General features: G+C 40.9%; 5 protein-coding genes across 5 annotated transcripts; 1 reads left to right on the top strand and 4 right to left on the bottom strand.

Moving 5' to 3' along the window:
- Positions 1-629: 629 nt before the first annotated feature.
- LOC103707331 (mitochondrial dicarboxylate/tricarboxylate transporter DTC) lies at positions 630-12,187 on the bottom strand. The gene is made up of 6 exons (XM_008791769.4): positions 11,913-12,187; positions 11,372-11,455; positions 5,696-5,757; positions 2,969-3,330; positions 1,071-1,285; positions 630-967 (listed from the first exon to the last, which is right to left on the bottom strand). The coding sequence occupies exons 1-6, from the start codon at positions 12,030-12,032 to the stop codon at positions 911-913; spliced, it is 900 nt and encodes a 299-aa protein (XP_008789991.1). The 5' UTR covers positions 12,033-12,187; the 3' UTR covers positions 630-910.
- A 6,435-nt stretch (positions 12,188-18,622) lies between these two features.
- Positions 18,623-24,936, top strand: LOC113462738 (50S ribosomal protein L1-like). Its single transcript, XM_039129611.1, has 7 exons — positions 18,623-18,641; positions 19,588-19,682; positions 23,154-23,195; positions 23,289-23,394; positions 23,946-24,010; positions 24,098-24,142; positions 24,815-24,936. Exons 1-7 carry the CDS (start codon positions 18,623-18,625, stop codon positions 24,869-24,871), a joined length of 429 nt encoding a protein of 142 aa, XP_038985539.1. The 3' UTR covers positions 24,872-24,936.
- Positions 24,937-45,632: 20,696 nt separating this feature from the next.
- LOC103700333 (peroxidase P7-like) lies at positions 45,633-47,915 on the bottom strand. The gene is made up of 3 exons (XM_039129195.1): positions 47,643-47,915; positions 46,372-46,563; positions 45,633-46,278 (listed from the first exon to the last, which is right to left on the bottom strand). The coding sequence occupies exons 1-3, from the start codon at positions 47,859-47,861 to the stop codon at positions 45,724-45,726; spliced, it is 966 nt and encodes a 321-aa protein (XP_038985123.1). The 5' UTR covers positions 47,862-47,915; the 3' UTR covers positions 45,633-45,723.
- Positions 47,916-53,928: 6,013 nt separating this feature from the next.
- Positions 53,929-56,214, bottom strand: LOC103707341 (peroxidase P7-like). Its single transcript, XM_008791785.4, has 3 exons — positions 55,955-56,214; positions 54,765-54,956; positions 53,929-54,671 (listed from the first exon to the last, which is right to left on the bottom strand). Exons 1-3 carry the CDS (start codon positions 56,159-56,161, stop codon positions 54,120-54,122), a joined length of 951 nt encoding a protein of 316 aa, XP_008790007.2. The 5' UTR covers positions 56,162-56,214; the 3' UTR covers positions 53,929-54,119.
- A 7,912-nt stretch (positions 56,215-64,126) lies between these two features.
- On the bottom strand, positions 64,127-67,096 carry LOC103707344 (peroxidase P7-like). Its single transcript, XM_008791786.4, has 3 exons — positions 66,806-67,096; positions 65,344-65,535; positions 64,127-65,257 (listed from the first exon to the last, which is right to left on the bottom strand). The coding sequence occupies exons 1-3, from the start codon at positions 67,010-67,012 to the stop codon at positions 64,706-64,708; spliced, it is 951 nt and encodes a 316-aa protein (XP_008790008.2). The 5' UTR covers positions 67,013-67,096; the 3' UTR covers positions 64,127-64,705.
- Between the last annotated feature and the right edge of the window lie 4,326 nt (positions 67,097-71,422).

The raw sequence follows: 71,422 nt of genomic DNA on the forward strand, positions 1-71,422 counted from the left end.
AAACAAAAAGTAAGAACAAAAGTCTAATTATCAAATAAAACCCAATATCAAATAAAATGAAAGCAATCCCAGCAAAACATCCATTTTATTTATCAAAAACAGAAAAAAAAAAAAAAACTATCCATCAAATGTGACCTCCTCTTGAAAAAAAACTAAAAATCATATCGGTCCAGCAAAACAGGGCACAACAAGAGTCCTGGCCTGCTGTGCGCATCTCAATCATCCACTTGTGCAAGTTAAATTATTTGCATCATAAAATTTCCAATGTTTCATACAGATTAGACATGACCACACCGTACACAGATATGATTATAACATTGAAAATAAACAACAAAACTCTTCCATTGACATCTGGTAAAAAACTGTAGATTCTTGTTTCCAGCATGTTCTGGAGTCTTGACAGTTTTACCTCTGATATTCCACTTAAAGAAGATCCTTAACCTCTGATACCTGTAACCAAATTCTTACTGCCGAAACCTGTAACCTAATTCTTACTGCTGATCTTTGAAATGCAGAATCAAAAATTGGCATATAAAATGCAAGCACATAAACAATCACAAATACAAACACCATCCACCAGAGAATCTAGCCAGAACAAAGAAAAAGCATGCACGAAAACTCAGAGAACATATAACTAAATTCTTCAATTCATTTGATAGCAGAAGTTGGAATAGAATTTTCCTATGCTGCCAATCACCTGACGGCTGACCAAAACTTTAAACGGAAATGCTTCCCAAATACATGGCAGATTATTACGTCCCAAAAAACCATTAGGTATCACAATCTAAAGGTACGAAATAAAGGTTATCATGATATCAAAACCAGTCTCTACTACAGATTCAAAAGCCGTAAATTCATTATAAATAGTTTGAAGTCAATGCATACTGAGATCCCCAATAGGTTAGGACTTCTACAATCCCGCTGCCTTCTCAATCTTCTGGATTTGGTTCAAAAATATCCATGTCATCTGCACAAGCACCCATTCAAACATCAACAAAAAGTAAAAAAGAGAAAAAAGGTTTCTAAACATAAAGCAAGTTTGATTAGAATATGAGGGACTGAAGCTTTACCATGACATGGGGAGCGATCCTCACACAGTAAACAGGAAACCCAGTGTAAAATTTGAAAGGTCCGCCACTTTTCAAGGTCTTCACAGCACAGTCCAGCGATCCAGTGTATGGATATTTCCCAGTTGCATCTGGCTGCATCTTTTGTATTTGTGTTTTGACATAATCAAAAGGTAAGCTGCAAGCTGAAGCAAAGAATCCTGAAACAGCACTAGCCCCTGCCATAAAAAGATAAAGAAACATCAAATTAAGTTGCAACAAATAGTGAAATAAACTTTCTAATCTTACCAATTCATATAGAGATTTCATCTTCATAGCAGGTCATATTCATGCATTTTGCAACTAAGTCTTCCTCCTAAGAAAAGCAGAAACAATTTATGACAGCAGCACTAAAAGGCAGAGAACAATAAACATCGTGCCATTGATGACCACTTTGCTATTCTCCTTAATGATTAAGTATACACATCCAGAATTTCATAATCAGCATGGATACAACTTAATGGTACCACATATATAGAAGCCAGTCAAGGCAGATTGTGAGATGCAGACTAGACAAGATCTTGGGCGGCCGCCTGCCCACTCGAGCCTGGCACATCCAAAAGGGGCCTTGACCTAGTTTTTATGCCCAGCGGATCGGGCTGGGCCTGAAAATTGAGCCTGTCAATTAAACAGGCCGGGCTCGGGTTTCATTGACCCAGCCCGAGTCCAATATTTCTAATAATATATAATATAACATACATATCATGTAGTATAAAATATATCCTTCTTCTTCTTCCTTATCTTCTTCTCCTCCCCTCCCTTCGCCCCACACACTCCTCCCATCTCCTCCCCAAGCTGTCCCAGATCCCAAATCTGTCTCCCACCATCCTCTTGACCCTCTCAAACCCCTCCCCGACCTCCTCCCCTCCCCCCTCCCCCCTCCCATTCCCCAAACCTCATCTCCAAACCCTCTCCTTGTGGTTTCCTTCCTCATCTTCTTCTCGTCTCCTCCCTCCGCCCCACCCGCTCATCCTTCCATCTCACCAATCTCTCCCAATCCCTCTCCCACCACCCCCTCAAACCTCTCCCCCTCCCTGCCCCCACCCCCTCTCCAATCCCTCCCCCAGCTGTTCCCTTATCTTCTTCGCCCATCACCCATGGCGTAGATGGCGGCAGTGTCTTCGGTGGGATGAGCTTGGTGGAACGGGCTCGGTGGGATGGGAGGAGGAGATGGACAACATCGCGGAGGAGAGGGAGGGAGTCCGACGCCCAGCCCAAAAGCTCGAAGCCCAATAAGTAGCAAGCTCGGGCCTAGAAAGTAGGCCTGAAGACTAGGCCAGGTTGGGCTTGGGCTTGACTAAATCAAGTGGTATCCTAGGCTGAGCCCGGCCCAAACCCAGCCCGGCCCGCCCATTAAGCAGGTCTAATGCAGACTTAATTTCTAAGGATGGGTGAAGTTTTGACTATTTAAACAGCATGTCCATAAACTGCTATCTTGAATACAATTACCAAAACACATAAACCACAATATCTACTCAGAAGGATAGACACTCTGGGTCACGTGTTTAGCATTCCATTGACCTAGTATCTACCAGTCCACAAAAACATGTTGCATCTACTCATACAAAACAATAATGATTAGCAGCAGTGAAGCATGCCAACAGGCCTATGAGACCAGTAAACAATTAACCTTTCATATTCCATGGAGGAGAATTGCAAAAACAATCCTAAGATGGAAACAACTGATGATGCTATACTAAAAAAGCCAAAATAATATAGCCAGATATTATCCAGTCTCGTTCGGATATTTTTGGTCATGCAGATCTTATCAAACAAAATCCACAATATTAATAATTTTCTGTTGGTTGCTGTAAGAATGACTCTAGCTCCAAAAAGAAAGGCATAATCACCAAGAATCTTACCAACTACAGTACTAACTTCCCCCAAACCAAGTGAATCTCTGAAAAACTCGACGCTCTGATCATACGAGGCAAGCATGCCCATATTTAATGCCATTGCTCTAACTACAGTAGGGCCTGCACCTTTCCAAAGTGCTAGAACCCCTTCATCGGCAATAATACGATAGAGCGCATGGAAGGCATTTTTATAGTTTCGCCTCTGTGCTAGAGGTAAAGTTGCATCTGCCTGCATTCGGATGAGTGCCAAATCAGCTGGACTGCCAACACATGCTCCAATTGCTCCAGCTGTCAGCCCAATAAAAGCTTTCTGTAGTAGAGGTAGTGGTTTCCCATCATTCGCCTCAACTGCTTTACTTGTCAACACCCTAGGCAAAATATAAAACAGTCAATAGCTAAGATACTATCACATTAAGATTATTATTCTTCTCTAAATGCATTTTTATCAGCTACACAATTTTAAAGCCATAGCATAGTTGATCATTAGGTAAATCTGATGCTTGTTGATGTGATATGAACTTAAGCACATTCTTAAATTGTTACAGTGCAAAACTGTTAGCTTAAAAATAAGGAGAACTCAATGGGAAAGGAGTTTGATTTCGCTCTTTCTGATAGCAGAGTAACTAGCATCCAATCAGGTACATGGAAGAGTAGAACACGCTCATTGTGCATTAACCACACCTCACAATAGATGGGCAAAATCCAAAAGGCAGCAAAAGAGAGGCCCCTACACATCCCATTCAACAAAGCAGCCTCTTCCCAGAAGAGGGCTACTCTTAACTCCTTGTAATCTAACCATTTGATAATTCTACATATAAGAAAAAGTTCTTGATTACATGCTTCACAGAACAAAAAATATATCAAAATATCTCAAATATGAAAAAGAAGAAATCCACAGCCCTATCATAACAGAAACTACAATAAAAAAATAAATAAATGAAAAGCCACACATACCTTAAAAAGTGGGATTCAACTCTATTAATCCTATATGACATCAAGCTCATGGTTGTAGTCTGTATCCTTGAACAAACTATCATCCTTAAACCATTTTTAAACACTTAACACCCGTTATTTTAGGACTTCCTATCTTCAAGTAATTTCCAACCTGGACTAAGCCCCTTCCTTGACAGACTTGTGTTTAGCTTGCACTGAATATGGCACTATAAAGTTAGGCTCCTTATGATCTGTCTTTCATGAGGTTTGTTTTAGGCTCCCTTGGATGCAACTAATTTCAAGGAAAAAAAGAGCAGTAGACAGGAGAAACGCTATCAAATCGTTCAGGAATATACACAGGAAAAAAAGATCAACTACTCCATGGCTGCAATCATCTCATGTAAATGCCTGTTGCTTAAGTCTTGAGTGATCCGGATTGCAGGTCCATCTTAGTTAAGCTAAAACTGATTTAGAAGCTGGATTGCAGGTCCATCTTACTTAAGCTAAAACTAATTTAGGAGTCACTGTAGCAATAGTGCAATGCACACTACAAAATCCCAGAAGCATCATGAGTACTAGAAGGAACGGGGTCAAAGAGCAGATCAATTAGTAAACGGATTCAACTTAAATATATAAAATTAGGGGTGGCAAAATATGACCCGACCCGCCAACTCGACCAGTGTTCGACCCACCATAAACAGGTTTGGGTTTGGCCTAAACAGGTTCGGGTCGTAAACAGATCGACCCGTTTAACCTGTTTATTAATTGGATCGGATACGGGTTTTACATGTCTGACCCCTTTAACCCGTTTAAACGGGCCTAAACAGGTTAAACGCGTTAAACAGGTTAAATGGGTCTAAACAGGTCGGGTTGAACACGTTAAACAGGTCTAAACAAGTTAAACGGATCGGATTGGATAAACAGGTTAAACAGATCGGGTCGGGTTGGGCAAACAGATTATCTGTTTATTAAACAGATTAAACGGGTCGGATTACCTGTTTATTAAACATGACAGGTTCAGGTTGTAATTTCTGACATGTTTAATAAACAAGTCGGGTTCAGGTTTACGATTTTCAGACCCGACCTGCATGTGACCCGACCTGTTTATGACCCGACTCGACCCGATTGCCACCCCTAACTAAAATGATGGTGGAACAAGCCTACTGCATTCAGATAGTGATGGACTTTATTTGGACGTTCTTAAGGACTAGCTTTTAGTTGATGATCAGATTATGGATGCTGTAGGAAGTGCATTGGGCCTTTCTAGTCTTAAGGTAAGGATGTTATGAGAATTGATGTAGCAGGCCACCATAAAGATTCCATTGCTTATTGGTCATTCATGCAAATGTAAGCTGACTCATAAAAGCTAATCCACCCAATAAGCATTTGCACCATCAGGATTAACCGATACCACTAACAACTTGAACTCCAAGGCGCAGAACATTCTGTTCAATCATATTCCCATTTGATGCAAATTATGAGAAGAATCAAATTGGTTCAGATCTATAACCCAACACCCTGACTCAAATTAAACTGCCCTGGCCCAGAAAACCCATTCTAATGAAGTAAAATGATTTTTAAAAATTGGATAGTTCAACAACTTTTAGTTTGGAATTAGAAATGCCTGTCTTCAACCCAATCTAAGCTGGGTTTTACATAATCCAAACAGGATGAGGGAAGGAAGAGGCATTTGAATTTAACAATTCACATTGCTACACAACTGCACACTTTTAATCCAACATGTATTATTCATAAATATGTGTTAAAATAAGCAATCATGATATCATTCATTATTCCCACCTGAAGGATCCCAGCCGTGCAGTTGTGTAAGTAGCTTGCCTTAGTAAACCAGCTGACAATCCCTGCTCCAGAACATTAAATCAGACATAAAAACAGAAAGCACCTTTCAAAACAATAAAGAGAAGACTTAAAAATAATAATTCAATTAATAACAATTACTCGCAAGGCAACATGTGGGTGCTTTCAGTCATAAATTTGGGGGAGGGACTGCAGATAATGAAAATGGCATAGTTTTCAAGAATCAAAAAAATCAATGAGGAATCTAAATGTTAAAAATATAATACAGTGCCCTATATATTCATAAATCACATGAAAATTCACTGTTAAAAGATTGTGTCATGTGCTTCTGATCTTATGCTGTTAAATATCACTTCAGTATCAGCCTCCTTCATTATTATGACACATCTTATGAGTTATTTCTCTTCATCATAAATGTGTACATGTGTAAGTATGAAATTAGACTACAACTACAAGACACCTATATTTGGTCAAAAAAATTCACTGTTAAAAGATCTTGTCAAATACTCCTGATCTTATGTGGTTAAATATCACTTAAGTGTCAACCTACTTCATTGTTATGACACATCTAATGAGTTATTTCTCTTGTTCATAAATGTGTGCATCTGTATTTATGCATGAAATTAGACTAAAGATTGTAAGATACAGATATTCAGTTGAGAATCTTTTTGGCATAACCAGCCTAAACTCTCACATGCAAGGGAAAACATGCAATAAAATAACATAATATCCAAAAGAAAACAGTAATTACTCAATAGGCTATGAACACAACCGAACAAGAAAGAAACCGGAGAAGATTGAATCCACACCCAACAGAAAATCAGAGGGGAATTTTACGATCCTGTCAAACACATTCCACTTCCTCTTGTTCCATATTGATGACATAACCGGAGAAAAAGGAAGAACAATTATCTTACTACTTCTGATGGAAGCTTAGAATAGATAAGCAGACAGGAACGACCCACACATACCCTTGCATGCACATGCATGTGAGTATGCACGAGAGAGACAGAAAGTTGATATATGATGTGATTATTCAAATTCAAATTTCAAACTTATAAAAGCCATAATGCCAGATAAATATAGATCCCTCCACCATCCCAACAACCCCTCCCCTCCTCCGCACCCGCCGCCCCCACCACCCACCCCCCACCCCCTGCATCAAGATAATAAGGCATGAGAAATGCTTCATTTTTGTTTTTTTTTAAAAAAAAATAAGTGCTTCCTTTGACAAGCGGTAGAATAAGAAAATTTAAACCAAACCCTTATCAAGACAATAAGGCATGAGATAAATTTGATATGAAATATCAAAGTGGTGTTCATTGTTCAATTCTTAGATATGGAAGTAAATATAGAATATCAAACCATACTAATTTAAGACTAATCCAATCCTGACCACTCTAGGTGAAACTTTTATTGCATCATTTGTTTCGATTAAAAACAACACTATTTCATTCCATGAATGAAATGAACTGTTAGTAAAATGACTAGAAAAAGAGTTGGATTTCATTCATATCAACATAAAAGAGACCGTGAGACACCATAAATGACTCTGCGCAGCAAGATAACAACTCAATCTAGAACAGCAATAATTCAGTTATATTGTGAGACATTGGAACTGGGCCCGGTCCATTTGACCGGCCCAGCCCAAGCTTTCGGCCTCACGTGCATCACATGTGAGGGGGTGTGATGAAGGGGAGAAATTCATCCCGAAGAAGCCGGGAACGTCTCGTTATTTTTAGGGCTTCTTCCTCCGCCTTTGAAGCCATCCAAAGCAGAGCCGCCACGCCCAACTGGTTGGGGGTTCTTCTTCCTTGGGCTGTCGGCCAAGAGAGAGGGAGAGAGAGCCATTAAAAATCTGGTTTTTCTTCAGCACAAGTGGTCTTCCTCTACCTCCATTGCCGCCGGAGAGAGAGCCGCCGGATCTTCGTCGAGGCTGAGGTAAGGGCTCCTAACTTTTCTCTCTTCCTTACGTGATGTTTAGCCATGATTTATTGTGGTTTTTGAGCCGGCCGATCGCCGGAAATTGGGTCCAAAACAGGGTGCTCTGCTTCGGCAGGGTCGACCATGGGAGCATGTTAAGATTTAAGTTTTATATATATATTGTGATGAATTTTAAAAGAAAAATATAATTTTTGGATATTAGGTTCTGCGAGGGATTTGTGAGATTAATTGGATTTGTTGTGGATCGCGTTCAATGTAAGTAATGAACTGCCTTTTCTAGACTCTTCATTTATATAATATTATTTTTGCATCAAATAAATTGTTAATGAATTTATATGTGATTTATGAATTTTACGGGATGATTTGAATGAAAAATAGATATGTGAATTAGAATAATATTTTTTGGACTATTGTTATATTTACTATTCTTACATCGTATATGCATATTTAGATCAGATTATGATATATCTATTATGTTACAAAAAAATTTTTGATGTGTATCAGATTTGGAACTCTTAGCCTGACTATGTTCTGGACTCTGCCAATTGGAGGTTATGCACTGGCAATTCTGGCCCCACCGCTAAGGCTGCAAATGGGTCGGATCGACCCGTGATCCATTCCGACCCGCGTAGACCCAACCCGACCCGAATTTTAGGACCCGCGGGTCTAGATCGGGTCCGAAAATTGGACCCGAATCATTTTCTGGGTTGGGTCTGGGTTTACCGAACGGACCCGGCCCAACCCGAATGGACCCGAAGAAGAGAGAGAGAGAGAGAGAAAGAAGAAGAGGAAAAGCCTAAGGGGAGTCGGGTTGAAGCCTGGAAGGATAGCAATAGGCATAGGTTCACAGAATCCAAAGGAACCTCAGCCTGTCAGGATTCTCTCTCGATCTATTACACTATTGATACCTCTGGTGTCTCGGTAGCTGGTTTTTTTTTCCTTCTGTTTTTTGGTTTTTGTTTCTTTTAACTTTTGAAGGGAGAAAGTGAGGGAACGCTGAACTAAATATGGGTCACATGCCTAGTTTTCTGCAATGGAATTGGATTTTGGAAGAAGGTCTGGGATTTTTTTTGCCCTCGTGAGAGGGGAGCTGGGAGACACCAAGTTTCATCCAATCAGTCATACAGATAAAAAATAGTGTGATATGAAATTTGGCTTGCAAACCGACTTAGTTAGTACGTCATAGGTCATCTGTTCTGACTGGAGGTCAATTGCAAGTCTTTCAAGTCACGGGTCACCCAGCACCTCATAATTATGATATGACCAAATTAGATCTGCCCAAATACTTTTCCAATAGCACAAAAAAATTGGACCCAATTCAGATCCGAACCCGACACGGATCCGACTCGGACCCGACCCGACCCGATTTTCAACCGGGTCGGGTCTGGGTCCAAAATTAGGATCCGAACAAAAAACCGGGTCAGATCAGATACTGAGGGTCTGGGTCCAAAATTAGGATCCGAACAAAAAACCGGATCGGGTCGGGGTCACCCAGGACCCGACCCGACCCGACCCGACCCATTTGCACTCCTACCAACCGCAGGGTATAAGTGCGGTATTCTGGCCCACTCCGCAGGGTATAAGTGCGGTATTCTGGCCCACTCCGCAGGGTATAAGTGCGGCTCTGTTTCTAGCCTAGCCACAAGGTATAAGTGTGGTCGTAGTTAAAGGCTGTTGAGTTGAATGTGATTTGTTTCGAATCAGATTTAGGATTATGTGTATGAATATTTGAAAGATACGGATTTCAATGGATTTGTGTTTGAAAAGAAATTGATTATGTCATTATGCTGATTCATCGTAATTTGTATTTATATTTTATGTTATTATATGAATTGTCTAGTTAAGTTATTTATTACTTACTGGGCTGTTTAGCTCATTATACAATTTATTGTTGTTTTACATATTTCGAGAACTAACCTATCGAGGTTTTACAAAATGGAAGAGCGATTAGAAGAACTGAGGCACAAGTTATCTTAGATTAGGATTTATTTAAATTGATGTTTTATCTTAGACTATTGCTAGACTTGTGAGACATTGTAAGTTGTGTTAGTTAAAGAAATAAAGTTTGCAAAATATTAGTAAAATATTTTCGCTGCATATTTAGAACCGTGGAACTTTATAAATTGAGTTAGTTAATGAAATAAGATTGCATTTTTATTTAGTTGAATTATTTTATAAAATTGAGATGTTTGGTTATGATGCCTTGCATGCTCGTGGGGAGAGTTTCCTACGGATGTGCGGCGGTTGGCGCAACCCCCGACTCGCGATATCGGACCGAGGGCGTGACATATATCTAGCAGAATCTTGACAGTAACCTAAGTAGCATCAGCCGTGTGTTTATGTGGAGGGAGCAAAAAATTCTTCTCGTAAAACAGGAAAGAAAAAGCAGGAACAAAGCAGTATATGTATCATATTATACAAAATAGTAGATAATAGTAAATGATTTAGTTTGTACTTTGTACAAAGCACAGCCGATAATTAAATATACAAAATCAACTTGAGAACTTTTGATTAAACTAGGACCATTATTGATAAAAATAAAGTAAATGAAATTGAAGTCGATATTAGAACTATTGAGAAGAAATTGCCTAAACTAGCAAAACTTTCCAAAGTAAGCATGCAACATATGGCAAAAACTGGAACCATTCGTATGAAAACTTGCCCAAACTCATTTTAAGTGAACTGAAACACTTTCATCTGCTGGGATTTGCCAAATGGGATAAAGACCTGCCCAACCTATTAGGATGAAGGACTTGCTCAAACTATTATGTAGGATAGAAGAGGTTTTTGCCTACAAAATTACTAGGATGAAGACATGCCCCAAACTATTAGGATGAAGGATTTACAAAAGCAGCATGAAAATTTTAAAGGTAAAAGAAAGAGAAATGGGAGCGGACAATTGTCCTAGATAAATAGTTCAGGGCTTTATATTGAACTCGAATAATAGCAATTCTTTCGGTCATTCTCCTTTAGTGCATGCTGATGATCGCCAGTAAAAAAGAGAATTTCAACAAAAGATTGGTAAAGGGGGATTTTTGTCACTAGTTCATTGATTTTCCATCCAAAAAGCTCAGTGGGTTGAGAAAGAAAGAAAATAATTCAAGTTGAAACATCTTCAAAATTAGGTGGAGAAACTTCCATGTAGGACATAGATAAAGGTAGAGTAGAAGTGCTTATTATGTTCACTAGGGGGTTCCAAGACCTTCAATGTCATATTACTTGGTTTCTCCATTTGCTAATTTTATGGTTCTTGGATACGTATCAAGATGTATTAGTCTCTCCCTCGCTCTGTTATTAAAATGGTTCTCCATATCCAAGAAACACACTAACGGAGACAGATAATTCCAAATTCAAATGTTTCACCTTTATTGCAAATATAATATTCTTGCTCTGTGCTTGTCGTTCCACAAAATAAATTTCATTAAAGCTGCTCCATTTCTTACTTCACTTAAATGTTATAAATAAGCTGACATGCAGTACAATTGTACATGTCGCCAGGTCATAGAATGACCTGCTCTGGAATCCACAGTGCCATGTCAATCAAACAATATTGAGATTAATAACAACATTAAAGCAAAACAGGCAATGACAAGCTTACCATAAGAAGAAACAACTTATCATATATCACATAAAGTTTCAAGAAAAGCAAATCACCACGAAGAAATGACAAAATGGAGACTATGGAGCAGGCTGTAACATAGTTGAGGAGCAAACCTTGTAAAACGAGCCAAATCCCTCTTGGGCGAGCATTTTCTTTGTCACTTGGAGTGCCGATCCCTGACCCAATTGGATCCTCACCTACCAGACAAACATTCACCAAAATATATGCATCATCACCGAGGAAGGCTATATTACAATATACTATGAATCCTACAAAGAATAGATCTCGGACCCTTCAAAAGAAAAAAAAAACAATCCAAGAAAAAAAGGGTTTCTTTCCACAACAGGCATCCACTTCGTTGAATCAAGAAACAGAAACCCCTATTTTCTTGGACCTAGAACAGAAAACAAAATCCATCGACGAAGAGCTCTCAGGTCCCCAAAGAAACAACTTTGATATCGAGATAAAAAGATAATACAAATAAAACAGCCAAAAAATCGAACCCATTGAACAAGAAGCACCGGAGTCATAAGCCTGCAACTCCTCCTCCAAGACCCAATATTTCCTTGTTCTTGGGGGTGCAAGAAAGCAAAAATCCATCAAAAGATGCGAAAACAATTGGCGAAGAAGAAGAACGAAAGATCACGATCTTACCTTGACCATATCGATTGGCTGGATCACGCAGGTGGCGAGCATCCCGGAAGCCCCACCATTGGCGAAGGGCTTGACGGTGTTCCAAACTCCGGCCTGGCTCTTGGGCTTCGCCTCCCCCATTTCACCCGAAACTAATGAAAAAACGAGAGGGAGAAGGGACGAGAAGAAGAGAGGCGAAAGGGGCAAGATGAGGAGAAGCGACCGACCATACACCTAGGATTTAGCTCTCATATAAAAACGCCGGCTCCTCGCTTGGCCCGCCACCGGTCGGGCTTCGGGTTGTATCCTTGGCGCCAAGGAATGATTGATCTTCTTTCGCGACGGCAACCAGTGGATCGTGCCTCACACAGCTTCCAAAGTATTACCAACTTTCCGTACATCTTTTGCACAAATCGCGAGGTATACATTGCGCGATCCAACGGTGGATGTTACGAAAGAAGGTGAATCATTCTTTCGCGTGGAAGATACAACCCGAACCCACAGGGGTCGTGATTCGGGAGGCCCACTGCTCCCCTTTTGGCATGTGGTGAGGTCCGACCCGCGTCGGACATCTTAATTGTCCAACCGGGTGGCCTTCCACTTCTTTAACTTCTGGTGGTTGGACAGAGAGATTCAGTGATTTTTATGATGCGGCAAGCTCCAACTTGCGCATTTTCCTTTTTTTTTTTGTTTTTATTTTGTTGATAAAGTAGGAGGTGGAAACCTCAAGAAAAAAAATGAAGCTAGGAGAGAGAGATAAGAAGAGAGAGTGACTTGGAATTACACAACCACGATGAGACTTGTGCTTCGAATTATGTTCAATATAATGCTAGGGTTCAAGATGAAATGTACCTTTATTTTTTTGGTTATTTTAATAAAGTGACAAGAGAAACTAGATTGGAGAGGTCATAAATAAGTATTAAATATGAAAGTTGGCTCTCCATAGCTAAAAGAGTAGCATAAACATTATGTGTGGCTAAATAGCCCGGCCAAAAGCCAATGCTGACAACTTCTTTTCTTTTTCTGATCTAGCTTTTTGGTTGGTTCTTTACATTCGGAAGGTGACATGAGCGTGCATTTTAGTCATAGCATAAGCAAATAATTCTAATATGATACAGGCAACTAGTGAGATTTTTTTGGCGAAAGGAAAGCAAGCTTTGGATTCTAGGAAAATATGAAAAAAGAGATGTAAAAAATGGAAATGGGCAAAAGGTGCCAACTTACCAAGCTCTCCTAGAATAGCTTATTGCAAAGAAAGAGAGAGATGAGTGCCTGCGAATCATAAAAAAAGACCACCTATTTTTCCACTTTTCCGGGCCGGGATCGAGAAGTGGAAGTCATAAAAAAGAGATGTTCATGCGAATCAAAAAATAAAATGTATGAAAAATCAAAAGAAATAGGTGGTCAAATGTTTCTTTACTCGCACATCCTCATGCTTTCAGCAAATAAAACCTAGATGGCACGATAGATTAGGTTCCAGATTATATTATTAGTATTTCAAGTTGTTTTAGAATAATTGACAATTTTTGAGATCTAGAGATAATGGACAATTACCGATGGGGAGTACGGATAAGTTTTCTTGTCGGATAAAGGTGAAATACAATCTAATTCGACTTCAAAACAGCTTGAACCGTTACGGTACATGTTACACTTTGGATTGCATAATTCACTTTATCCCTTTTATATATGATGTATTTTATGGTAGGGGCAGAGGTCATGCAGTCTTAGAACTAGCATAATTTTTTAATCAAAAGAACAGAATGATTGAACCATGGAAGGAGGGGAAAGGAAAAGGGCAAATTCCCAACCATTGCCATTGAGTAACATCTTTCATTTGCAGCAAAGAAGTTCTGATGTCAAGCTATTCCAGCTTTACAATAAGCATGCATACCACAACGTAGATGCTGCTTATATCCAGCGATGAAGTTTTTTTTAAAAAGAAAAATCAGCCGGCTCAACAGCAATATATATATATATATTGTGTTCAACCTCCTCTTTTTATTCATATTCCTTTGCTGCTCAATCGTAATTCACATTTTTCTGATTCATCATCCGTCCATTCCTTCTACAGACCAAATCACAATCAATGAATCTCATTCCATTAGATATAAACAAATATTTCATGTTCAACTCCATCTCCATTGTCATAGCTCCAAAAAAGATGTTTCCATGTTCCTTATCGCTTCATATAGAAGTGGATAATGATTCCATTGTCAAACTATGTGAGTTATTAATGTCGAAACCAAAATTTAAGTGGATCATATAGTTCATCAAAAAAATATTGGATTGTATAGGTTCATGCATGTTATAGGCATCTTGCATCCCCAAAAAAAAAGTATCAGACAACAAATAGGCGTCATCATGGTATGTGTTCATGTTTGATTCCTAATAATTTTCTTGATAGACAATAAGTTCACACACCAAAATCACCGCTACGTGAGTTCTTATGTCCATGACGCAAGCAAATTCTCTCCCCAAGTAACATGTGGCAGAAATAATCAATAGATGTAACTAATACCTCTACCACCTTTTGTTTTCTTGGACCTAGGCCATTACAGAAATTAAAGTGATGAATAATAGTGAGCATTAGCAATCAAGGAGAAAAGAAGCCATCAACCCAACGACAATAGTAACCATCTTCAAATGAGACCATTTGTCTCTTCGTGCACAGCATAGCATGTCCTTCATTGCGCCAAAATAGGTGGAATCATTCTTCATCTCATGAACAAGTAAAACATGTCTATAGATAGACCAATAGAGCTATGTATTGGATGGCCTCATATGTGGCTGACCACTCTAAGGGAGCCCTCTGGTTGGTAAGAGGAAGTTACTTAGAGCACTCCGAGACTTGTTATTTTTTGACTTTTTTTGGATGTATTCACACTAGAAGTGTATGAATCATCTATTGTAGAAAAAAAAAAGTAAAACATTTGCAGAAGAAACGTATCTATCCTGATAATTCTTTTTTGTCCTACAAGCCTTAGCATTAGTAAAACCATCCACATGGCTTCAGTGGTACAAGTTATTAAGTTTCGACTCTCTTTTTTCATGTTGAAGATCAGTAGCATACACTCTCGAAAAACCAAAACCACTCTTCTACTTTGTCCAGCTCTTGTTTTTATTAAGGTGGTGTTTGATATGGGGTGACCCAAAGATTAAGAATGATATAGGAGTAAGTGATAAGATCACCTTGTTTGGTTGTCACTAGTAATGCAGAGATCTCAAATCACCCCTACTTCTCAAATCACTGCCCAACCCAATGATCTCAAATCTATTTTTAAGAACAGGTATATAGTGATCTTGGGATAAATTTTGGAACAATCTTACCTATTGATCCAGCGGTTGAGTATTGGTCAAATCCCCGCATACTTAACTTGAGAGACTCCAGGAAAGAGCTGTCTGCAAGGAAGCACCATCTGTAAGAAATTTTGATTTCCATCTTGCTTCCTTCCTCTCCTTTATTTTTTTTTTTTACCGCAGCGATTTATTGAATTCGTGAGGTATTGATTTCTTTATTTCTTGATTTTCTGATATTTTATTCTTTTTATTTCTTACGGTTGATTGAGTCTCTCTTATTTTTTTTGAACATTGATATCAATGCATAAAATAATGTTTTTTCATTCTATAGATCTGTTTGTATATCTAAGGTGTACAGATTTTTTTTTATAGGATTTGTGATGCATAGATTTTTTTATTATAGATCTATCCTAAAAATCTATATATCCATTTTCTAAGATGTTTGCTCAAAATTCTTCAAGCATTTTTTTTTTGGAGCTATTTTCATACACCGGATGTATCCATATATGCACATTGCTATGTATGCTATTAAGTACTCATAATAGTATATATATTTTTAAGTTATTAATTTATTAATGAGTTCTGATGTTTAAAACTCACTAGGTTCTTGACCAAATCTTCGGGTCAACTCAACTCAGCTGACTTTCAAGTCTAGCCAAGATTTTGGAATTTTGAACTGTATTTTTGAAGGAAAGATGAAAGAATAAAAGAAAATTTTCTTTTATTTTGACTAACCAAGAAAATGACAAAGAAAAAATAAAAGCAATGTGATATGTTTGAGCTACTATGGCCAATTTCCTTCGAAACTATGACTACTTGAAAGGAAGAAAACAAAGGAGTTTGTCAAGAAAACTTGGTCTCTTAATGCTTTCTTATTTTATTTGCATACTATCTTTCCTTTGGCACCATATAATCTCATATTTTAGCATACGAGCAGGGATCTCATGATCTGAAACAACATCTCTTTTGTGTTGTGATAACAAAATGAGACAACATGCAGGAGTATTCATATATCCAAATACTCATGATTTGGTTTGAACACTCTCTCTTTGTTTTTTTGGTTTGTATGTTATGGCTGGTTACTCGTCTAAAGCGAAATAATTGCTCCGGATTAGCAGAGCCTGTACTCTTCCCATCATTGATGAAGTTTTCTCCAATACTTTGAATCAACCAATACATCTAATTGTTTCCCAGATTTGTTCAGTTTCATGTAAAAGTAGAAATCAATGAACGGAAACTTGCTAGAATAAAACTCAAATTTAATTTACACTCACGAACAACTCAACGGGTACAACGTATCATATTGCTGGCTTTCCTCTGCACAAAGTGGGTATACTCAGGCTACTTAGATCTAAATTAAGGGTAAGAATGAGCTGCAAATATCCGAACCCGGTGCATTCATGAACATGTTTTGATCGAATGCATGTTGCAGTCGAAAGCCATTGGTTATTCGGTAAGACTGAAAAAGAATACAAAAATCGACACCCCAGACCCTCTAGGATCATACATGGCGGCATTACCACCGGATATACGGGTGGCAATGCTTAATAAAATAGACCAATTGAGGCTTCATCGGTTTAATAATCAGGTTTAGATCAAAAATTTTAATTGATTTGGTATATAGATCAGATTCAAATTAATAAATTTTTTATATATTTTGTATGCGATCTAATTGGCATCTTGTCTGTCCAAATCGATGGCTACTCCTGGGCGGATGGAATCAGCTCAAAGATTGCGTGGATCGTACGATTCGGAGTGTCGCTATGTTTCCCTCCAACGGCCAACGGAACGTGTTCGAAGACAAATGCCCGCCCATTAGGCCCGATCAGTCGGTCCGTTCGTTCCCTTGCAGGTTAAAACCGTCGCCGCTCCCAACTCCCAAAACCCAGACGCCGCCCGTGTCCGCCATCTGCCCATCTCGGTCGGAGCCGATGGCCCGCCTGGAGACCCTCCTATCCCACGCTCGCCGCCATTGCGTCCGACCTTCCCACCTCCCCCGTCTCCCCTTCTCCTCTCTCTCTCCCCACGTCCAGGGTTCTTGAGGTCGCTCTCCTTCTCCTCTCCCATCAAGCCGGTCTCTTACCCCGTCAAGCCCATGGATCCCTACCCTTCCGAGGAGGAGGGGGAGGACCTCAAGAACCCTCCTACTCCGCGCCCTCCGCAAGGAAGGCAACGCGAGGCGCTGCGGACCGACTCCCGGCCTCAAGAATCCGGCCTGGAACCGCAGGCGGATGCGGGATCACGTCCTTGGACTCGAGCGGACGCCCGCTCCGTGAAAGATATTCCAGTGATATCGCCGGTCTCTTATCCGTCCCGGGTGGCGCCTCTCCCTGAAGACCGGACATCAGCTCCGGTGGAAGAGGTAGCGAGGAGGACAAGAAAGGGGATCATGAGCAACTGCAAAGAGAGGTGAGGAGGATCCAATCCGATGCCTGGGTGTGGAGTTTCTTCGGCATTCAAGAAGAGAAGATTCCGTTCCCGACGCTCATCAAGCCTGAGAAGAGGCCGCAGAAGGTTTCCATGGATCTGATGGAGGCCATCAGAGAAGTCAAGGTCAGCATATGATTTTAATTATCTTTCTCCTTCTTTTATTGATAGGTTACAATTAGGGCTGAAATCCGATCCGATATGGATCGGATGTTAGCATATCCATATCCATATTTATTTTGTTTGACGAATACAAATACGTATACGAATCTTAGTTGGATATAAAAATTCATACTCATATTTGTTTTAAACAGATATGGATACAAATTAAATACCGAAAGTTTGGATAAAAATATAGATACAAATCGGATAATTAAACTTTATGACCACAAAATCAAAATTATTAATAAGTGGTTGATAAATCAAGTTAATAGCATATTAATATGGTAATTTATTTTTCTTAAAAGTTTTTGAGTACTATATAAAATTAATTAGGTTTACAAATAGAATCGAATATTCGGATACGGATCGAATAGTTATCTATCCATATCCATATCCATTTTTTTTTGACAGATATGGATACATATACAGATATTAATCGGATAATCAAATTTCTATCTATATTCGGATAGATTGGAATACAAAAACAGATCTAGATGGATATTATCCGATCCACTTTCACCCCTAGTTACGATGTTCTTGCACTTTAATTTCTTTTGTATTCTTAGATTTATTTTTTAACAACTTCATGTGCAATCACAAAACTCACATTTGAGTGTTCGTTTGAAACATAGTTATATCATGAAACACATTTTCATTAAAAGAGAAGCGGAAAAGCACAAGACTCATATATTGTTCTTTTTTTTTTCTTTATTTGATACCATTCTTGACCTTGACATGTTAATCTTTTTGGCTTGTAGTAAAAATGGTAACATTAATCATAAGCTGTAACAGTAAAGATCCTGCTACAGATCACCCACTAATGATCACTGCTCTGTTCACCAGGGATGTGGCAGTCGGGGATTGGTATCCAACATGGTAGGGCCGATGATGTCAGTCTGGCCCTGCCTGTGCTTAGCCAATAAACGGCTTCCACATCCCCAGGTGAACTGAGCAGTGATCAGTAAAGGGTGATTTGTAGCTTTTCCAGCTGTAAAATATTCAAATAGTTTCAGCAGTTGTAGCTTTGTTCAAACAGAACATGTTTTCGAGCATATGCCTATCATTTTACTTGGACTGTTCACATGACTAATGGCTAGTCCTGAAGATATAGTCTAAATGCCCCAGTAATTGCTGCTCTATTACCATAGCGATAGAGGTTAAAAGTTTATCATGATAATGTGATCCTTAGCTTTTCATAAGGAATCCCTTTGATAGTTCTATAATGGCTTATTGCATCCACAGGTCATATCATCTATAATTGTGAGTTGAAGTGATCTAGTCCAAAGAATCACCAATTCTCTAGTTGTTTTTGGGTATAAACAATGCCTACCTCATGACCTGAATGGAAAATCTGTTTGGAGTTTGACTCCTTTTATTATGCTAACCAATGTAAAGATCCCAAATAGGAAAACTCTGTGTTTTCTTCCTCTTTTTTGATTTTAGGGTCTTTTATTCCATAACTATTTTTATAATTATTTTTTTAGTACGAAGGTAGATGTGTCTCATTATGCATACATTCTGAGACTGATTGCATTTTTTTGTTTCATAAATTGGCACAACTGAGTCATGGATTACTTGTAGAATGGGATTAAATTAGAACAGCAGAACTGATCTAATAGTTGCTAGGTCATTAGCATTCTTTATCTATGTTGTTCTTCAGAAGTTGTAAAAAAAAAATCAAGAGTGACTATGAAAAAAAAATACAAGTGGTTTGTTCATACATTCAAAAGATTTCTTGGTCATTCTTATCTTCTTTTTCTTTTTCGGTTTGTTTGATTGTACAAATGCAGTTTTCGCTGTTCTATGTGAGTTCGAGTCAATTTTCAGGCTAATGCAAAGCGCAAATTTGTTGAAACGGTTGAAGCTCATGTTAATTTGGGTGTTGATCCACAACGTGGTGACCAGGTCTAGTCTACCAAGCTACTTATTTTTGACTAATTCTCATGCTTAAATTAGTTATATTGCTTTGGAAGTTTGAAACCCTTCTTGTTGTGCTTGTGATACATGAAATCGCCATGGTTTGTGGTATATAAAGTATTCCTACTTATTATTCGTCATTTTTTTTCCCGGATTATCAAAAGGTTCCTTGCATCTTGAAGCGGCAAGCATATATCAATGGACTGAATCTCAGCTCTGCCCAAGGTGGGTTTTGATTTAGATTCATGAAGCTATAAGCACCGGAGCGAGCACCAATATCACTTGAATTTAGTGAATGATGTTTTTAATATGAATCCATTGCAATAAAGGAACTTTTAGCTAGTGTGATACAATTGTTTCCACCATGGAGCTAAAGTATGACAAATTAGCAAACAACTCAAGACTTGGCTAAACATTGAAACTCAGTTCCTTATTGAAATATTAATAGATATTAAACACGCAAGCCTAGGAATTGCCTTTGCTTCATTTCACAGTAGAAAATGCCATGCAATTTATAGGTGAAAACTATTTAATAGTTCAGTTCAGTTATCAAGTATAACATGTGACGTTGCATTTTTTTTTTTACTTGAATCTATATGAAGGTTGTATCCATGTGTCTTGTCACTAAAGGATGTAATGTTAAGATAAACTCATTCATATAAAAAAAGAGACAATTTTAATGTTGGTGTCCTTACTATTCTTGGGACCATTCTCAAGTATTCTTTAAAAATCAACAAAAGTGTAATTAGTGGCAAGATTCGCCGTGCTGGTATTGGAGCCCATACTGGTTGGCCGGCCGGTGGCATGGTTTAGTACACCTTCGTGCCATTCCGTGCCGGGCTTGTACCGGCACAACAGAGAGGCGAGGGAGAATGAGAGAGAAAAAGTGAGAGAGTGGAGAGGAGGAAGAGGGAAGAGGAGCTCCGGAGGCCGCCGGAGGGGCGCCGAAGGGCCTTAGTGGACCGAAGGGTGAGCTCCGCCCTCCAGACCTTGTTTTGTTCGAAACATAGGTCCATCGGGGCTCCTTTTTTATTTTAAAAATTTGAAGTAAGTCGGCAAAGGGGTTATCGACTTCACTTAAATTTGGGTCTCCTTTTTATTTTAAAAATTTAAGTGAAGTCGGCAAGGGGGTTGCAGACTTCATTTAAAATTTTCAAAATAAAAAAGGGAGCCTTGATAGACCCTTGTTTCGAAAGAATAGGGGTCCGGAGGGCAGAGCCCCTCCTCCGGCCCTCCGTGGCCCTCCCTCCCTCCCTCCCTCTCTTTTCATCTCTTTCTTTCTCCCTCTCTCCCTCCTACCAGTTTCTCGTTTTAAATGCCTGAACCATTCCGGTTCACCGCCAGCATGGCTTGGTTCACCCCAAATTGGGTGGTTCAGGACTGTTCCGAATACCTTGATTAGTGGAGATGAAATACCCTAGGGCATGAGAATATTTTGTGAGTTATATCAAATGGATGTCAAAGAGAAAACGCAAAAAGATACAAATATCAAAAAGCTTGAACCTAAAGAGATGCCTCTTATCTAAAATCAGTGAAGTCCATCAAAGAGTGATGGTTATGGGAAACTTTCTTTTAGACAATTTTGAGGAAGACTTAGTTTACATAATGAAATGGGATGTTTTACCACTTGGATCTTCCTCAAAGATGTCTAATTCTTTAGTGTAATGTTTGGCCTGCTAAGCTTGAAAACTCAGCAACATTGTAATCCGTACAGAACTTATTTACGTATATGGATGCAAACTTGTTCTATGTTTGTGTATTTATATCTTTTTGGTGCAAGCACATATTGTACTTAAAATACAATATCAATATGTAACATAATTCAAAATAGCCTATTTGGTTAGATCTAATATTTATTAGGTGATCATTATTGGAAACAGTAAGAGCAATCTTTGCTTTGCAAAATACAAGAAGTTTGTGGCTTATTTTAGCAGAAATGGTCATTTAAAGGAAAAATAATATTATCCTTAGTTGTCAGCAGATTATGTTAAATACTTGACAAGCATTGGATTACTATGACATTTATTAAGTATGTAGATATGTGGTAGGACTATCTACAATGTGAAAAAAATAAAATGTTCTTTTAGAAGCACAAATGGTGAGATGAAAAGCTTTATTTGGCATTTATTTTATGAATACACATGTGTATAAATATTAATACACAATTATTTACAATAGCTTCTATACTTCTATTCAATCATTGTGAGGACTCATGGAGGCATGTGTTTAATCCTATGTTAGCTATATACTAGGTAGATCCTGGATACATGTATAGAGCTAAGGAATCTAAATCACACATTTTGGCTAACCTTTTTAGGTGAGGTTTTGGATTGTTTTCAATGATTTTAGAGTGGACCTGGCTGATGACCCATGTGGAATAGGAGAGGTTGCAACATAAGTCCTTTTGGGACTGGTCACGAGTTGATCGTGGTGTTTGTAATTGGATTTGAATAAATTTGAACCCTTCGACCGATGAGGACGCCATGGTTTAAAAACGGGGGGAGCATGTGAGGACTCATGTGGGCATGTGTTTAGTTTTACATCGGTTATATACTTGGTATATCTTAAGTACTGATACAAGACTAAAAAATCTAAATAACATCTTTCGGCTATCTTTTTTGAGTGAGGCCCTGGATTGTTACAATCATAAGAGACTGAATAGCTAACAATGTGCACAAAAATGGCCTCAAATTCACATTTCTTTGTGAAATGCATGATTGATGTTATAGAGATAATTTCTTAACTTTTTATTTTCTTTTGCAAGATGTTTCCTTTCTATGTCGAAGTATTTGATTACCTAAAATGCCAATACTGAAATCATAGTGATATTTGATCTGAGCCATGATATATAGCTGTGCAGTAACTAAGTTGGATGGTAGTTGTGGTGCATGTTGATGTGCTATGTTGTGTCATGAATTGCCAATCACTCAAAGAATTCTAGAGACCATGTAATGTTGCTGTCAAGGCAATAGGTAAAGTTGATTTTCCATGCAGTGAGAACACTGAAGTGAACATCATCTGTTGAATTATAATCAAAAAAAAAAAAATCATCTGTTGAATTATGACATTCATGGCCCAGTGAATCTTATTTTATTTTATTTTTTATGTGTGTGGCATTGATCATCTAATAGACAGACATCCAAAAGTGTTGGCCTTTCTGGAAGTTCAGTAACTAGGATATGCAAGTCTGCCAATTGACTTTAAGCAAAGTCTTGAATCATGGAAGCAACTTCTCAAGATCACACTGCAATATTTCCATATGCCTTAAACTGTTGTATTTCATCTATGTAGTCAGAAAATTTAGCATTTATATCGGTTACTTTCTCAACTAACAGACTGACTGCTTTTAACGCTGTTGAGTTCATAATTTAGGTTGATATATCATATCATTATATAGTTGTTGTAGCTGGTTTGCTTCTTTAACTTATTGCTTTTCACAATATTGGTATGATGTCACAGATGGTGCATGGTGCTTTGACACTTCCTCATGGCACTGGAAAGGTACCTTTCAATGGCAAATAACAAGCCCTTTCAGTTTACATTAATTAAATCTGCTTTATTTCGTACTGATAGTTGATATATATTTTTTTAAAGACCGTTAGAGTAGCTGTATTTGCTGAAAGGCCTGCAGCAGATGAAGCCAGAGCTTCAGGAGCTGACATAGTTGGTGGCGATGAACTGATAGCGGAAATTAAAAATGGTATTATATTTACATAATTCTTAATGTACTCAATTCTTTGAGAGACATAACGGCTTGATCTTTGCCCGAAAGTGAGCCCTTTGGTCGTTGTTCTTACAAGCCAACTATCTGAATGTTGTTGGTTGTTTCTGTAGTAACCATCACTTCTTTCTGATCATGAATTTTTCAGGATGTCTTTTTGACTATTGAATCAGTTAACTCTCTTTATTTTCTGTTTTATATTCTCTGTTTGATGTGTAGTAGTGCTTAAACATATTCCCCATTCTGAAGATTGCACATCCTGAGAGTTACGTTTAATATGCTTGCACAATTGAGAATATTTTTTCTTTTTTTGGTAACCATGCACAATTTTGTGCATGTTTAGTTTGTTCACAACTGCGGTAGCTGGGTCACAGATGACATGCAATAATAGTCTTTGGTTCTATGCAAAGAATGCTTTGCTGCAGAGTTTATATGTTAATCACCAGATGCAGCGTCACCTCATCAATTTTATATTTGCTGCAGTTCAAATGTATTAATCTGTCTTATGCTTCTGAACATAAACCCTGCAGGAGGGGGCAAACTTAACTTTGACAAGTGCATTGCCACTCCTATGTTTATGCCCCATCTTTCCAAGGTTCATAGCATGAATTTCTGTTCTTGCATATTTTAGTTACTTAGATTTATCTGTAATTCATTTCACTTACAAATCTTCCTTTATCAGATTGCTAGGATCCTCGGTCCACGTGGGTTGATGCCAAATCCCAAAGTGAGTTTCTTCAGTTATTTCCCTGTATGCTATGGTAGATATGTTGATAGTGCTGCTCTAATTGTTTGCACTTTTATATAGCTAGGATCTGTGACAATTGATGTTTCTGGTGCGGTAAAAGAGGCAAAGTCATATTGATTTTATAATTGATAGAACTGCTATTGTGTATTCAGGCCTGGGGAAGGTATGCCACTCGTGCATGTACTTCCTGTGTATGCAAGCAAGATTAAGATAGCAGGCTTACCTTATTGTAGACTGAAAATAGAAAGTTACACGTATATATAAAGAGAGAAGCTAGGGAGCCATGCTTGGCTTCCCACGCCCCACCTCCATGCTGTAAGCAACCAGTAAATTTAGTTTCTCTTCCAGAAAAGTTTTTACTTCCATAAATACCCCTCACTGCCTAAGGTGCCCTGCCAATCCTCCCTGAGCAAATATCCCCCGATAGCCTTCACCTTTGCTTATCACGGCAAAGTTCAAGACCCCCACAACCTCCCTAGTCCAGATGGGTATAGAAACACCAAATTGATGCTGTTTACACTTAAGTTTTTTTTGTTTTGTTTTGTTTTTTTATTTTTATTTTTGAGTCTTGTTTAGAAGTGCTTCCAATGACTCTGTTATCTTGCAGACTTTTTTTTACCTTGGTCCAATCCTAATCTCGATACAGTGCAGGCCCTAATTTCTGAGGGAAAAAAAATCAAGGGTTCAAGGAAGGACCTATTCCCATAATGAATCCGGTTTGGAAGGATGGAAATCTTGCAAATCTCCCCGCCAAAACACAGAGAGAGAGAGGAGGGGGGGGGGTGCGCTTTTCTAACATTTTTTCTTATCCCTTGCTTTTGATCTGACTGAATTTTCAAAATCTGTATATTCTATTAGTTTAGGCTTTTTAGGTATTTCTATTTCTGATGAAAATTATGGTATTTTCTTGTTCTGGTGGTTTGAATTTTCATGCTGTCATTTTTTTCAATGGTTGATCAGGATCGTAGGTCTGAAAAAGAGGGAGAGGAAAAGAGGAGAAGGAGATGAAAGGAAAAAGAGGAAAGGAGGGCGGTGTTGGCGTGGTAGGGATAGGAGGGATGGGAGGCAGTAGAGGTGGTAAAAGAGAAAAGGCAGTGTTGGTTGGGGAGGCATGGATATGAGAATATATATTAGGATTAAAATAGGTTTTGCTCTTTACTAACTGGAGCATCCTGCTGTCCTCTTATTCACTGATTTCTGTGTGTTCAGCAACCAATCAAAAGGAATGGGAAAACTGCATGGGGAGGTTGAGCGTGGCTGCCTAGCTTCTCTCGTATATAAAGTCTGTTAGAATATATTTCATGAAGTAGAAATTTCTGTAGTGCATATGCATACATGCTTATCAGGAATGTCTGCTGCCAGGCATGTCTTTTTTATGAAACCTGATGCATAACAAATTTATTTGGCTACCGATTATGAATATTTGCTGTTTCAATCAATTTTTCTGCGCATGCAGGAAATAGAATTAAATTTGCAATCTTATTCATATTAGAACCATACATTGCTCAAATGCTGGATTTACAAACATCTACGCCCTGAAGACCTAGCCAATAATGTCAGCTTATAATAACTGATAACACAATATGGTATATGGAGTCTGGGGTGCTATTGTTACAGATGATGAGAAGTAGCAGAAGTTAGAGAAGTTTGTAAGTAGGCCATTCCAACTTTATTGTCAAAAAGAATTTCTGAAAAAAATGGGCCAAGTGTCTTATTCTTGAAGTGTGATTTCTCAATGTTGTGGTGGCCCTTGATTCGAGAACACTTGGGGTGGTAAAGCAACGAAGAAGTTCAGACTTGTGCAGATCATTGCATACAACTACTCTCAAATGGGCATCATAAAATTGTCACTCAAGTTTAGCTTGTTTGTGAAGAGTCAAGTATTTGGGTCATCAAGTTTCTCTGCAGGAGATATAGACATATTCAGGCATGCAGACCATATGATGGTCGATTCTCTACAAAATTGTGAAAGCTGGTTGAATAGCAGGGTCATTGTGGTCCCTTGTGATATTGATGAAGTTTAAGACCTGTTGTGTATGTGGGACGCGAGGTTTAGAATTTTGGTTCGGAGCATGTTAACCTAATTTGTGGAGAAAGGTTCTGGATAGTTTAGAAATGAAAACAAACCGAGGTATATTTTAAAGTCAAAATTAGAAATAAAAAAATGCATTAACTTTTTCTTATAGGTATGAAATGCTTAATGAAAAAATAATATAAAATTTAAGGACTAATCGATTATATAATCTAGTAGTTGCACTAAAATATTATGTTATTTATCTAGTTTGCTGCAAAAACTAATTTTGGTTTTCATATTCTATTATGAAAATATAACTTGGTAGCTGATAGTGTAAACGTATTCTATATTTCCTTAGGTCCTTAAATCTAACCCTTCCAACCTTATATGATCTCCCTAGCAAATTCCATCAGATTATATCAATCAAGCTTTGTTATTCTAAACTAATATTTTGATATTCGATATTTATTCTAATCCATGTATGAATATGAAAATAAAGTGTCATGCCATATAAACACCAGAAGGGGAAAAGCTGCTATGATTTTCTGTTAATGCTGTAATGTGATATATGTTTTATATTGTACAATAAGTGCCTAAAAATAGTCTAGGTGAAGACATTTCTAGTAGAGGTGATTTTGTTCAACTAGTAAAATGCTTTTGTGGTGTAAGATGTGACCATTGCATGCTTTGATGACCGATAGAAAAACTAATGAACCAACTATAACAGTTGACAGGTCAAACAGTCTGGAATGTTCAGTAATAAAGAAGGCTGAGATAAATGTGATAAAAGACATTTGCAGAGATGAGGAGTCTGAGATGGAAATGTGGTACAAATCAGCAATGATAGAATAAGAAACTAGCACATCAGGTGAGGCACAGGAGTTTTACTAGCTGATTATGATGGGAGCTAATCTAAAACATGGTGGTAGTGGTAGAGTGTATAGATTTGCATTGGAAGATCAAAAAAGAGATGGAAAATGTATAGTCACGTGCACTGATGCCGCCAGAATGGATTCGAAAAGTATGCAATAATGTTGGAGGTAGTGCACAATCGGAATAATTAGGAAAAGAAGGATTCGGGGGAACCCAAATTTTTGGATGTGCAGATTAACATGGCTACAGTTTTTTTTATTGCAATGTTCTCTTTCTTTTGAAGCATTGAGCCAACTTGTCATCCTTTAGGCTGTACATTTATCCCTTCAAAAGATTTCCTCAGTTCTTGAACTTTAGGTCTGATAAAATTTGATCAAAATCAAATCTATTTTGTAGTATATATCTGAGCTGAAATCAGGTCTGCATCACTGTGGTTGTTTAGAAGTAAATAAATAAAGCTTACTTCTCTGTGTATTTCGGGATTTTGGCTTGCATGTATCATGAATGCTTTCATGCAATCTATAGTAATTATTTGAGCTCAGAATAGAGCTGAAGGCTTTAGCTGGCTCTGTATGTATGCATATGAGCAGTTATAGAGCAGAATCATCATATGAAACTCAAATACTGTTCCTTGATGCGGTCATTTACAGCTGAACTTTTCTGAGGAATCTACGTGAAAATATTGGAGCTTTTGTACATGCTCTTTTGCTCGCAAAGCCTGTGGGCCTGAAAAGAAGTAAGCAGTTTCTTGGTTTTTTGGTGTTGCAGCTTCCAAGTATGCTGGATGCTTGAAGAATTTTACATTGAGTAGCACGGTGAGTAAAGCTGTAACCTTTAATATGTGCCAACTTTACATCATGATGTAAATGGTCATTAGAAATCAACTATACAATTTAATTGGTATGATTTGAGATCAGTGCAAAACACATCATGGACCATTCCAACTTGGATTTCAAATTGGGAGCTTTCCATAACAATACTGATGGTTTGCTTTAATTTATGACCAAATCCACTTAAGTTTGTTAGGTTTGTGATAATGAGACATTCTGGTTATTAGTCAGTTATTTATTTTCTTGATTTATATTGCTTAGTCGTTTATCTTCATTTATTTCTCTCTCTTCGTATGATTCTGTGGACTGATGGGGACATCAGAGCTGACCACCCCGCCGTTTAGTCTCCCCAATTTTATTTGCATTTTATTTTCTTTTATTTCTGGGTTTATTTGCAATTTTATTATTGTTGGACTTTATTTGTGTAGTTTGGGGTTTATTGGAAATTATTTGTGTAAGGGACTTTTATTTTAATTGTTCTTATTCGGCCTTATTTATAGGAAACTTTTATGTTGATTAGGGTTAATGAAAAATTAAGAATTTCTTTTCCCCACATTTTCCTCTCCTTTCTTCCTCCTCCCTTCTCCTTCTTCTCTTCTTCTTCCTCCTTCTCTTCTCCTTCTTCATTTTCTCTTTCATATCACCAAAAGTACATCATCACCACCGCAGTCATCCTTCCCGGATCTGGTTCGGCATCAACTTGGTATCAGAGCCTCGAGTTTTGCCACTGTGCCAAAACCCCGGTCCCTAAACAGCGTCTTCTCCCTTGCTGCCACTTGAATCCACCGCCACCCCCGCTGTGCAGCCTCACCCCACCGCCTCCGCCTCCCCGACACTGCTTCTCCATGGGCTTCCCACGGCCCACCACCCCTTTCCTCTCTCTCTCGGTGCTCATAAAAAAAAAGAAGGTCCCTCTCTTTCGGTTTTCACCCTAGTTCCCTTTCTCCCGGCTCTCACACAAAGAACAGGGAAAACACCTTTGTCGATTTGCCACGCACCCACCCCTTGCTCACAACTCCCGATCCCACCCCCTCTCAGCCAACTCACACCACCACCCTTTAGGGACGTAGGCCACACCTTCCTCCCTTTCTCTCGGTTCCTACCAGAACAGAAGGGAAACTCCCCGTCGCCGGATCCTTTCCACCCGCCGTTGCACCCACGACCACTGCCACCACCAGGTGCCGCCAACAGCGCCGAACCCCCCCCCCCCCCCCCCCCCCCCCCGCGTCGGTCGCCCACGTCGCCAGTATCAGACCCCACGAGAGCGCCGCCGCCCCGAGTGTCTTGTGTCTGCTCCCAACCGTCAGTGTCGGGCCCACTGAGGGGACCGCCGCCAACCTTCACTGCAGCCCACGAAGCCGTGGCCGTGGTCTGGCCGCCGCCGCAGGTCGCGGAGCCGCCGTCGTGACGGTCCTAGGGTGCGGGTAGGCATAAGGTCACCAGCCACCGCGTAGAACCCTACTACCTATCAATCATCAATAAATCTTGAAAAAAATTTGGCATGATGCATGCACAAAATGATCACTTTTCCTATAGTGACCTGTCAGGATTATCTCATTACATACAACAACGCTACCTGTCAGAGCAGCAATCACATAACCTGTCACATAACGAACCTGGACAATATATATCAATACATCATCACAGGCATATAACTCAACTGTATAAAAATCTGGTTTCCATTCCATCCATGGTCAAACCCATATCCACAACAGGATCTATGGCTGTAACTATACACTATATACAACAGAAGGTTTATAATACACCAAAAGGGTATAAACCTCTATCTACATTATACTATACTATGGAGCGGCACAGCTAGCAGGCAATCTCTAACCCTGCTCTTCTCTATACAATACCTGCCCTGCAATCAAAAACACCAAACTGGGGAGTGAGTATATAAATACTCAGTGAGTGGAGTAGAGAGTACTATGCACATGAGACAGAATATAATCATGGCTCGAGATGAAATCTCAAGATCAATAACAACATGAACATGAACTCAACATAGAGAATATGGAGTAAAGCATCAATATCACCACAATCAATATCAACTCATCTGAAGCATATATGGAATAATCAAGTAAACATATATGCTACTCATGAATATGCTCAACAGATCATAATGGTGGAACATACAAATCAGGTGTCAATATGCTGAAATCATCACTAGACAGCTGTCGGGAGGTGGGTTTTACACCCCAGGCGAACCAGCAACAACTCCCTACTGTCACATGCATATGCAGGATAAGACACCATATCGATAATGTAAATGCTAGACAGCTGTCGGAAGGTGGGTTTTACGCCCCAGGCGAACCAGCAACAACTCCCTACTGTCACATGCATATGCAGGATAAGACACCATACCGATAACATAAATGCTAGACAGCTATCGGGAGGTGGGTTTTACGCCCCAGGCGAACCAGCAACAACTCCCTACTGTCACATGCATATGCAGGATAAGACACCACACTGATCATATAAATGCTGGCCAGTATCCAGAACAGAAATCCATCTCACATCTACATACTAAACGGCACCTCGCGGGAATTCTACATCCGCGAAAAGCCATACTGCACCTCGCGGGGTCTTACTATGCCCGGCGGCAAGCAGAATATAAGTCGTAGGACCGGCCGATCCTACGCCTAGGGCCGTGTCCCCCCCTAGGAAGGGACTGGGCTCCGCCCACCCAGAAGGCTACTATGTGCACAAAGGCCGATGTTCAACCCCCATCGACTATAGGTGTCCTGCAGATACTGTCAAGCCATGCATGAATGCCATAATGCACCATCCCAATACTCTACTAAAAAGGAGCATAATCAAGACTACCACTCACTCGACTCCGACCCAATCATAAACTAACATCAGGGTTGGGAGTGAGGGTCAAGGAAGTGCAATACAACTCAATATACCACTAAAAAGGCTCTACAAATCTTTGAAATAAAGGAAATGAAATCAATTTACAAAAGAAATCATTTCACAATTCGGAATCAATTTGATTACTCATCAACCCCTCGTAATTCCTCTCAATGTTCCCTCAAATGCATGTACAGAATAATCGAGCATAGAGAATCAAGATTATAGAGGAATCTACTACAACAATCAATATGCTCAAGTGGAATCAATTCACACTTGGCGACATTCATGAAAATGAATTAAGGATGCTCATGGTGCAAAGTACATGACTCCCACTCACCTGTCAATCTGGCACAGCCCTGATACGCCTCCAAAAAATCTACAGTTGGCAGTGGAGAACTTCTTCCTCTTGTTCCCTAGCTTCTTGCCCAACTGATACATGCATTTACAATATATTTAGTTTTGTATCGAGGGCTATAATCTACGTGCCAATTATAATATAGGGAACTTTAATTGATTCAACTCCCCCGTTCCCTAAATCTTTTCTTTTCTTTCTTCTTTTTCTTTTTAATTAATTAACTTATCATTTATGTGTATTAGAGACTCCCTTGCACGAGTACAAGGTCTCCCTTAGCCTAATCTAGGCTTAATACCCTATTATAGCATGAAATCCCCTATTTTCCCACTCGGATGAACAGTAACCCGGACCGACAGCCGGTTACTTCATCCTGGGTTTGATCCACTTTCCAAACTCCAAATTTGATGAAATTTTTACCTAACATTCTACACTCATAGGGAATTCCAAAGAGATAACATGCATCATCATCGGAGGCCGTTTGACCCCCTAAATAATTCGCCGAAGTTGGGACTTCGGCACAGTTTTTCCGTAGTGCCGGAAAAATTTGTCAAAATCCGATTCTTCCTCTTTTAACCGCCTCTACAACCCTTATCCGACCCCTCTAGACTATATCCACCCTTTGTATAGCCTAATGTCATCAAAAGACTAGATAGGGACGGATATTTACCTTTTTCTTTTTGGAAATCGAGGTCCTTGCGTAGAGGAGAAGGAGATCTACATTTTTCCCTTCAGCTGGAAGTGCACCCGGGATTCCTTTCCCTTTCTTTTTCTTCTTTTTCTTCCTCTTCTTTTCTTCCTTTCCTTTCCTCTTCTTCTTTTTCTTCCTCTCTGTCGCCTGAGAACCCCCTCCCTCTTTCTCTCGGTTTCATTCCAAAAGCCAGCTCAAACCCTCCAATTAAATCAAATCAAGATACTATTCACCCTTTTTTTAATATTATTAAATTCCCATTTTGCCCCTAACACTTCAACATATCTACGGTTATGCCATTAACTTTTGATTCCTTTCCAATTTTACCCTTACCACTTCAACGCATCTACAACTATGCCATTATCTTTTCATTCCTTCCAATTTTACCCCTCATATCAATTTTAAATGACTATTCTATCCTTTTTTTATATAAAAAAATATTTTGGGGTTATTACATCCTCCCCCCTTATATAAAATTCGTCCTCGAATTTAAAAGAGTAAATTACCTGTCATAGTTGCATTCGATGCCTATGCCTCCTATGGATTTACCGTGAACACCCTCCTTGCCCTCTGCCTACTGGAGCTGACAGTTGAGATGGTCCAGCACTCTGCTGTGATGTTGTGCTTGACCTCTGCCTCTGCCTACAGGCCTCCTACTACTAGGCCTGTCCATCTGCACAGAAGGGTAGGATGCCAAGGGCACAAATTGCTGGGTGGCACCCTGCAGGCATTCTCTGGCAAATGACCCGGCTGTCCACATCTGTAGCACACTCCCTGACCCATTCTGCATCTGCCAGGGTGCTGCTTCCCACATATGCCACATACTGGCCATGATTGGAACTTGGATTCCGTTCTGGCCATAGTGACCGGAGGACGAGGTACTGATGGCAGAAAAGTATCTTGTGATTGACCTCTTTCCCTCCATTTCCTCTTACGTGGGGCAGGTAGAGCTGAGCGTACAGACTGCTCCGTCGGGCCCTCCGAAAGATCTACTCCCTCAGATCTATCTCTACTGCTTTGCCCTTTCCCCATACTCATTTTCCTCTGTTCTCTTTCAGCTCTTTCCTCTTTGTTTCTGGTCTCCCACTGTTTTGGCTTTATCAATCAGCCTAGACAAGGTGGGGACCTCTACTGCCAGCACTGCATTATAAAGCGGAGAAATCAAACCCCGCCTGAATCTTTCTATCCTGGCAGCTTCAGTGGGGATGATGTAAGGAGCATACTTCCCCAATCTAGTGAACTCACGAGCGTACTCAGATGCGCTCATTCCGGGCATCTGCTTCAGCCTCTCAAACTGAAGAGCCCGATTTTGCCTCTCAGCCGGAGACAAAAACTCATCCATCACTGCTTGCCTGAACTCTTCCCAGGTTGGAGGATTCCTACTGTACAATCTGTCCTCCACTTGTCTCTGGTACCAGTCCCAGGCATCTTCCTTCATTGTAAGCCCTACAAGTTCCATAGCTCTTGCATCAGAACAGGGCAGTCTCCGTATCATCTTTTCAGTCTCCTCCAGAAATCTCTGAGGATCTTCACCTTCTTCCCCTTAAACTCTGGGGTTCTGAGCCTCAGAAATTCCTGTACAGTAATCCCCTCATCATCTAGAGCCCGCCTGGCCAAACTTCTTGGCACAGGTACAGGAGGTGGGATAGATACTACTGGCGGGGCAGGAGGTTTCCCCCGAGCAATCTGCTCCCTCAGAGCCTGATTCTCCGCCAGTAACTGTTCCATTAATGCATCTCTACTTCCTACCTCTCCTTGATCATCAACCCTCCGTCTATCAGCAGGAGGAGATTTTTCTCTTTGGGGCTCGACATGTGCAGAACCCGCATCCAATACTATATCTGGCTCCATCCTCCTTCCAGGACGAGCAGGTCCTCTCCTTGGAGGTATTTTTTTATATGTCTCTAAAAGAATCAAGAGAGGGCAGTCGTTACACAGAGCCATAATATATTTTATTGAATTGTAAATGACTCATAAATTAATATACAGAAAAATCCTATGCTCCATAGTATAATCCTATACTTAATCCTAACTCACCCTATTGCTCTGACAGGACTCTTCTTAACCTTTGCTCTGATACCAAGCTTTGTCACGACCCCCGCCCGTTCCCGGCGGGCCGCCGTGACGGTCCTAGGGTGCGGGTAGGCATAAGGCCACCAGCCACCGCGTAGAACCCTACTACCTATCAATCATCAATAAATCTTGAAAAAAATTTGGCATGATGCATGCACAAAATGATCACTTTTCCTATAGTGACCTGTCAGGATTATCTCATTACATACAACAACGCTACCTGTCAGAGCAGCAATCACATAACCTGTCACATAACGAACCTGGACAATATATATCAATACATCATCACATGCATATAACTCAACTGTATAAAAATCTGGTTTCCATTCCATCCATGGTCAAACCCATATCCACAACAGGATCTATGGCTGTAACTATACACTATATACAACAGAAGGTTTATAATACACCAAAAGGGTATAAACCTCTATCTATATTATACTATACTATGGAGCGGCACAGCTAGCAGGCAATCTCTAACCCTGCTCTTCTCTATACAATACCTGCCCTGCAATCAAAAACACCAAACTGGGGAGTGAGTATATGAATACTCAGTGAGTGGAGTAGAGAGTACTATGCACATGAGACAGAATATAATCATGGCTCGAGATGAAATCTCAAGATCAATAACAACATGAACATGAACTCAACATAGAGAATATGGAGTAAAGCATCAATATCACCACAATCAATATCAACTCATCTGAAGCATATATGGAATAATCAAGTAAACATATATGCTACTCATGAATATGCTCAACAGATCATAATGGTGGAACATACAAATCAGGTGTCAATATGCTGAAATCATCACTAGACAGCTGTCGGGAGGTGGGTTTTACGCCCCAGGCGAACCAGCAACAACTCCCTACTGTCACATGCATATGCAGGATAAGACACCATATCGATAATGTAAATGCTAGACAGCTGTCGGAAGGTGGGTTTTACGCCCCAGGCGAACCAGCAACAACTCCCTACTGTCACATGCATATGCAGGATAAGACACCATACCGATAACATAAATGCTAGACAGCTATCGGGAGGTGGGTTTTACGCCCCAGGCGAACCAGCAACAACTCCCTACTGTCACATGCATATGCAGGATAAGACACCACACTTATCATATAAATGCTGGCCAGTATCCAGAACAGAAATCCATCTCACATCTACATACTAAACGGCACCTCGCGGGAATTCTACATCCGCGGAAAGCCATACTGCACCTCGCGGGGTCTTACTATGCCCGGCGGCAAGCAGAATATAAGTCGTAGGACCGGCCGATCCTACGCCTAGGGCCGTGTCCCCCCTAGGAAGGGACTGGGCTCCGCCCACCCAGAAGGCTACTATGTGCACAAAGGCCGATGTTCAACCCCCATCGACTATAGGTGTCCTACAGATACTGTCAAGCCATGCATGAATGCCATAATGCACCATCCCAATACTCTACTAAAAAGGAGCATAATCAAGACTACCACTCACTCGACTCCGACCCAATCATAAACTAACATCAGGGTTGGGAGTGAGGGTCAAGGAAGTGCAATACAACTCAATATACCACTAAAAAGGCTCTACAAATCTTTGAAATAGAGGAAAATGAAATCAATTTACAAAAGAAATCATTTCACAATTCGGAATCAATTTGATTACTCATCAACCCCTCGTAATTCCTCTCAATGTTCCCTCAAATGCATGTACAGAATAATCGAGCATAGAGAATCAAGATTATAGAGGAATCTACTACAATATCAATCAATATGCTCAAGTGGAATCAATTCACACTTGGCGACATTCATGAAAATGAATTAAGGATGCTCATGGTGCAAAGTACATGACTCCCACTCACCTGTCAATCTGGCACAGCCCTGATACGCCTCCAAAAATCTACAGTTGGCAGTGGAGAACTTCTTCCTCTTGTTCCCTAGCTTCTTGCCCAACTGATACATGCATTTACAATATATTTAGTTTTGTATCAAGGGCTATAATCTACGTGCCAATTATAATATAGGGAACTTTAATTGATTCAACTCCCCCGTTCCCTAAATCTTTTCTTTTCTTTCTTCTTTTTCTTTTTAATTAATTAACTTATCATTTATGTGTATTAGGGACTCCCTTGCACGAGTACAAGGTCTCCCTTAGCCTAATCTAGGCTTAATACCCTATTATAGCATGAAATCCCCTATTTTCCCACTCGGATGAACAGTAACCCGGACCGACAGCCGGTTACTTCATCCTGGGTTTGATCCACTTTCCAAACTCCAAATTTGATGAAATTTTTACCTAACATTCTACACTCATAGGGAATTCCAAAGAGATAACATGCATCATCATCGGAGGCCGTTTGACCCCCTAAATAATTCGCCGAAGTTGGAACTTCGGCACAGTTTTTCCGTAGTGCCGGAAAAATTTGTCAAAATCCGATTCTTCCTCTTTTAACCGCCTCTACAACCCTTATCCGACCCCTCTAGACTATATCCACCCTTTGTATAGCCTAATGTCATCAAAAGACTAGATAGGGACGGATATTTACCTTTTTCTTTTTGGAAATCGAGGTCCTTGCGTAGAGGAGAAGGAGATCTACATTTTTCCCTTCAGCTGGAAGTGCACCCGGGATTCTTTTCCCTTTCTTTTTCTTCTTTTTCTTCCTCTTCTTTTCTTCCTTTCCTTTCCTCTTCTTCTTTTTCTTCCTCTCTGTCGCCTGAGAACCCCCTCCCTCTTTCTCTCGGTTTCATTCCAAAAGCCAGCTCAAACCCTCCAATTAAATCACATCAAGATACTATTCACCCTTTTTTTAATATTATTAAATTCCCATTTTGCCCCTAACACTTCAACATATCTACGGTTATGCCATTAACTTTTGATTCCTTTCCAATTTTACCCTTACCACTTCAACGCATCTACAACTATGCCATTATCTTTTCATTCCTTCCAATTTTACCCCTCATATCAATTTTAAATGACTATTCTATCCTTTTTTTATATAAAAAAAAATATTTTGGGGTTATTACAGACGCCGACCGCCACCGAACGCTGACGACGCCCTCCCACCGATCTGCGCCACCTGCGCAGGCCTCGCCGCGCCGTCACCGAAGCCGGGCTCCGCCTCCTCTTTCGAGCCGCCAACGCGCTTCAGCCTCCACCGCAGCGTCGCCTCCGACAGCACCGCTCCCATCCTCCGCTGCGGTTCGCCGCTCCATCTTCCGCCGCCAAGCCGTTCGCCTTCCGCCATCGCCCGAGACCTCCGCCACCTTCGCCACCGCCGCCAGAGCTCCACCGTCCGCGCTCCTCCGTCGTTCACCACCGACTCCCTCTCACGATCCCAAATCAACAGCCCGGTCGCCACTGCAGAGCCCTTTCAACGGGAGGCCACACCACCCCTCCCTCATCCCGTTCAAGTCCATTAGACCGCACCCGAGCCCAACGGGCCCGATCACATTCTCCAGACCTTTTGTCAACTGCGGGCCAAAGCCCAAGCCCAATTAGCCGCAGGTCCTGTTACAGGCCCGACCCAACATCTTCTTCAGCCCATTCCAGAAGTCCGGAAGGCCTTTGTGTTGCAGCTCCAGGTCCACAGCTCCAGCTAACTTCGTCCTGTGCCAATTTCGTGTTCGAGACTCTACAACGGACGTTTCTGGTGGACTGCATCCACCACAGGTGACAGGTTCTTCCTTCTTTTGGGCTTGTTTATCTAGTTATGTTCTAGTTCTCTTGCATGACATTCCTAATTTGCCAAAACTTATTTTTCTGTCAAACTGCAAAACCTAGAACATTTACTACCACACCCATCCTACCCACCATTTAAATCTGAATATTAAATTAGCACACCTTAGCGACAGGATAATTCTCAACATCCGTTGATCAGATTACTTTAGGATTAGAACGACTGTAATATGTGTTTGCAACCTAACTTCTTATAGTGACTAATTTCCTACTTCAATTCTAAAATAATCAAAGTACAAATTAGTAACATTTAATTTTAAGTTATTTTTGTGAAAATTTGCTGATTTCCGAATTCATAGTAGGTTGCATTAGTAGGTTGTCCTGCATTACATTTGGTAAGGGTTCATTAGTAGCACTGCATGTCACATCACCAACTAGAGTAGTCCCTGCATGCCAACCCATAGTGGTAGAGAGTACCTACTCATTGACTCTCAGACCCCTTTACCCACCATGGACCCCAGAGTTCTATAAGATATTTTGGAATAATTAGCTGCATTACGAGCTGACCAAGATGAATTCAAACGAGAAATCCGTGCTCTAGTGCAACACCCTAGGACTCCTGAACCGTCAACCCCAATCGCAGCGTATCCCGAGCTTGGTTTGACTACACCACCTGTAGCTTTTTCCTATCCCCATAGGAACCAACTTCCTCCTAATCACCAGCGCGACCTTGACGAGCGCCTACTTCGTACCGTACGAGTAGATGCCCCCACATTTGCTGGTCAATTAGAACCGAGTGTGTACCTTGATTGGAGAGCAGCCATGGATAACTATTTTAAGTGGTACGAAATGACTGATGATAGAAAAGTACGGTTCGCTAAAATGAAGCTTATTGGGCAAGTTCACTGGTACTGGCATAACATTGAACATATGCGTGAGACCCAAAGGCTTCCTCGTATCACCACCTAGGAGAATATGAAAGAAAAACTGAATGAGAAGTATCTGTCATTCTCTTACTGACAACGTCTTATGGATAGGTGGCAGAAACTAACTCAAGGGACTTCAACCGTTGCCGATTACATTGCACGATTTGAGGAGTTTCACATGAGGTGCGGTGTAATCGAAGAGGAGACTGTTACTCTCTCTAGGTTTCGGGCAAAACTCCGCGAGGAGATCCAGAAAGAACTAATCCTCCGAGAGATTACTACTCTTGGTCAAGGATACCAGTTGGCTCAAGATGTAGATAGTTTCTTACAAGCCCCTGTAGTGAGGCGTACCGACCCTCGACCCATGGCCCCAGGAGCCCGACCTAATCAAAACTACCTCCCACAACCCAAGCAGCTTCCCAACCCTTCTAACCAGTCCGGCCCTAGCCAAGCATCGATTCAGACATCCCTGATACCTGTCCAGAACTCTTCAAATGATAAAGAAAAGGGCATACTAGGTCCCAATCCTTGTTCTAGAAGCCAAACCCAATGTTTCAGGTACCAAAAGTTTGGCCATATAGCGTCCCAATGTAATGCCAAGACCTATCTCATGACTGAACTAGAAGTTGGGACTCAAGCGACTGAATGTGTCGAAGAAGTCTATGAGCCAAACATTGAGGATTTTGTAGAAGACTTTGGAGACGACAAGACCGGGTTAGAGTTTCTCCAGGCTGAACCCCAAAAAGAGCCCACTAATCCAAATAACCAAAACCCTAGGCTTCATGTGGTTAGGTGTACTTTAGCCCAAACCAAGACCGAACAAGATTGGCGTAGAACCTCCTTATTTTACATGCTCATTAAGATCAATGGTAAAACATGCAAATTCCTATTTGATAGCGGAAGTTGTATTAATGTCATTGCTTCCGGAGTTGTCTCCCGCCTCGGCTTGAAATCTACCCCTCATCCCAACCCATATAAAGTAGCTTAGGTAGATAAGACATCTCTTTCGGTGTCAGAAAGATGCCTCATCCCGATTCAATTCCTATCCTATAAAGACAAAATCTGGTGCGACTGCATTCCGATGGACGTAGGTCAAGTCATCCTAGGGAGGTCTTGGCTATACGATATGGACGTCACACTTCATGGGCGTTCGAATTCGTGTAGCTTTATGTTTCAGGATCAGAAAATTATACTGAACTCATTGCCTTCTAGAGAGTCCGCCCCTGAAAAGAAGAGTGCCGCTCTACGAAAAGATGAATCACTTCACATCATTATTTTGAAAGAGGTAATGAAAGATATCAAAGCCAATCACCTGTGTTTGCCCTCGTGGCTAGGGTTATCAAGATGGAGTCGAGCCCTAAGAAACCACCGGCAGTAGTTCCCCTGTTGGAGGAGTTTCACTCTATTTTTTCTAAGGATCTTCCAGGTACACTTCCTCTGATGCGTGATATCCAGCATGCAATTGATCTCGTTTCCGGAGCATCCTTACCCAATCTTCTTCATTATGGGCTCAACCCAAACGAGCACACTGAACTGAAATGTCAAGTTGACGAACTTCTCACCCAAGGGTATGTTCGTGAAAGTCTGAGCTCCTGTGCTGTACCCACACTCCTCACCCCCAATAAAATTATAGTTAAGTATTATTTTTCCATTCCTAGGTTGAACGATCTCTTAGATTTTATGTCTAGTGCCACGATTCCATGGCAAGATGTCAGTATGACTAGAGTTGCCAAACTTTATTTCAATGAAGTCGATAGACCTCCTGACCTTCTAAAATCTATTATATCTGATAGAGATGTTAGATTTGTGAGCTCCTTTAGGAAAATTCTTGGGCACATGATTGGCACTAAATTAAAATTTTCGTCGGCCTATGCTAGGACTTGGGATTTAGTGTTACCGACCGCCGAGTTTGCATATAATAGTTCGGTCAATAGGTCCTTAGGCATGAGTCTCTTCGAAATGGTGAATAGATATAAACCTAGGCAGCCCATAGACTTGATCCCCATGTCTCATCAACATAGAGTCTCTGAGTCTGCACAATCATTTGCATCACACCTGCATTCATTGCATCAGAAAATCAGCAAACGTATTCACTCTAATAACTTAAAATATAAATTCCTTGCTGATTTGCACAGACGTTATAAAGAGTTGAATGTAGGAGATTCTGTCATGGTGAGAATTAGACCTGAACGACTTTCTTCGGGAACGTTCAAAAAGTTGCAATCCCGTAGTGCGGGACCGCTCAAAGTTCTAAAAAAAATCAGTTCGAATGCTTATGTTGTAGATTTTCCTGAAGCCTATGGGATTAGTGCGACATTTAATATTGAAGATTTAGTCCCATACAAATGGTCCACATTCATTCTTTCTGACCCTTTTGTTGATACACCCGCCTCTGTTGATCACCTTGACCCATCATCTGCTATTGAACCTCCACCTCCAAAGTTTCATGCACGCAGAGAACACATAAAACATATATTAGATGAGCAGGTTATATCTACCAGGAGAGGAAGCTACCAACGTTACCTTGTTCGGTGAAAAGGTCGACCTGAATCGGATGTGACGTGGATTTCGCGAGCCGAGTTGCAGCGCCTTGACTTTGACTTTCCGGAGCAGTACGACAGCCGACCAGACCTGCACTCGACGGGGTCAAGCTTCTCCCATCCGGAAGGAGTTGATGGGGACATCAGAGCTGACCACCCTGCCATTTAGTTTCTCCAATTTTATTTGCATTTTATTTTCTTTTATTTCTGGGTTTGTTTGCAATTTTATTATTGTTGGACTTTATTTGTGTAGTTTGGGTTTATTGGGAATTATTTTGTGTAAGGGGGTTTTATTTTAATTGTTCTTATTGGGCCCTATTTATAGGAAACTTTTATGTTGATTAGGGTTAATGAAGAATTAAGAATTTCTTTCCCCCACGTTTTTCTCTCCTTTCTTCCTCCTCCCTTCTCCTTCTTCTCTTCTTCTTCCTCCTCTTCTCCTTCTTCATTTCCTCTTTCATATCACCAAAAGTACATCATCACCACCGCAATCATCCTTCCCGAATCTGGTTCGGCATCATGGACCCAGCAGGAGGGTCCTAGATGTTTTCATTGTGGATCCGGATCGACCCCAATAGAGGGTTCTGGGTTGTCAGATATCTCGGATAATTTTTTATATTAACTTGGTTCTCCTAGAGAACAATCTTTTGGACAAATGGACGTTGAGCAAGGTTCTACGCATCCCAGTTCATAGATCGCGGTGTGGGCAGGTGATTAGTCTATCTGGGTTGTTGGTAAAGAGGTAAGAATCCTTATACACTGACCTGTATGATGTAGATGTTTTTGTACCTATATATATGATATGCTAATGATCCAGATAAGTAAGAAGCAAGAATAGTTTTATGATATTTTTATATTAAATTATATTTTTGATTATGTATGCTTGTGATTGATAGTATGATGAATGCGTATATGAGCATAACTTATACTTGTATAATCAGACTAATGGATGTGGTGCTCTGGACTAACCATATTATATTGATTGTCATGTCATAGGCGGAAAATGTGATCGTGGTTAGTTTAAAGCCAGAAATAAAGTTAAAAAGGAATTAATAGGTGGATGTGAACTTGATTAAATGAATAAGGACTTCGGGCTCGTCTCGACATCATTGGTTGCCCCATCACAGACTGAAAATATGATACTATTGTTTGTCCCGTTACAGGCTAGAAATGTGAAACGACTGTTTGCCCTGTCACAGCCTAGAAATGTGAAATTACTATTTGCCCCGTCACAGACTAGAAATGTGAAATTACTATTTGCCCTATCACATGCTTGAAATGTAATACTACTGGTTGCCCTGATACAGGCTGGAAATATGATACTGTTGGTTCCCCTGTCACAGGCTAGAATTGTTATATTGCTGGTTGTCCCGTCACGAGCTGAAAACGTAACCGGATTGGTCCAAAGTCGAAAAGATAATAAGAATTGGAATGAAAAGTATTGAAAATACTATTGATGATTTATGAGATATCATATGCTATATCACTCTTGAGTGACTGGATTTCTTTTTATATTTGATGTGCATATTTATACTGATTATTCAAGCATTATTGGTAGTCGGTTTGTGATTTCATGATATGTACAACGATTTTTTTGTTGTTTTCAAACTTACATTATTATTATGTTGGTGTGGATGTGTGGAAATTCTTAGTAGGCTGTAAAGTTCATAACCCTTCCTCTTTCTCTTTTTCAAAGTTATAGGTTGCATAGTACAAGATTATGGTTGAAATCATAGGTGGAGGGAATGATTAGATAAATCATCACTAATATTGGTTGGATAATCAAATTTTGTAATTGGACCAACTTTATTATTTGGTATGAATTGAGGTCATTGTTGATTACGAATATTGAGGTTGTAATATATTTTTTGGCTTTATATATTCTCTAGGGCGTGAGAAAACCATTTATGACTCTAAATTGACAATTCAAATTTAGTCTTGCTACCTGTCGATACATCGTGTTGCTTTAAAAAATCCATCATAAACACCGGCTAGGTTGTAATTATCTAAAAATGAGGGGTTTTTATTATCCTAGCCACATACCCCATTCTCTTGTAATAGAATGAGACCGGGTAAAGTCTGAATCATCCTTCTTTTCCCCGAAGATATTTTTCCACAAAATCATACTCATATCACAACAAGAAAACTAGAGGCTGCTACTACATCTGCAAAGAGGAGGAGATGGTATGAGAAAACGAGGGCCAGTGATACCAAGGAAGCTCCATTATTGTGATTTTTCTTCATGGGGGAAGGAGAGGAGATGATGGAGGAAATAAGGTCATTAACGCTGAAAGGGAGAGAAAACTAGAGGAATTAAGGTCATTAACGCTGAAAGGAAAAGAAAACGAGAGGACATAAAGGTCATTAATGCTGAAAGGAGACCGATTGAACCAGCAAACGGATGTATTTTCTCATTTTGCCCTTCTACAAATGTAAGCCGACGATTTAATTATATATATATATATATATATATATATATATATATATATATATATATATATTAACCTTCATTAAAAGGGTTTATTGTTCTGATGGTCTACTTATGACCATATATTCTCTAATTGACTTACTTTTAATTTTTTATTTCTTATTTTATGGTTATGGTTAAGTACTCTGACTTCAGAGGCACATAAGTGAACTTTCTAGGTGGCCTTACATTTGTAGTTCATAAATCTAATTTCTTGTTACGAAATTAACAGAACCAGCGACCGTTGTCAAGAACTAATTCTTAGTTCAGCTACCCAGAGCGCAGAACCCAAAGTAGAATTTAGAAATTTGCGTACCTGCTACCGTAAAGCAGTTTCCGTACATTTGGGTCTTGTCAATATTGAAGTTTCGGAGTGTAACATAGAAACTGGGATATTCTACACAAACTTGCTTATTTCTAAAATAATTATTCTTATGAGGTACAAGATATTCCTCAAAAACCGCCTGCTTTATTGCTTAGGAAGTTCCGCCAACCCTAGGGTTATTCCAGCTAAAATTTAAAAGATCAAGTGTTACAGGAAGGGAAAAAGAAAAGCTCCAGTGCCGTCTGAAAGATTTTAATATGTTGACTCCAGGAGTTAGGCCCTGTTTGGGGGAGCTTTTGGAGGGCCAAAAAGCACTTTCTGGCTCTCCAAAAGTACTTTTAGCTAAAAAAGAGTGTTCGGTAAATTTTTCGAAAAGCTGTTTCAGCTTTTGCGGGAAGCTGAAAACAGCTTTTGGGGGGAAGCTCCAATTTGGAGCTTTTCCAAAATGCTGTTTTCAGCTTTTTCGGAAAACTGTATTTTTGACCAAAATACCCCCATTTAAAAAAAAAATTCCACCCAAAAATCTTTCTCTCACCGTCTCTTCCTCTCCCACCCAACCCCACTCCCTCTCCCCTGCCGCCGCACCCTCTCCCTCTGCCCCGCCGTCGCACCCCCTCCCTCTCCCCTGCCCCCATAGTGGGGAGGTGCCGAAGAAGAGGAAGACAGGTCGTCTTCCCTTTCCCGCGGCCGCCGCCGGCGACGACCCGTCCCAGAAAGGGGCGGTGCCGAAGAACAGGAAGAAGAAGGGGCCGAAGAAGAAGGAGGTCCCACGGTGGGAGGGGCCGAAGAATAGGAAGAAGAAGGGGGTTCCTGCGGCCGCCGGCGGTCACGACCCGCCCCCCTCCCGCATCCGCCACGGCCCGCCCGGCGCTGACGGCCTCACGGGAGGAGGGCACTTCCCACGGGGCCAGCCGCGGCCGCCGAGACTGCCGCGGGCGCCGCCGGCCGCGGCCCGGTCCCCTCCCGCGGCCGCCGCCGGCCCCGACCTGGCCCCCTCCCGCGGCCACGGCGGCCTGGCCCCCTTCCGGTGCCGCCGGCCGCGCGGGAGGAGAAGAAAGAAGAACAGGGGAGAGGAAGGAAGGAGAAGAAGAGAAGAAAAAAAGAAAAGAAAAAGAAAAGGAAAAAAAGAAGAAAAAGAAAGAAAAAAAAGAAAAAAAAGAAAATTTAAAAAATAATAAAAAAATAAATAAATAAATATTTATATAAATGAATGAATGAATGAATGAATGAATAAATAAGATAATAAATAAATATATTTCAACATTATTAATTATTTATACTAATAATTATAATATTTTATATCTTTATTATTATATTATACTATAAATATTATATTATATTACATTACATTATAATATATTAATATGTTATTTTAAATAATTTAATATTATGTTAGATTATGAAAAATTAATTTATACTAATAATTATAATATTTTATACCTTTATTATTGTATTATACTATAAATATAATATATATTACATTATATTATAATACATTAATATGTTATGTTAAATAATTTAATATTATGTTATATTACCAAATATTAATTTACTCTAATAATTATATTACTATTATGCTATATTATAATTACAATAATATTATACTATATCGTATATTTATGTACTAATATATGTTATATTTTATTATGTTCTGTTGTATAATACTATGAAATGTCCTTTATGGTAATTTTGTCAGACAAAAGTACTTTCTTAGTTTGTTTACCAAACACAAAACAAAGTACCACAGCACTTTACGAATGTAGTTACCAAACAGCAAACAGCTTTTTATAACAGCTCTACTTCAGACAGCTCTACTTCCAACAGCTCTACTGCCAACAGCTCCCCCAAACAGGGCCTTAATAATCTAGTAGTATTTTTATTGAATCACTTCTAGCTTAAAATAGTATCAATTTCGGCTTATCCCCCAGGTCTACTGGTAACCCGCCCTTATCGTCATGCGTTCACCTTCCGGCAGTTCAACCTGATCTCCCCACTGGTCCCGGTGAGCGGGCTGATGTTCCCCATCTTCACCATCGCGCGAGCGAAGTCGCTCGCAAACAACGAAGCGTTGGTGCTGTATTGCCAGACCAGCGCGTCCTGCGACCCACCGTTGAAGAGCTCCTGGTCCGAGTGCAGCAGCCCCCGCCGGGCCACCAGGTTCTGGTAGTACTCGTTGCCGAACCGGTTCGGGGTCTGGATATCGAAAGGCGCGAGGTTGCTGTCGCCGCACGACGCCGAGCAGTTCCTCTTCCTGAACGCCGCAAAGCCTGGGTTGATGTTGGTGTCGTTGTAGATGCGGTCGCGGAAGGTCTTGCAGTGAGCTTGGCCTATGGTGTGGCCGCCGGACAGCGCGGTCATCTCTTGAGCGTTGAGGCCCTTGGCGGCGAACATGGAGATGAGCGTGGTGAGGTTGGCCCCGGCACTGGGGAGGTAGCTGATGGCCGCGCTCTGGTTCGCTGTCGTTGCATCCCTCCTGCCCAGTCGCACCGTCCAAGTTGGCCCGCCGAGCTACAACGTATGTTATTGGTATCAGCTTGAAGCATTAAGACCGAACGTTGGTGGTGAAAGAGAAGGTGGGAAATGATGGGGTGCGACGCTAACCAAGTGGACTCCATCGCGAGCAGCGAGGGCGACGATGTCAGCGCATGATACGGTGGCTTTGCAGGCAGCTTCGACACGGGCTTTGATGGTGTCGATGACTTCGTATCCACGGACGGAGTTTTGGTTTGGGGGAGCGTTCTTCTCGCCGGTGAACGTTGCTGTGTCATCGAGAAGGATCGATCCGTCACAGCCCTGAAGAAAACAGAGGACGTCCGTTCAGCAACTGGGCAGAATGTAAAAGAAGCGGCAAACGGAAGTGATGATTTTAGGCCGGCTTCAACAAAAACGTCTGTTCCGATACTGTTACACTGGGAATAGAAGCTTGAGAAGCTATTGGAACCCACGTAAAGTTTTGCACCCATCTTTTACTGTACCAGCTTTAATTTGGCACACACGTCTACCGTACTTAGGAGAGTGATTAGTAACTAACTTCCTAAGTTTTAGCAGAATTGTGACAGTGTTTAGGACTGATACATACAGCCGCTAAATTGCTTTCTAAGCTTCTAAGCTATGGCTGCGGTTTAAGAAGGGTATAGCTGCCTAAGTTTCAATCCTCGACGATGCAAGTTTTGCAACATGTAGGACTGTACGGCCCTTGATAACCACAATGTCATCCCATCTTAAAGATGAATGGCAAATCTTTATAGTGCATATTTGACACAGTTGTCCATCTCCATGATGAGATGATATGGTGGAGATCCAAAGCTGTTCAACTCTTTATGGTGCAAATCAGGCACCGCAGAGGTTTCCAACTCACAACCCACAGCTACGACCTAGCTTAGCAGCATAACGTTGCTGTTGGCTGCATGTAAAGCATTTGCCCCTTCGAGGTTCAGGTATGACCAAGATAGTAGAACCGTGTTTCTTCTAGCTTGCTATACCCCTTTTAAACTACAGCCAAGCAGCCTGGCCATCTCTATAATGGTCTTACGGCCAACACACTTCCCTTAAAATTCAAATTAGAGATTAGCAAATAAATCTATGGATTCTATATAGGGTCCCGTCTCAGAGTCAATGACCACGGCTACTGCAGAGACATATGACAACGATTCACCAAATGCCAGTTGATTCTGTTTCTAAGATGTAAATCACCTGCTAAACAAGTAAACTAACTTTGCGAAAGTGGCATGAATCATGTAGGTGATCTATGGACGTTTTTCTAAGGTGTAGTTAACGTGCTTGCAGCTAGCGTACCATAGTGAAGGTGGTCACAGATATACGTCAAAAGAAGGAAAGGGAAACGAGGGAGCAAATAAGGGATTGTATCGCACATTTACGAAGCAGTCGTGGAAAAAGAGCCGAAGGATGGACGCTCCCATCCTTGGCTCCCTGCGGACCACCCGCTCCATGGCCGAGCGCACAATGCACTGTACATCTGGGCAGCTTGTTGCATAAAACGTAGGTGAGAGCTGCCCTTGGGGAGGGCAAGCGGCAGCCCAAGCGAGCAGTGATAGCAGAGAGAGCAAAAGGAAGCTATTGGAGAAGGCCATAGCTAACGAAGGCTGTATGGTTGCTCCAGGAGTTTCAGCTGAGATGAGAGATGCTTTCCTAGGACCCCTATTTATAGTGTAGTTGTTGCATGCATGGAATGGCCATCGGTTGCTGGAATTCAAACGTTGCTTCTCTGACTGGGCTCGTTACCCTAATTGCTGCGTTTATTTATTTTTTTAAATAAGTTACTTGGCGCAAGTACGACCGCTCAAAAAATAGCCCATCTATTGGACATTGGCTTGGTCCAAGCCATAGTGGCATCCAATAGGACCCATCGTTGGAACTTCTATACTTCCAAGTCAAGGGGTATCCTCGCTGGATGTACACCATAAATATTTTTGTGATAAATAAGATTTATTAAAACAATCTAGAGTTAACATGTATGTGGGAATCAAGGCATCTGAAGGTTGGGGTCAGGGTCAACCTCTTCATCTGGAAAGAGAGGTCTTCTTCCCACCCAGAGTGTGTTGAGTGGTCTGGGCTAGCTTGAACATGCAGCCCCTTTTGTGCCGGGGAGGAGGAGTCGATGGCTCATTGTCACTTGGCTACAATTTAACACACGAATCCAGCTTATCGCACCAAAACTTGGGTTTATTCGAAGCTGCTGCCCCTTTTTTTCCTTCCCAATGGCTGGTGCGATAAGGTGGGACCATGATGCCCAAAAAGTCAAGTCAAGTTTAGATATCAGTTATGTCATCATGTTCCGATCAAAATAAATATATAACCGTGTCAAGGGTTGTCTAGAATTGGGACAGCGGATTGCATAAAGATGGTTGACTCGGTCCCTTTGGTACTTTCTCGCTGCATTCTAGCGGACGTCCAGTGTGGCGATTTACTTGGAAAATAAGAATCAAGGCATCATTGACTCATCATAGTCTGTCATGATTCTCACCATAGCAATTTATTTTCTTTGGTTTGTAGTAGTGTCATAGACTCAAAAAGTAATAAGGGAAAACCATGCATTAATTACTGCCATGTTCTACATAAACCTATTAAATCCGATTAATCACTTGATTAATATCCAACTTCTAAGTCAAGTAATTTGCGCAAGTTAGATATATTTGTGGTTGGCTCGGTCATTGTATGGTATGCTTAATGTAGCTAGAGCTCGAATTGAAAATTTGATACAGACCATTAATATTGATTTAAGACCATTGAAATCACCTCTGCTCTGATATGATACCATGTTGAAATCACCATCCCTGATGTAAGACGGTATACAGTCTGATTGACCAGTTCAGCAACTACCAAGACTTGCCGAGTCGCTTAGAATTAGAATAGTTACATCGTTGTCTTCCATCAATCACTTTGTTTCATTAAATGGTGCATTTCACAATACTAATTCGAAGAAACCAATTAGAATACGTCAACAAGTCCCTAGAACAACAGGCAAGGGTCCGGATCCAAAAGTTGACCAATTTAATTTGGAATGCTGACATTTTCTGGACGAGCAACTCAGCCGATAAGAGCCGGGCACGTCCAGCATAACTAAATATAAAACTGGCTTGGAAATAATGTGACTCGCCGAGGTAACGATGAACAGCTGGTGTGTAATATGTTGCTTCCAAGAGACTAGAGAGCGGTAATGCTGAACGTCCGGTAGCGAAGTAGTACATTGGATGCATCATGCATGGCACGGGTATGCAAGGGAAAAAGCTATTAGTTAGCTCATATAGTCCGAGTTTTAGATGAAAAAAGGACCACGTATCCGCCACCAAGGTTCAAACCTTGTCCCTACACTACAAAATATGTCAATCAATTTAGCTTGAAAGGTGTTCATGCGCTCAACAAAATTTCTATGATGAATGCACCAGCGAAGGTCGCCTGGAGACCACCTTTTTTTTTTTTTTTTGACACATACGCTATGGCGCTGATCTTCAAGTATAAATCGAATAAGCAAGGTAGGACGGGACTTCCCCTACTGATGATAGGGTTCATCCGTCCTTTTTTTATAAAAAAGAAAAACGTAAAGCATCCCCACGCCATCCGTCCTATAGCTCTTTCTTCTCGTCAAGCCATCCGTTCTATAACTCTTCTTCTTTGTGAAGCAATCCGTCCATCCATAAAGTTTTTTTCCTTCCCTCCGAATCCCTTTCTCCTCCAAAATTGATGAAATTATAGTAAGATCGATTCAATAGTGAAGGCACGCGTTGTGAGAGTTTTTCTAGATCAATATATCAGAAATCCACAAAGGCCTAACAGGGATAGGTCATAGAGTTGCTCCAGTTGGTTTGTTTCCTGCCGAGTCAAGAGCCTGCGAGCTTGAATAGTCCATGAAAGAATTCTCCAACACCACTGTGAGAATGCTCGAGAATTCGGTTTAAGGACTCTAGCATAAAGGTAAAAGAAAATATAAGGTACTGTATATATATGCCCATACTTCCTCCCAAAAATGAGTAGTCTCCCCATTGTCAATGTTAAACGCAGCACGGGTGCAAAAGGCCGAAGTCTGCGAAATAAGATCCCTCCATACGAGAGAAAGGTTATTAAGACTTTTTTAGCTCTCATTCTCGATCTTCATCTTGAATGGTAACCATAATTAATCTGTTTCCACCATGGGTTGCTCAAACCATGCAGATCTTCCAAGTTCCATGCCCACCACTACAAGAATTCAACATTTTAGTGATGAACTTTTAGCGACGAAATACAAGTCTAATCACAAAAAATCCCATATTTAGTGATGAAAATAAGAAGTGGTCATAACAAATTATTTTGGTCTATATCTTTGATGACGCAATAAAATGCTGTCACAAAATATATATATTTTTGTGACTATTTTTTATTTTATCACAAAAAAAACATCATTAAATAGATCTTTTTTAAGGTGAAAAAATAAGTTTGGCACCAAAATTAATTTTGGTCAACTCACTAAAGACAATTTTATGATTCATCACTAAAACTTATGTTTTTAGTAATGACATCCTAAAATGGTCATTGTAGATATATGCCTTTAATGACGAACTTATAGAGTGATTAATAATTATAATATATGTATTTAATCACCATTTTTATTTCATCATTAATTGTATTAGCTTTTCAGGGCCAAAACAAATTCGTCACAGAAGAAGATTATTAGTGATGATATTAGATCCTCATTAAAACTCATCTTTGGTCATTAATTTTTTATCACTAAATATGATCGACTTTATATTTTTGTCGCCAAAACTTTTAGCCACGGGGCATTTAGTAACAATCTAGCGACTAAATATTTTTGGTTTCTAAAATCTTTTAATGAGGAAAGTAAAAAAAAATTATGACTAAATTTTTTGTCGGTAAAAATCTGAATTTTCGTAGTGTGCTTAGCCAGTAGAGTCTGGTTCATCTGATCAATGTTTGTTATCCCCTAACTGCCTTGCCCCTTCGACCTGCAGATGGTATCCCAATTTGCTGGACAATGAAATCCATTAACACCGTCCTTCCCTTTCCACAGAAATGCTCTCCTTATTTTATCATTTCTATTTTCCACCAATTTATGGAGTTTGAACACTTCCACATATGTCACATATAGAGGTGCAAATGGGTCGGGTTGGGTTGGGTCTTGAGTGACCCCAACCCAATCCAGTTTCTTGTTCGAATCCTACTTTTGGACCGAGACCCAACCCAATAAAAGATTGGGTCAGATCGGTTCAGTTCGGGTCCACAAATATAATTTTTGACTTAATGGGTTATTCAAATCGGGTCGGATCCATGTATAATTCGAACCCAACCCCAAAAAAAATTCATGTTGGGTCGGATCCTATTAGGGCAAATAAAATAAAGCTGGGCCCAAAAAACAATTAGCTTGGCAACCCTATGTTCAACCATCCCCGTGCGTCAACTTGGACCGATCTCCTGGTTCCAAGAGTAGCGTACAAAACTTATTTTCTTATGGGCCAAAGCATGCTTTGAAGGCTATGCTGGGGGCTTGGTAGTAAGCCCATTAACAACAGCACCGTCTATGCTTCACTTATACTTTACTTGCTTTCAAGCTCTGAACAAAGGGACTTTCTCAAATTCTTGGCAGCTTCTGCTTTTGATAAAAAGCAGCGGCAGCTCTCACTGTTCGATCAGAGTACCCATCCATCTCCTATAAAATCACGTCGTCCGTCGGTTCAAGAAATGCATAGGGAAGGCACCTCAATGGAGACAGTGGCAAAAGAGTAGAGCAGCGAGAGGATATATTGCTAATTAGCTACGGCGCAAAGTAACGACCAATGACTGTTTGGTCTGTGGCAGTGCGAAGGTAAGTTACTGTATGGGCCGTCTGGGCTGCTCTACGCCATGCCTTAAGCACTAGTTCCACGCTTCCATTTGACTTAACCCACCCTCCCCCCCACCCTCGAGTTCACTTTTTCAATCAGAGGCAAACAGCACTGTTTAGGTAGCTTTTGATAATGGAGGGCAGGCCTCGATACATAAACAGTTGTGTGCCTTTTTGCATGCAAACAAAGTAGCTTTCCTGTCATCATTCAGACAAAGATAGAGCTTTTATGGAATTAATTTTTAATCACGAGGAACCTTCAAATGCAAATACAATTACTTTAGCTGCCACCATGCTCTCCTTCTTGCCCGCACAGAATTAGAAATGCCAATTCATACTAATTATCCATTCTGGCAAGCAAGCCTTATCAAGTTTGGTGGACGCCATTAATCTCTGTCACCATCATTTTTCTGTGACTTGTTTAGATGCATGAATGTAAGTCGATAGGGTCACAGGAGTATGAGAAATGAGAATGATACGTAAAAGCATAGTCCACATGAATAAAATTCACCCCCTCTCTTTTCGTCGGAAATGCCACCTCTAATTAATTGATAGGCTAACACCGCAAGAGATTGGCAAATCCTTTGTCCAAACCCCACTTGCATCCATTATCTGATAAGCCCAACAATAAAGAATATTACAATTTAGTTTGAGCAAGGCAAAGGTGAATCCCTTGTCCAGTCAAAACAATCCTTTTTCTTATGAAGTTTTTTTAAAAAATTAAACTTAAAGAAATCAGTTCATGCATAAGCTTCAATTTCTATTGATTAAATAATTTTGAGAATCAGAGAGATGGAACTGTGTTGTTACTCTTTTACTAACTTAAGAGAATTATTAGTGACAACCAAGCACCAGGGTCATGCTTCTGACTTTCTCCTACAAAGCGTTTCACATTTTGCCATTCAATGTGAACAAGTGTTCCACATTTTATCATTGGAGTATAATTTGTCTAATGCCAAGCTTTAATAAGGAGGAAATCATGCTCTATACTATGCCAACCACATCCGTTTAGTGATAAATGAGGTCCGACGAATGATGCATCGAGAACGCACGTATAATTACCAAAGTACATTTAGGCCTCGTGGATTAAAAGCGGGAGAGATGGGAATTTATACGGAAATAGATTTTGTGAGAGGAATATATAGTTATAGACATGCAGGGTGGGAAAAAACTATGTGATGGTATAAATGGGGTTTAGGATAATTATAATGTGAGATAAAATTTGCTATTTTAATCTTCCACAGGACAGCTGGTGGAAAAGTTGGGGAGTGTTTTGTTATTCATCTTGTTTTGTCTCCTGCTCAAATAGTTGAACTCTGTTTCCTTATTTACTTTGTGTTCTTTTTTTTTTTTTTGAATTTGTTGTTCTGATATGAATTTGTTAATTCAGGTGCTAACTTTGATGAGACAGAAATGAACTCTCTTTGGTTTACCGAGAATTTACGTGGTTTCTTTGGATAGAGTTCGATTCTGTGGCAGATGATGTGGTGGTGCAACTGACGAGGCTACGAAAATGGAGAGGATAGATGGTGATGAAGGCTGCGGGCTTTAGCTGCAGTAGCGAAGGCGCCGCGGCCAGTATTAACGAGCCCTAGTCTATTACCTGCGTGATTCTGGACTCCAGCAATCATTTCTTGTTTGCTCAACCACTATTGATTAAATTAAGTTCATTTTGATTGTTGTTTAACTAAACTTAACCCACTCCTCGCCTGATAGATAGGAATTTTTGGTGCCAGCACTGGTAACACCGAACCACGTACTAGACCTGAGTGAGAGAGAAGATAGCTTCTATGTTATATAAATATTTTTTAATATGTTTGACTCCGGGAGTTAATAATCTAGTAGAATTTTTATGGATTCACTTCTTGGTTAAAATAGCATCAAACGCCAATCCGGGGACCAGTTTTGACCGTTACATCTTCGAATACTTGGCTAATTTCGCCTTATCCACCAGGTCTACTTGTAACCCGGTGAGCCAATCGTCGCCCGTCCTTATCCGGGGACCAGCTTATCGTCATCAGTTCACCTTCCCGCAGTTCAACCTGATCTCCCCACTGGTCCCGGTCAGCGGGGTGATGCTCCCCATCTTCACCATCGCGCGGGTGAAGGCACTCGCAAACAACGCAGCGTTGGTGCTGAATTGCCGGACCAGCGCGTCCTGCGACCCACCGTTGAAGAGCTCCTGGTCCGAGTGCAGCAGCCCCCGCTGGGCCACCAGGTTCTGGTAGTAGTCGTTGCCGAACCGGTTCGGGGTCTGGATATCGAGCGGCGCGAGGTTGCTGTCGCCGCCCGAGGCCGGGCAGTTCCGCCTCCTCAAGGCCGCAAAGCTGGGATTGATGTCGGTGTCGTTGTAGATGTGGGCACGGAAGTTCTTGCATTGAGCCTGGCCGATGGTGTGGCCGCCGGAGAGCGCGGTCATGTCTTGAGCGTTGAGGCCCTTGGCGGCGAACATGGAGATGAGCGTGGAGAGGCTGGACCCGGGACCGGGGAGGTTGCTGTTGGCCGCGCTCTGGCTCGCCGTCCTTGCATCCCTCCTGCCCAGCTGCACCGTCCAAGTTGGCCCGCCGAGCTACAACGTATCTTATTCGTATCAGCTTGAAGCATTAAGATTCAACGTTGATGGTGAAAGAGAAGGTGTGAAATGATGGGGTGCGACACTAACCAAGTTGACTCCATCGCGAGCTGCGAGGGCGAGGATGTCAGCGCATGAGACGGTGGCTTTGCAGGCAGCTTCGACACGGGCTTTGATGGTGTCGATGACTTCGAATCCACGGACGGAGTTTTGGTTTGGGAAAGCATTCTGCTCGCCGGTGAACGTTGCCGTGTCATCGAGAAGGATCGACCCGTCACAGCCCTGAAGGAAACAGAGGACGTCCGTTCAGCAACCGAGAAGTAAATAAAACAAGATTATTTTAAGCTAAGTTGAACAAAAACGTTTACTCCAATACGGTTACATTCTGAAAAGAAACTTGAAAAGCTATTGGATCGCACGTAAAAGTTTGCACCCATCTTTTAATTTGGCACACGTCTACTGTACTTAGGGGAGGGCTTAGTAACTAACTTCTTAAGTTTTAGCAGATTTGTGGCAGTGATTAGGACTGATATATACAACCGCTGTAAATTGCTTTCTAAGCTTGTAAGCTATAGAGGGACCTTCGAATGATTGGTCCGGTACAGGGACAACAAGGTGCGATTTAAGAAGGGTATAGCTGCCTAAGTTTCGATCTTTTGTGATGCAAGTTTTTTTTTTTTGCATCAGATAGAACTATACAGCTCTTGATAACCATCATATCATCCCATCACAAACATGAATGGCCACGCGCATTATGTTGCATGCCAAACATGGTACTTAAAAAAAAAAGGTTGTTGGATATTTGACAATTGTCCATCTCTCCGATGAGATGACATAGTAAAGATCCAAAGCTATAATTTTTTATAGTGCAAATCATGCACCGCAGAGATTACCAAATCACAGCTACCTAGCAGCATAACGTTGCTATTGGCTGCATGTAAAACATTTGGACCAAGATAGTATAACCGTGTTGCTAGTTTGCTACCCCTTTAAACTACAGCCAGGTAGCCAGACCATCTTTATATTGTTCTTCGTTCCAACACACTTACCTTATAATTCAAATTAGAGATTAGCCAGTTGATTGTGTTTCTAAGATGTAAATCAACTGCTAAACAGGTAAACTAGCTTCGTATAAGTGGCATGAATGATGAAGGTGATCTATGGACCTTCTTCTAAAGTGTAATTAACATGCTTGCAGCATACTATAACGAAGGTGGTCGCAGATATACGTCAAAAGAAGAAAAGGAAAACGAGGGAGCAAATAAGGAATTGTGTCGCACATTTACAAAGCAGTCGTGGAAGAAAAGCCGAAGGATGGATGCACCCATCCTTGGCTCCCTACTGACGGCCTGTGCCATGGCCGAGCGCACGATGCTTTGTACATTTGGGCAGCTTGTTGCATAGAACGTAGGTGAAAGCTGCCCTTGGGCAGCGCAAGCGAGCAGTGATAGCAGAGAGAGCAAAAGGAAGCTATGGGAGAAGGCCATAGCTAAAGAAGGCTATAAGGTTGCTCCAAGAGTTTGAGCTGAGATGAGAGAAGTGCTTTCCCAGGACCCCCATATATAGTGTAGTTGTTGCATGCATGGAATGCTCATTGGTTGCTGGAATTCAAACTTTGCTGCTCTGACTGGGCCCGTTACCCTAATTGCTGCATATTTTTTTTTTTAAGAACAAGTTAGGTTTGTTATCCAACTTGACATAATAAACGAGAATCACGGGAATGCAAGATGCCTTGTAACAAGGACGCCTTGCCGTTTGGATTATCTTTTTCTTTGCCCCATTCTTCCCAGCGTTCATAGCATGTTGAGAAGGGTGGAGCATGGACAATAGATATTTCATACCTTTTCAGTGAGACAGCCCTAGATGCATATGTTTTTGGTTGCAGGCAAGATTCCAGCTCCAAATTCCAACTTGCCAGCTGGGCTCAAATACGACTGCTCAACAAAAAGGCCATCCATTGGATATTGAATTGGTTCCACTGTTCAAGCCATAGTGGCATCCAATAGGACCCATCGATGGGACTTCTATACTGACAAGTCAATGTATACCATAAATATTTTTTTTATAAATAATTTTTTTATTAAATCAATTTAGATTAAATATATACATACGAATCATAAAATAAAATATAAAAAATATTTTTTTGACAAAATAATCTAGAAATGCAATTACTGAAATTTCTCTCCGGCACATCCCCTTCGACAGTCACGACAAAGTGAATGAATGGCGCTTTTGTTAATAAAATGCTTGGATGGCCCTTTTTCTTGACAACGAGATGGGACCAACTGCATATCGTCAAACATTTCTTTTTATTATCTCTGAAGAGCTAATAGAAAAGAAGGAAAAGGATCATACATTCCTTTAACATTGTCACCAGGGGCGACGTTTGCTTTCAAGTCATCTGAAGAATTGTTTGATGATAGCAGCTAAAGTCCTTTTTTCAGTGATATATCAAATTACTTAGTCCATCTGAAGACTGATATACCATTTCTACTGGTTTTGATACGTTGAACATAATAATTACAATTCATGGTAGACGATTCACCTTTAGGGGCTAGCTAAATGATCCACATTTAATTAGGAGGACAGTCCAGATAAATGGTTTGGCTGTAGAATGCTCCCTTATCACTCTATATAATTTTCAATGCTAGAGAAAACTTCTGGTATTGTTGGGCCGATCTTTGGATAGCTGTTCCTTCTGTGATGATTCAATGGAATCGGAGAAGCATATATTTATTCATTAATTGCTCCTTGATTTCTGAAATATGGGAGAATTAAAAGCCTTCTTAATTTCTTTGCTTGGGCTATTTGTGGGGTATTATCGATATCTGACAAGCACCTATATATACAGAACACACTAGTGTGACCCTCTAACCCATTCTTTTTTTGGCTCATTTTACCATCTTTTGTAATCCTGGAGGCTCTTTTTTTTCCCTCGTTAGTCGTTTCTTTCTCTACTCCCTTGTATAAGCACTCTTTTCCTAAATTTGGGTGACCCGGGGGGGGGGGGGGGGGGGGGGGGGGGGCGTGAGTTTAATATTTAAACTCAGTTTAAATATCTGAGTTTATGAGTTTATTATTATGTAAATCTTTCTTTCACAATCGGATATTAAACTGAGTTTAATATTAAAGCATAGCAAAATATTAAACTGAGTTTGACGTAACATCAGATATAGTCCAAATAATAAATGCTTGATGTACAAGAAGTCAAGAACTCATAAACTCAAATACTTCGGTGAGGGTTGATGGTTAGACTCATGATCATGGTTGCTTTTTTTTTTTTGGAAGGACGCTGGTTACTTTCAAAGTTATGCTCAAAATAATACACTCGGAGAAAATAAATTGCTTTTAAAATTTTAAAAATAATATTTTTTTCAAACTAGAATATTTTTTTCGGATACTTATGGAATATTAAAAAAGCATATGGTTTAGTATGATACTCTCCTACTTTTTTTTTTTTGTCAATTCGCTGCGGCATCGTGCAATTATTGGTTAGTTGAGTTCCACCAGCTTAGCGGCAGTGCAATTATTGGTACAAATATATCTGTATTTTATATATATATTCATTTTTTTGTGACTGATTCAATCAATAATTTTCTCCATAGGACATGCACCCAAGGAGAGCCCATGCCACGCTCCGAGCGTGCACTTTGAGAGAAACGTGCATGTTCCTGGCTGACTACAATTTCATGGTCAACCAGACAACGGGTGCTTCCATTCTAATCTAATCATGGCTTGGCTCTTAATTTATAAGCGGGCAAGAAATGCATGACGCGATCTCGAGAAAAACTTGGCCTCCAAGGAGACTATCTTACAAAAATCAACGAGCAGCATATATAAATATACCAAGCTGTCATCACACGTACTGTTTGTTTTCTTTTTGTAAAATATTTATAGTAGTGTTTACTTTGTTTCATTCCATGTCAAACAATGTTATCCCCAAAGAAAAAGATATAATTGGAGACGCTTCATTCAATGGAAAGGTGCATCCAAACGAAACTGCAGAAGGAAAAGGATGGAAGCCGTTTTCCTCCCCCGTTTCTTATTTTATTCTTCACCTCCAAAACATTGCTTTCTTTACGAAAATCACCGAAGAAGCAGCGGTCACTTGGCTACAATTTAACACCGGATTCCCGTTAATCGCACCAAGAATATTGGTTCTATTGGAAGCAGCTGTCCCGTTTTTGTCCTTCCCAATGGCTGGTGATAAGGTGGGTCCATGATATCTTAAAAGTCATCACGTCCAAGCACGCCGTGGACGAATGGCATGGGCCATAATGGACCAGATCCAAAATCTAAACCTCATCCCATCCATGGCAATTATAAGTTTCAAATAAAATATATAACCATGTCAAGGGTTTTCCAGAATTGGGACGGCGCATTGCATGTAGATAGTTGGCTCGGTCACTTGGTACTTTCTCGCTGCATTCTAGTGGGACATCCAACAAGGTAATTTACTTGAAAATAAGAACCGAGGCATCATTGACTCATCATTAATTTATTTTCTTTATTTTTTAGTAGTATCATAGACTGAGAAAGTAATATGGGAAACCATGACTATCGTAGATCCAATTAATAAACTTGATTAATATCCAACTTCTAGGTCAAGTAATTTTGCGCTTGTTAGATATATTCATGCTTGGACCAGGCATTGTATGGTGTGCTTAATGTTGCTAGTGGCCGAGTTGGAAATTTGATAGAGACCATTAATGTTGATTTAGGAACGATGCGTCACAGCCCAGATGTAAAATGGTCTAGGGTCTGATGGACTAATTCAGCAACTAACAAGGCTTGCCAGGTCACATAGAATTAGAATAGTCACATGGTTGTGTTCCATCAATCATTTTGCTTCATTAAGTGACACAGTTCACAATACCAATTCAAAGGAACGAATTAGAATACGTCAGACCACTATAATTTGTGAGCGATATTTTTGAGTTGATAAAAGATGGTCGTAGAGCTTCATTTAAGGCTCATTTGGTTCGCGGAAAGCATTTTTCCTTCTAAAAATGTGATTGCTGAAAAGCAAACTTCTGAGAAGAGGATGTCTGGAAAAATACTTTTAGCATGTTTAGTTGACAATGAAAAAGTGACAGATTTCAGGAGTGCTTATGTTTGGTTAACCATCCACTTTTATGTGAAAGTTGTGTGTAATTTCTATTATACCCTTAATAAAAATTAGATCTTTAATATCTCTTTAATGCTGAAGGACTTTTTTGAAAAAAAAATAGAATGATTTTCGGGTTACAAAAAAGTAACTTTTCCATGTTTTTCATGGGAAAGACTTTTTCATGAAACGTGGGAATCATATTTCCATGAGAATACAACTTTTTCATCTCTCTCCTTTGAAAACTACGACCAAACAAGAGACATCTCATTACTTTCCCATTGACTACACTTTTTTTTCTTCTTTTTTCGTGAACCGAATGCCAATAACAAGTTTGGATCCAAAAATTAATGAGTTTAATTTGGAACGACGACATTTGCTCGACGCGCAACTCAAACGGTAAGAGATAGGCATGTCCATCAACTATCTTGGAAATGTATGTTGTTTTCTAGAGACTAAAGAGCGGCAATAATGAACGTCTAGTAGCGAAGAAGTACATTGGATGGCACGAACCACAAAAGGCTTCTGCAACGCCGAGTCAAAAGTTGGGGGTCGACGGATCTTCGATCAAACTGTAGTAGGTGTCAGGCCAGAACTGCATAAAGAGGAGTCTTCTATGCGAGAGGAGTGTGGGCACGAACTACATCGTGCTTGAGGAGGACTCAACCATGGTGATCGAGTGAATCTAGGAGCCGGGCCGTAGGGCTAGTAGGATGCGGCTGATTTACAACATCCGCAGTCTTTTGGATGAGCGCGTCTCTCATAGGGCTACTCATGCCTATAGAGAAGCAAACAGTGCAGCGAACTAGGTGGCATCCTTTGCGGCTCAGCATTCTGGAGATTTTATTTGGGACAACTATGTTCCGGTTCTATCTCCCTTGTTTTCTTATCCTTTTTGGCTTTATTGGCTGCACTCACACTCGCAGTGTGTGAGCTACTGTTGTAAAAAACAAAAAAAAAAAACCCTCCGAGCTTGGATATTCCAAGAAAGACTATTCCAACGCTACCATGTCGATGCTCGAATTCAGTTTAGGAACTCTAGCATGTAAGTAAAAGGGAATACAAGGTGCTGTATCAATCCATGCATGCATTCTCCCGAAAATGGGTAATCTCTCCATTGCCAATGTTAAATGCAACATAGGTCCAAAAAGGCCGATGTCTGTGAACTAAGATGCCTCCATACAGGAGAAAAGTTATTAAGACTTTTTCTGGCTCTCATTCTCAATCTTCTTCTCGAGTAGCAAGCATAATTAATCTATTCTCACCACGGGTTGCTCGAATTATGCAGAAACTTTCATGCCTACTTAGCCAGTAGAGTCTGGTTCATTTGATCAATATTCATTATCTCCAATCCTCCCTGCTCCTTCGACCTGCAGATGGTATCCCAATTTTCCACACATTTAAATCCATTAACACTATCCTGCCCTCCTTATTTTATCAATTCTATTTACCACCAATTTATAGAGTTTGAACGCATGCATATAATCAGAAGGCCAGTTGATCAGAGTCAATCTACCTCCCCAAGATAACAGTCTTCCTTTCCATAAAGATAGCCTCGAGTTCACTTTCTCAATCAGGGGTAGCCAGCACTGTTTCGTTGGCTTTGATGATGAACGGGTAGGCCCGAATACATGAACAATAGTGTGCCTTGTTTCGTTGGTTTACCCAACATGCAAACAAAGTAGCTTCACTGTCATCCATATTCAGACAAAGATAGAGCTTTCATACATGGAATTAATTTTCAATCACGAGGAACCTTCAAATGCAAATACAAATACTTTAGCTGCCACCATGCTCTCCTTCTCGCCCGCACAGAATTAGAAATGCCAATTCATAATAATTATCCATCCGAGCAAGCAAGCTTTATCAAGTTTGGTGGACGCCATTAATCTCTGTCGCCATCATTTTTCTGTGACTTGTTTGGATGCATGCATGAATGAGAAATGAGAATGATCCGTAAAAGCATACTCCACATGAATAAAGTTCACCCATCTCTTTTTGTCGGAAATGCCACCTCTAATTAATAGGCTGAAACCGCAAGAGATTGGCAAACCCTTTGTCCAAACACCACTTGCATCCATTACCTGATAAGCCCAATAAAGAATATTACAATTTAGTTTGAGCAAGGCAAAGGTGAATCCCTTGTGCAATCAGAAGAATCCTTTTTTCTTATGAAGTTTAAAAATAAAATTAAACGCAAAGAAAACAGCTCATGCAGAAGCTTCCATTTCTATTGATTAAATGATTTTGAGAATCAGAGAGAAGGAACTGTGTTGTTACTCTTTTACTAACTTAAGAGAATTATTAGTGACAACCAAGCACCAGAGTCATGCATTTTAATTTAATCTAATCAGGTCCACCTAGCAACATTATGGATGCTTCTCTTGACTTTCTCCTAGAAAGCGGTCCATATTCTTCCATTCAATGCATGTGAACAAGTGTGCTCAGATTATCGCCTACTCTTCGTTGGGTTTTATCATTGGAGTATAATTTGTCTAATTCCAAGGTTTAATAAGGAGGAAATCATGTTCTATAATTTGTCAACCATACTCGTCTAGTGATAAATCTTACCATTCGATGAGGTCCGATGAATGATGCATTGAGAACATGCGTGTTAGCAAAGTACAAGTGCGACATGTGGACCCATCGCTAGCTCGGATCCTTGCTGCTTATATGTATGGAGTTGGTTTCCTAACGGACTAGCGTTTAGGTGTGCTGTATGTCATCTTTTCTTTGAGTTGAACTGATCACTCCCTATGTACCAAAAAAAAAAAAAACAAGTGCGACAATATTGACCTTTAAGGTGCTATTTGCCAAAAGTCACAGGCCTAGTTTGAAACATTTGTTAAGCTGCTGAACAATGCTCACCATGCTGAAATGCTAGGATCGAACAGCTAGCTATTGGTCATCCTATTAATTTCGAGCGAGCATTGGAGTCAAATAAAACTGTTATATAACCCCAAACAACTGCAAATTGCAAGGAAGAGACAATTTTAGCACGAGAATATCCTCAACCCCATGGGCTCACACTCCACATGATTAAATTTCTTTGACTTCAGTGCCTCACACTCTTCAGCCACATCCCTCATAATTGAGAGGCAAAGGGGAATCAAATAATTAAGTTTGACGAATTCATATGCGTACGTAGGAGGCATACTTCTATTTCACTAGAAACCCTGCCTCCCTTTGTGGGATTGCTACTGATCTACAATATTAGCAAGAAATCCTGAGGCGCCGATCCCCTTGCACAAATTCAAACACCAAGATATCCCATGCCTTCCCTTACAAATATAGCCCATAAAGGGCGGCTATACAAGTTCTTTGGGTGGCTACAAGCCATAAAAGTATGCTGAAACTTCTCACAGACGCGCATGTATATGATATATTGTTGTTGCAAGAGAACTTAGACCCTAGTGATTTTACCCTAGTAAACCCTAGTTTTGCTTGTTCTGCTTGATTTCTTGGATAATTGGTGGGTGTCCAGCTGTTGGAGGGTCGGGCTTTAGAATCTCTAAGGAGTGAGTGAATAAATTAATAACAATCTTTTACGATGCTAAGCTTTTCTAATGCCTCTTGCACTCATCCCAATCGGTCAAGGAGGCATCCCTATTCCATACCTGAAGCATGCGTGATAGAGCACATTAGTTCAGGTGTTTGAGTTGGTGGGTGTTGCGAGTTTGGGCCGTCAATGATCTTTGGAGGCCTGAAAGGCCGGCCCACAACGTGAATATATCTTGAGGCCCTAAATCCAACTAGGCCTATGCGCGAAATTCCCCCGTGACAGCCAAACCATGGTGTTGATGCTGTGGGTAAGCCAAACCAATCATGGCGCGAGCCATGCCCAAAAATATGCCCAGAATCGAGGATCCTAATCGGCGATGTGCAATTTACATTGCAGAGTGCTGTATAGAGCCGGATGGCTGTCAAATTATTCGATCATGAAGATGAATGGCTATCAAATAGGTATGGCACGCAATGGTTGTCCATCTTTCTGGTTGGATAAGGTAGCGGCCATCTAGGGTTATATACCACTAGTCTGCTGTGCAAATCATGCATGGACCGAATTCACCGGTCGATATCAAGCATTGCGGTGTTGCATGAGGTACAAACCAAAAGCGGGACCTCCCCTCGCCCATTAATTAGCACCCATGCTGGCGGTAGGTCTGATGCCTTTGTCATACGTTACACCTGACAGGACATTGCCCTTCTAATCACAACGAAATTAATCATCAATTCATAAACAACCAATACATAATTCCATGCATCAAATGGATGGAAACACATATATATTATTCAATTCACGATTTCGTTTTCTTGTTTTAAAGAAAACACAAGAACAGCCGTCCATTTTATCGTTTCATTTGATATTTTTATAATGTCGGTAACATGGTTTGGACTTAGCGAAGTACTTATCGCAGCATTACAAAATCTTCTTTGGCAAGATATATATGGAACTTAGTTTAGCCACCAATTAAAGACACGGATGATTGTGCCATGCGTGCATGAGCTGTCTGATAAGGCACATGGGGAGCACGGCGCCCATCCATCGCCAACCACAAGACTCGAGACAGCCACCGCCGACCTACCATGCATGTGTGGGGAACGTAACATCGAGTTGGTTCGTCGTCGCTTTTCTCTGTGGGGCATTCCTTCACGCATCACCATGTGAGTGTACAAATGGAATCCTAAATAAGTATTGAAAAATGGCACTCAGAGAGCTACGGCCGCCTAAATCTCTTCTTATTTCAACTGTTCTACAGCTCCAATGACATATGGACAACAAACAATTAATTTCGAACAAATAAACACAATACCGGAGACAAGCGTCCGCTGTAACATTTAAACATATAGTTGCCACCCTTATATTGCTTTCACATATCTACTGTGGAAAAAGTAAAATATAGTATCATCACCATCGCCGTCGTTAATTCGTCCTTCGGCAATTCAATCTAATCTCCCCATTGAATCCAGTCAGCGGGCTGATGTTCCCCATCTTCACCATGGCCGCAGCGAAGTCATTAAAAAAGAGTGCATTATTAGTACTGTAACGCTGGACCAGCGCATCCGTGGGGCCATTGCTGAAGAGCGCCTGGTCCGAGTGAAGAAGGGCGCGGCGGGCGACGAGGTTCTGGAAGAAGGTATTGCCGAACCTGTTCGGGTTCTGGATGTTGAGCGGGCCGAGGTTGTTGTCCCCCCCGACGGCCGGGCAGGTTTGCTTTCGTGCGGCGGCGTAGGCTGGATCGACGCTGAAGTCGTTGTAGATGTGAGGCCGGTAGCTCGAGCAACGGGCGAAGCCGATGCTGTGAGCACCGGAGAGAGCGGTCATGTCTTGGGCGCTGAGGCCTTTGGCGGCGAACATCGATATGAGGGTGTTGACGCCGGCGGAGGCAGGAGGGAGGTTGCTATTGGCTGCGAACTGGCTCGCCGTTCTGGCATCCCTGCGGCCCAGCGGCACGACATACTTCGGTCCGCCATGCTGCAGCAAGGTGTTTAGCTCACGTCATGCAACCTTCATGCATTTAAGCTGTTTGGGAAAATATATTCTGAGAAGATGACACTTACAAAGACCACCCCGGCGCGTGCCGCAAGGGCGAGGATGTCGGCACATGACACGGTTGCCCTGCAAACTCTCTCTACCTGGGATTTGATGGCGTCGATGACTTCGTAGCCACGGAGAGAGTTCCTATTTGGGCCTGCGTTCTTCTCACCGGTGAACGTCGGCGTGTCATCGAGTAGGACCGATGCGTCGCAGCCCTGATGCATGACAGAAATTAAGCTCGTTAAAATACTTGTTAAAAAAAGTTACAATGCCACACGAGTGTAGATCCACTCCACGCCACCTTGGGCTTGAGCTGGAGAGTTCCAGACTATCAATCACAGCCGCCCGTGTATCGTGCAACAGCCATGATTGAGAACGTGACGTGAGGGGGACGGTTCCCTAATCATATTCCCGGGCCCCCCACGACAGCCGTGACCGAGAGTCGTGACATCCCGGTCCCACTTCATTCAATGAGAAACAGCGAATCTTTCGTTAAACCGCATCCAAAGCGGCATGGACCACGTAGCTTTCGTTTCCTTCATAATACCACCCTCCCCACACGCACAGGCAAAAAGAAAACTACAGGCCGAAAACGAACATCAAAAGCTCCCTCTCCATTTCTACCACGCGGCGTGGCATGAGAGAATTGGTGCTTCATGCGACCGAGATGAATCGCACCAAACCTCTTTATGGCACGAAGCAAGTCCAAGCAATGGTGGGGCATTGCTAGTAAAATAAGGGCCCTGATCAGCTACGACAGCTAGATTTTGTAATATGATACTGGACCAATTGAGCTAATTAAAAGTTGAAATCATGATCCTTAAAGTCCAATATTTCAAGTTGGTTTATGTAATTATCGGAAGGTTGAATTTGGATCGGATGATCCTAATATTATTATTCTAATCCAAATATGCTTAACTATAAAATAATTAAGTTTTGAATACTAAATTTAAAGTAATTAACTCTTTAAATCATCAAAATTAAAGAATCTTTGCAATGAAAATGATGTAGAACGGACTGTTATGGCGGATGATCTTCTTGGGATATTGATGCCAGCTGGCCACGCGGTCGAATTGAGATCCAATCGCGTCCTAATCGGCGAACGCTGGCACAGCGAGCAATGGGACGACCGGCTATCACGTCTTAAGTCACTACAGCTGGCTTTCTTGTCGTGATACCGAACTACCGAAAAAGCTCAGATTCATGTAAAGAAACGAGTAACGAAGCCCGCATATTTATTTTTAAGCATCCTCGACAATCTTTTTGATAAGATTTATTAAAACATAGTAATTTGCAAGAAATCAAAGCCCAAGTCCTCAGCTGTCGAACCAATTCCCTGAAAAAAGATTTTTTTGTTTTACTAATTTATAAGAAATATACCGGGGGAGAAAGATTTTGTTATGAAAAGAAAAAGGAATTAAATCAACCGTTGAGAAAAGAATGCGATGCCAAGAAGGAAAAAGGGGGAAAGTTCTGGTGTCTTACGTTTACGAAGCAATCATGGAAGAAGAGTCGAAGGATGGAGGCGCCAAGTCTCGGCTCCCTTCTGACGGCCCGAAACATCATTATATTGACGATTCTCTCGAGGTTCGGGCAGGTCCTGCTGTAGAACGTTGGCGACAACTGCCCATGAGCAGCCGAGGCGAGAAAGGAGAGGAGAAATAGGGGAACTAAAATCTTAGAGAAGGCCATGGCTTTTCGTGGGTAGAAGGAGAAGGTATGAGGACTGAGACGGATAAGGTAGCTGCTATGGAAGCTTTCAGTTTGGATGAGAGGAGAGCCTTTCTATGGTCCTGTATTTATAGCTATAATGCAATTGCATGCATGAAAAAGACACCTGCAGACGTCCTTCTCAATAACCCTTTGTAGATACATTGGTGGGGGAGTATAAATCGAAGAGACAAGAATTCTCTGTCATACAACTCCACGCACACAACGAGATTCTCGTGAATGGATGTTGGTTTATTGTAATGAGCTGGCAGCCTTTCCCCCTTTCATTCTCGTTCTCTCTGGTCTCCTTCCATTGATCTCCCGTGCAAGCGCTGTCTTCGAACCTTCTCCGTAATAATCTCCATATACCCTAGATTTTGAGGTTGAAAGCAAGGTAAGACATGGTTGTTTGCTTCCTTGATTCGATCACGACCATTTGATCAACTGGCCTTCTCTTGAATTTTAGCTCCACTGTGCTACTATATATTTTCGTCATCTTAGAATCTTGTAGTTAAGCTGCACCCACTTTGGTTGGCAAATTTCCTACGATAAGAGATATTTAATTGCCCATCTCATTCGCTTGCGTCTATGACAATGAACCAAAGTAATCAGGATTTCGTGGTTGAGCTTGAGAAGGACTCTTGGGCCCTTGGCTGGGATATTGCACCCACCAATAATGTTAGTGGGGGTCACGGACTGATGCGATATTATTTTATAGCTAGTTAGTGCGGTTAATTTGAAAGTGTGGCCTTTGTTTTGAGGGTTCTAAGTTGTAAGGGGCATTGGTTGGACCGTTCTACTGGTCTCGGATATCTTACAAGTGAATTCTGGGTCAAGGATAAGCTATGGAGATAAGTGCAAGTGGAAAAATAGCTGTCGCTCTTTGGCTAGGTGGAGTTTATATATTAGTTAATTAAGAATGTATGACAGGAGGGATAAGAATTATTCCCCTCAAAAAGAAGGCAACAGGGATAAGAATTAATTTATAGCATATTGTTTTGTATGATATATATAGCCCGTGGGGCCGAAGCCAACTCGCACATCTGTGAGGACAAATGAGCCGGCAACGTCGAGTGTCGCGGGTGATCGGGTCGGTGGCGTGCACTCAACGTTGGCACCGTGGGTGATCAGTGACGTGCACCAAGAGACCTGCGGATTGCGTTATTGGTTTTCTTGATTTCTAGAATCCAGTTGTGCCAATGATGTTTGTCCAGGTCATACGCAAGATAAGGAGGAAGCCCATGTAATGAATTATATTCTGATTATTTGATAGATGAAACAAGGAGGCTATAACAAAAGGTGGGGAGAATCTGATCAAAAAAGCCCCATCATATAAGGAGAGTTCATCAATCGATGAAGCCACCTGATATGATATTTGGGTTGGATATGGTAGGCTTTCGATGACGCTTTTAGAAAGCATCGTGTTAGCTTAGGCTTCCGACGATGCTTATAAGTGTCATCGTAGTTCTCTTCCCACTTCTGACGCTTATAAGCATCGTAGTATATCAACGCTACTCACTTGCGTCAACAAAATTTGACACGATGACTAAATTAACGATACTTCTTTATACCGTTGGTTGATCATAGTGTCAATATGGTATATAAGATCATAATTGGTTGGCAGGCATGTTCTATGATCTTTTTAAGATATCTGCTATGAACAATTTGATTATTTTGATGAATCAAAGTGTAAGGACTGATAATTCACATGAAATGAAGGATACATGCATACAGCTTTTTAAGGAAGGAAAAGAGCTTTGCAATTAAAATGCGGCGAGATTGATCAGGCCTGATTTGTCTTGGAAATTAAATGAGATATCGCGTATTCCATCTGCAGCAATGGAAATGGTGTAGGCGACTACAACATTTCGTGGGCTTCAAAGGTATGGATTAGCGGAGGTGGTTGAAGTTTTATTTTAACTTGGAATTAATTATAAATTTGAAGAAAGAGGATTTTTCGTCGACACCAATAATGCGAGTGGAGTCATGGACATATGTGAGGTTGGTATGTATGGAACTTTTGCAAGATAATTTGATTTTAGCATTTGCATTAATGTTTTAAGTTTTAATGGATTATGTATCTTTGTACTGGATTACCATAATTAGGTGATAGGTGAGTATGAGATAAGCCTTGAATTGTGTCTTGATTTAAATGAGAGAATACTTGTGGCTGGTTTCCAGCTTTTGCTGAGTAGACATGTATAGTTGAGATGTATGTTATGATAAGAGATTATCTTTCTTCTCTCTTTCTCTTATTATATTCTTCCCATATTGGACCTGTAAATTTGCATCCATATAGACCGTCGTGTAGTTCGGTTGGGAAATGAAAACTTTGTTTCTAGTGCATGCTTACCTGCCATTCATGTGAGACCGGCTCTCCTAACATTCCACTTCACGTGGAGCTAAACGGATCCATCTACAAATGGGTGTCTGACCGCGCATTAAATATTCTAACATGAAAAATTATCGACGGACTCAAAAGGTCACTCAGCTGGTGCGTTGTCGTTCCTCCCTTCGCATTGGAATCCTGAAGTCTGCCATTAATGAAGCAAAATGATTGGTCTGAGTGGTTTGTTCTGAGTTACCATAATTAGTCAGACTTAAACTATATTCATTTTAAATTAAATTTTATATCAAATCTATTTAAAATTTAACCCTTTTTTATCTAAATTCGGTTCATGATCAGCTCGCGCTACAACCAAGCAATTCGAAGATTGTGCCATCTAACTAATTATACAAATGCACGCTTGGTAAGTCCATCGATGCTTCCAACATCCTCCTAGAGGGCCATCAGTGTGTTTTTGCCAAGCCGGAGCAGGTATGGCTAAGTTATCGCCTTGGTTTGCTTCTTATAGCAAGTGTACTTTACTAATTTACTTTGTTACATTATCTTAAGATGTTTTAGGGGTTAGGATTAGAGCTGGAAAGTGGGATTTAGGGTAAGGAGATTTTTATACACATATTCTATATTTGTAGCATCTACATAAAAGTATAAAACTTATATATTTGTAGCATCTACATTTATACTAACTGTCGTGCCAGACGAGGATATACCAGATCAGGTGCTGGCCAACCAATGGGCGTATGCCCATTGAATCGGCCAGGTGGGTCGGGCCAAGAGATCAACGGCGCTCGCCCAAAACGCGTCCTTTTGCCACCACCCTATCATGCGAGGCCCACATGGGATGCACATGGACTCTGATTTGAATATTATATAGCATCTTCCTTTAAAACAAGCTTGGAAACTACGGATGCCAGACTTTCTGGGCGACTCAGAACAGTCAAAAATCCACCTCTGTTTTTCTTACTTCACTCCAAGAACAGTTTTGGGGGAAGAAAACAACATTAAACACGAATGACGATCCCGTGAGACCAGGGCCCACGACTATAACCGAAGATTACGATCAAGCTCTAACCCTCTAAATTAATCTTCCACCATGTTTTGAAGGTCCACGCTTGACCAAACGTTTAGCCATCAGAAGTTAAACTCCCATGGGGACCATGGCCGCCCTTGAAGTCCCCGCAAACAACGCAGCATCGGTGCTGTACTGCCGGAACCAGCAAGTCCTGCGACCCACTGTCCAAGAGCTCCCGTTTTGGAACATCGAGGGGTGTCAGGTCGCCGTCTCCACTTGAAAGCGGCGAACCCGGCAATGAAAATGACGCAAACCAGGCTTCGTCAATGCTGATCCAACATCAGACTCACCCATGAAATCATATAACGTATATATCTATGCGCGCCAACCATAACATCCACTATTGCATAGTACATTTTTGGATTCCAGTTAGATCAAAAACCAGCTAATTCCTCAATCATAAAGATAAGCAAATATCCTAAGGCCAAGAAAAGTCCCTTGTACAAGAAAAGAGACATTGAAAACAGATAGAACCAGAACGAGTTGGGCCGAATTGTTCTGGTTTTGACCTTTGCTGGCCACGTCAGGTTGGGGTCTGCGCATCCCGGATTAAAACCGGGCCGGGCAGGGCCGGGGCGGGCTGGAGTCAGTCCAGTCAGTACGACGCAGCCCATTAGGACCCGCTAATGCTAATTTATCGCCTAAGTTCTGTCCAGCCCATTTACAAATTAGCCCAACACCAATTACTGCTAGAATCTAGATCGGTCAGGTTCTGGGCTTGCCCAGCCCAGTATTCATCCCTAGAAGATTACCAGTATTTCCCTACGTCTATTATTTTTTTGGGTTAAAACTAGCATTGCCCGTTGGGCACATATCATGTATGCTTAAGCCAGCAAAAATTGTCGAGTAAACTGTAAGATTTAAGTAACATTCGACAACAAGTCAATTAGATTCCTGTTTATGTCATTGGAGAGCATAAAGGTTCTAATCATGCAAGAGGCTGAACGGATTTAGACAGTAAAACCACTAATAATTT

This window comes from Phoenix dactylifera, chromosome 8, assembly GCF_009389715.1.
Source record: "Phoenix dactylifera cultivar Barhee BC4 chromosome 8, palm_55x_up_171113_PBpolish2nd_filt_p, whole genome shotgun sequence".
NCBI lineage: Eukaryota > Viridiplantae > Streptophyta > Magnoliopsida > Arecales > Arecaceae > Phoenix > Phoenix dactylifera.

Coding starts and splice junctions, on each gene's coding strand:
- LOC103707331 (XM_008791769.4), bottom strand. CDS start 12,032: ATGGGGGAGGCGAAGCCCAAGAGCCAGGCCGGAGTTTGGAACACCGTC. Junction 11,456..11,912: donor AGCCAATCGATATGGTCAAG/GTAAGATCGTGA, acceptor TTTGTCTGGTAG/GTGAGGATCCAATTGGGTCA. Junction 968..1,070: donor GGATCGCTCCCCATGTCATG/GTAAAGCTTCAG, acceptor GTGCTTGTGCAG/ATGACATGGATATTTTTGAA.
- LOC113462738 (XM_039129611.1), top strand. Junction 19,683..23,153: donor ATCCACAACGTGGTGACCAG/GTCTAGTCTACC, acceptor ATGATGTCACAG/ATGGTGCATGGTGCTTTGAC. Junction 23,196..23,288: donor TTCCTCATGGCACTGGAAAG/GTACCTTTCAAT, acceptor ATTTTTTTAAAG/ACCGTTAGAGTAGCTGTATT.
- LOC103700333 (XM_039129195.1), bottom strand. CDS start 47,861: ATGGCCTTCTCCAATAGCTTCCTTTTGCTCTCTCTGCTATCACTGCTC. Junction 46,564..47,642: donor TCCACGACTGCTTCGTAAAT/GTGCGATACAAT, acceptor TGTTTTCTTCAG/GGCTGTGACGGATCGATCCT. Junction 46,279..46,371: donor CTCGCGATGGAGTCCACTTG/GTTAGCGTCGCA, acceptor CATACGTTGTAG/CTCGGCGGGCCAACTTGGAC.
- LOC103707341 (XM_008791785.4), bottom strand. CDS start 56,161: ATGGCCTTCTCCCATAGCTTCCTTTTGCTCTCTCTGCTATCACTGCTC. Junction 54,957..55,954: donor TCCACGACTGCTTTGTAAAT/GTGCGACACAAT, acceptor TGTTTCCTTCAG/GGCTGTGACGGGTCGATCCT. Junction 54,672..54,764: donor CTCGCGATGGAGTCAACTTG/GTTAGTGTCGCA, acceptor GATACGTTGTAG/CTCGGCGGGCCAACTTGGAC.
- LOC103707344 (XM_008791786.4), bottom strand. CDS start 67,012: ATGGCCTTCTCTAAGATTTTAGTTCCCCTATTTCTCCTCTCCTTTCTC. Junction 65,536..66,805: donor TCCATGATTGCTTCGTAAAC/GTAAGACACCAG, acceptor GTCATGCATCAG/GGCTGCGACGCATCGGTCCT. Junction 65,258..65,343: donor CACGCGCCGGGGTGGTCTTT/GTAAGTGTCATC, acceptor ACCTTGCTGCAG/CATGGCGGACCGAAGTATGT.